The sequence below is a fragment of the Zea mays genome, chromosome 7 (assembly GCF_902167145.1).
Source record: "Zea mays cultivar B73 chromosome 7, Zm-B73-REFERENCE-NAM-5.0, whole genome shotgun sequence".
In the NCBI taxonomy this organism is placed as follows: domain Eukaryota; kingdom Viridiplantae; phylum Streptophyta; class Magnoliopsida; order Poales; family Poaceae; genus Zea; species Zea mays.
In genome coordinates, this window is record NC_050102.1 from 14958566 (window position 1) to 15030654 (window position 72089).

At 43.6% G+C, this 72089-nt stretch overlaps 2 protein-coding genes across 2 annotated transcripts; both read left to right on the forward strand.

Annotated features, from left to right (window-relative positions):
• The first annotated feature begins 12433 nt into the window (after window positions 1-12433).
• LOC103632079 (uncharacterized) lies at window positions 12434-44657 on the forward strand. The gene is made up of 3 exons (XM_008653932.3): window positions 12434-13355; window positions 13451-13739; window positions 44292-44657. The coding sequence occupies exons 1-3, from the start codon at window positions 12627-12629 to the stop codon at window positions 44309-44311; spliced, it is 1038 nt and encodes a 345-aa protein (XP_008652154.1). The 5' UTR covers window positions 12434-12626; the 3' UTR covers window positions 44312-44657.
• Window positions 44658-60973: 16316 nt separating this feature from the next.
• Window positions 60974-62000, forward strand: LOC103632086 (cysteine-rich and transmembrane domain-containing protein WIH2). Its single transcript, XM_020540981.2, has 3 exons — window positions 60974-61296; window positions 61463-61577; window positions 61674-62000. The coding sequence occupies exons 1-3, from the start codon at window positions 61248-61250 to the stop codon at window positions 61744-61746; spliced, it is 237 nt and encodes a 78-aa protein (XP_020396570.1). The 5' UTR covers window positions 60974-61247; the 3' UTR covers window positions 61747-62000.
• The last annotated feature ends 10089 nt before the right edge of the window (window positions 62001-72089 follow it).

The following is a 72089-nucleotide window of genomic DNA, read 5'->3' on the forward strand; positions in this document are numbered from 1 at the left end:
ATGCGCTACAAATCCTGTCTTTCTCAAAATGAACATTTGTTAGTCCTAAAATGTGTTCTCCCTTTAGAAGCTTGTGAAGATTCTTCATCCCAACATGTGCTAGTCGACGATGCCAGAGCCAGCCCATATTAGTCTTAGCAATTAAGCAAGTGTCGAGTTCAGCTCTATCAAAATCTACTAAGTATAGCTGACCCTCTAACACTCCCTTAAATGCTACTGAATCATCACTTCTTCTAAAGACAGTGACACCTACATCAGTGAAAAGACAGTTGTAGCCCATTTTGCATAATTGAGATACGGAAAGCAAATTGTAATCTAATGAATCTACAAGAAAAACATTGGAAATAGAATGGTCAGGAGATATAGCAATTTTACCCAAACCTTTGACCAAACCTTGATTTCCATCCCCGAATGTGATAGCTCGTTGGGGATCTTGGTTTTTCTCATAGGAGGAGAACATTTTCTTCTCCCCTGTCATGTGGTTTGTGCACCCGCTGTCGAGTATCCAACTTGAGCCCCCGGATGCATAAACCTACAAAACAAATTTAGTTCTTGACTTTAGGTACCCAAATGGTTTTGGGTCCTTTGGCATTAGACACAAGAACTTTGGGTACCCAAACACAAGTCTTGGAGCCCTTGTGCTTGCCCCCAACATATTTGGCAACTATCTTGCCGGATTTGTTAGTCAACACATAAGATGCATCAAAAGTTTTAAATGAAATGTCATGATCATTTGATGCACTAGGAGTTTTCTTTCTAGGCAACTTAGCACGGATTGGTTGCCTAGAGCTAGATGTCTCACCCTTATATATGAAAGCATGATTAGGGCCAGGGTGAGACTTCCTAGAATGAATTCTCCTAATTTTGCTCTCGGGATAACCGGCAGGGTACAAAATGTAACCCTCGTTATCCTGAGGCATGGGAGCCTTGCCCTTTACAAAATTAGACAATCTTTTGGCAGGGGCACTAAGTTTGACATTGTCTCCCCTTTGGAAGCCAATGCCATCCTTGATGCCAGGGCGTCTCCCACTATAGAGCATACTTCTAGCAAATTTAAATTTTTCATTCTCTAAGTTATGCTCGGCAATTTTAGCATCTAATTTTGCTATATGATCATTTTGTTGTTTAATTAAAGTCATGTGATCATGAATAGCATCAACATCAATATCTCTACATCTAGTACAAATAGTGACATGCTTAATGATAGATGTAGATGGTTTGCAAGAATTAAGTTCAACAATCTTAGCATGTAAAATATCATTTTTATCTCTAAGATCGGAAATCGTAACTTTGCAAACATCAAAATCTTTAGCCTTAGCAATCAAATTTTCATTTTCTAATCTAAGACTAGCAAGAGAAATGTTCAATTCTTCAATCCTAGCAAGTAAATCATCATTATTATCTCTAGGGTTGGGAATTGAAATATTGCAAACATGAGAATCAACCTTAGCTAACAAATTAGCATTTTCATTTCTAAGGTTGTCTAATGTTTCATGGCAAGTGCTTAGCTCACTAGATAAATTTTGACATTTTTCTACTTCTAGAGCATAAGCATTTTTAACCTTAACATGCTTTTTATTTTCCTTGATTAGGAAGTCCTCTTTGGTGTCCAAGAGATCATTCTTTTCATGGATGGCACTAATCAATTCATTAAGTTTTTCTTTTTGTTGCATGTTGAGGTTGGCAAAAAGAGATCGCAAGTTATCCTCCTCATCACTAGCATTATCATCACTAGAAGACTCATATTTAGTGGAGGAGTTAGATTTAACCTTCTTCCGTTTGCCGTCTTTTGCCATGAGGCACTTGTGGCCGACGTTTGGGAAGAGAAGTCCCTTGGTGACGGCGATGTTGGCGGCGTCCTCGTCGTCGGAGGAGTCGCTTGAGCTTTCGTCGGAATCCCATTCCCGACAAACATGGGCATCACCACCCTTCCTTTTGTAGTACCTCTTCTTTTCTCTCCTCTTGCCCTTCTTGTCGTTATCCCTGTCACTGTCACTTGATAATGGACATTTTGCAATAAAGTGACCGGGCTTACCACACTTGTAGCAAACTTTCTTGGAGCGGGACTTGTAGTCTTTCCCTCTCCTTTGCTTGAAGATTTGGCGGAAGCTCTTGATGACGAGCGCCATTTCCTCATTGTCAAGCTTGGAGGCGTCTATTGGTTGTCGACTTGGGGTAGACTCCTCCTTCTTCTCTTCCGTCGCCTTGAATGCGACGGGTTGAGCTTCGGATGTAGATGGATCATCAAGCTCGTTGATCTTCCTCGAGCCTTCGATCATGCACTCAAAACTTACAAAATGCCCGATTACTTCCTCGGGGGTCATTTTAGTATATCTAGGATTACCACGAATTAATTGAACTTGAGTAGGGTTAAGGAAAATAAGTGATCTTAGAATAACCTTAACCACCTCGTGGTCGTCCCACTTTATGCTCCCGAGGTTGCGCACTTGGTTCACCAAGGTCTTGAGCCGGTTGTACATGTGTTGTGGCTCTTCCCTTTTCCTAAGCCGGAACCGACCGAGCTCCCCCTCGATCGTTTCCCGCTTGGTGATCTTTGTGAGCTCATCTCCCTCGTGCGCGGTTTTGAGCACATCCCAAACCTCCTTGGCGCTCTTCAACCCTTGAACTTTGTTATACTCGTCTCTACTTAAAGAGGCGAGGAGTATTGTTGTCGCTTGAGAGTTGAAGTGCTCGATTTGGTCCACCTCATCCTCATCATAGTCCTTATCCCCTACGGATGGTACCTGTGCACCAAACTCAACGACATCCCATATACTTTTGTGGAGTGAGGTTAGATGAAATCGCATTAAATCACTCCACCTAGCATAATCTTCACCATCAAAAGTTGGTGGTTTGCCTAATGGGACGGAAAGTAGAGGTGCATGTTTAGAAATGCGAGGATAGTGTAGGGGGATCTTACTAAACTTCTTACGCCCTTAGCGTTTAGAAGTTACGGAGGGCGCGTCGGAGCCGGAGGTCGATGTTGATGAAGTGTCGGTCTCGTAGTAGACCACTTTCCTCATCCTCTTTTGCTTGTCCCCATTCCGATGCGGCTTGTGGGAAGAAGATTTTTCCTTCTTCTCTTTGTGGTGAGAAGAAGATTTCTTCTCCTTCCCTTTGTTGGAGGAGCTCTTCTTCTTCTCCCTCCTTTTGGTGCGGGACTCTTCCGATGAAGTGCTCCCGTGGCTTGTAGTGGGCTTTTCGCCGGTCTCCATCTCCTTCTTGGCGTGATCTCCCGACATCACTTCGAGCGGTTAGGCTCTAATGAAGCACCGGGCTCTGATACCAATTGATAGTCGCCTAGAGGGGGGGGGTGAATAGGGCGAAACTGAAATTTACAAATATAAACACAACTACAAGCCGAGTTAGCGTTAGTAATGAGGAAACGAGTCCGAGAGAGAGGGTGAAAAACAAATCGCAAGCAAATGAAGAGTGTGACACGCGAATTTGTTTTACCGAGGTTCGGTTCTTGCAAACCTACTCCCCGTTGAGGAGGCCACAAAGGTCGGGTCTCTTTCAACCCTTCCCTCTCTCAAACGATCCCTCGGACCGAGTGAGCTTTCTCTTCTCAATCACTTGGAACACAAAGTTCCCACAAGGACCACCACAAGTTTGGTGTCTCTTGCCTCAATTACAAGTGAGTTTGATCGCAATTAAAGAATCAAGAAAGACGAAAGCAATCCAAGCGCAAGAGCTCGAAAGAACACAAGCAAATCACTCTCACTAGTCACTATGGCGTTGTGTGGAATTTGGAGAGGATTTGATCTCTTTGGTGTGTCTAGAATTGAATGCTAGAGCTCTTGTAGTAGTTGAGAAGTGGAAAAACTTGGATGCAATGAATGGTGGGGTGGTTGGGGTATTTATAGCCCCAACCACCAAAAGTGCACACCGGACATGTCCGGTGCCCCCGCCACGTCATCACTGTCGTTGGATTCTGACCGTTGAAGCTTCTGACTTGTGGGCCCGCCTGGGTGTCCGGTGCACACCGGACAACTCCTGTTCATTGTCCGGTGCGCTGGAATGGGCGCGCCTATCTTCTGCGCGCGCAGAGCGCGCATTAAATGCGCTGCAGGTAGCTGTTGGCGCCGAGTAGCCGTTGCTCCGGGGTTGCACCGGACAGTCCGGTGCACACCGGACAGTCCGGTGAATTATAGCGGACTAGCCGTTGGAGTTTCCCGAAGCTGGCGAGTTCCTGAGGCTGATCTTCCTTGGCGCACCGGACACTGTCCGGTGTACACCGGACAGTCCGGTGAATTATAGCGCGAGTGCCTCTGGAAATTCCCGAAGGTGGCGAGTTTGAGTTGGAGTCCTCTGGTGCACCGGACACTGTCCGGTGGCGCACCGGACACTGTCCGGTGTACACCGGACAGTCCGGTGCCTCCAGACCAGAGGGCCTTCGGTTCCCACTTTGCTCCTTTATTGAATCCAAAACTTGGTCTTTTTATTGGCTGAGTGTGAACCTTTTACACCTGTGTAATCTATACACTTGGGAAAATTAGTTAGTCCAATTATTTGTGTTGGGCAATTCAACCACCAAAATTAATTAGGGACTAGGTGTAAGCCTAATTCCCTTTCAGGTCGCCCTCGCCCCATGCGCGCCACCCGGCCCCGCCTCGACCCTGGCCGCGCCGCCCCGCGCCGCCCGGCCCCCGTCCCGGCCGCCCTCGTCCCGGCCCCGGCTGCGCCGCCCCGGCCGTGCCCCCGCCCGGCCCGTGCCCCGCCCGTGCTCCGTGCTCGCCCGCCTGCCCCGGCGTGCCCTGCTCGCGTCGTGACGGTCCCAGCTCGGCCCAGCGTGGCTATGGTGCGTGACCTTGAGCTCGGCTAGCGCGCGGTCCTGACGTGCACACGACTAGTTCTGGGCGCGTGCGTGCGGCCTTGCGCGCGTGCTCGCGTAGTGCGCAGTGCCTTGGCACGGCCCGTCGTGCCTTCGTCTACCCCCAGACATGCCCGTCTACCCCCCTTGTTTATATTTTATGCGTGCTAATCACATCGTTCATGTTAATAAGATAGGAGTCTCAATTTAGAAATTGGTTACGTTAGTTAATTTGTATAGCTAATCGTCTATCTCATTTAATGTTAATCTACTAAAAGTGGTCACGTTTCCATTAGTGCATGTAGCTAATCCTTATTATTGGAGCTAAGTAGAACTAGAGCACGTAACGTTTAGTTATTTGTCTACCCGTAGTGCGCCTCGAGCATAAGCTTTAACCCTTGCGAGACCTTGCCCCGTCTCTTTCTAACCATGGTAAATGCAATATCGCATGTCATATTCTATGCATGTTTAATCTACTTGTTCTCTTGCATGGTGTATTGTTGGTTTCCTAATTTCAATGGATGGATGTATGTATGTTTGCACTCGCATAGAGAACGATCCGGTTCAAGAGCCCGAGGAACTCACAGGAGAAGCCCCTGAGCAGCAGTCGGTTGGTGGAGGCAAGTGTCCCTTGACCTATCTCTGTCCTATTCATTCTTTAATTCACCTCCCGCATTACACATGTATACCTAAGGATTGACTAGCTTTTGTTATCCATGTCCTTGTTTACTTATTTGGGTTGGATTATTATTGTTTAGCTTTATGCTATTGCTCAACTATAATCAATGAACATGATGAGATTATCTATGATACGCTGTTTTCCCCTCCTTTATTATGATGTTATTCTTGTGGCATTCAAGGGGGCTCGAGCGGTTTCTCGAGTGCTTCTCCGTAAGGACCTGTTCTTTGGATGACCGCCCGGGAAAACAGTGCAACCATGAGGGTGGAATGGGGTGCCCTTAGCTGAATAATTAGAGGATCCGGGGTGTAGTTCGCTTAGCCGTTGTGCCGTCAATGGGGCTCGGTGTATGCGGCTCGCTCTGCCATGTTTGGGTTCGCCCCTTGGGGAGGAGTGCGGTGCATTTAGGAAACCTAATGGGCGGCTACAACCCCGGGGAGTCTTTGTAAAGGCTACGTAGTGATGCCCTGCTGGGTCACCTTGGTAGTGATCAATGGAGAGTCATGATCTCCGGGCAGAAAGGGAATCACGGCTTGTGGGTAAAGTGCACAACATCTGCAGAGTGTTTGAAAACTGATATATCAGCCGTGCTCGCGGTTATGAGCGGCCAAGGGAGCTCCAGTGATTAGTGGTACTTGATCAGAGACATCTTGGTTTACAGGTGGCAATGAGATTGATGGTTTTGGTTATGACTATGGTGCTCGTAAGTGGTATTCTTTCCGTTTGGAAAGGGTACATCGGGCTAATAACTTGGGTTAATACTAAAACCTGGCTTTCTACTAGTAAATAATAATCTGACCAACTAAAAGCAACTGCTTGACTTACCCCCATATAAAGCTAGTCCACTACAGCCAAACAGGATACTTGCTGAGTATGTTGATGTGTATTCACCCTTGCTCTACGCACCAAACCCCCCCCCTCCCCAGGTTTTCAGCATTGCAACCACTGCTCAGGAGAAGATGAAGCCGTGGAAGAAGACTTCCAGGAGTTTTAAGACTACGATGAGTTCTAGGCATGGGTTAGCGGCAACCCCCCAGTCGGCTGCCTGTGAAGGCCGCGTTTATCTACGTTTCTTTTCCGCACTTTGATTATTTGTAAAGACTATGAGGATGTCTCAGACATAGGATGTAATCGACTATTATTTCCCTTTTTAATACTATTTGAGCACTGTGTGATGATGTCCATGATTATGTAACTGCTGTGTACGTGAATTGCTGATCCTGGCACGTACATGGTTCGCATTCGGTTTGCCTTCTAAAACCGGGTGTGATAAATACTCACCATTACTCGCGTGTTTCCAAGAAAAAGGTCACTGCCTATCAATGCTGCAGGGACTGCAGTCATCATGACTCCCGCTGATTACTCATGCGTTACTAAGGCGGAGGGAATCTGAACGGCTCCGCCTATACGCCTCTACGCACAACAGGTGTACCAGGCTACTCCATATTCTACTGCAACAAGCCATCACCCACCTGTGGACACGACAAGACGTGGCAGTAGCAAGTCGGAGAAGCAACACAGCGTGCAGCAAAGATCTTTATGTGCTGTTAGCATTAATTATTCACATAATGTATTCCTTCCATTATGCTCCTGGGCCCGCATGTCGGAGCTCAGCATCCTTGTATGTACCTCCCTTAAACTATAAAAGGGAGGGGACACAGCGTTACAAGGGACATGGTCAATACAACTTACGGACAGTGGATGTAGGGTATTACGCTCCAGCGGCCTGAACCACTATAAACCCTCGAGTGTTCTTGTGTTCATCCAAAATTCACCAATCAGGCAAGCGCTTAGGCCCCCTCCTCATCTTAGGATTAGGGCGGGTGCATTCCGCCACCCGGCTGGAGGATTTTCCCACCGACAATACTGATGTGTGATTTAAATCTATTTTAATTTTAACACCTTGTTAGATCCTTACTAATCATGTCTCACCGAGGCCACCTTCAATGCACATGTATTCTACTGCTACTTAGCCATCCTTTCCATGATTGTGTCCTCGTGAGAACTATCGGCCACATTGCCTCTCTCAAAGCGTATGACCACATGGCCAACTATAGTGTAGGTGCCTAGCCTACTTGCCAACAATTGTAGCCCAATAAGCACCATTAGTTGTGTTGCTTAGTCTCGATGTGCGGGCACACATGTCGGTCATAGTTGTCGGTTGCTAGCACCTCTTAGATCTAGTGTTAGAAGGAGGCCACGAGCTCTAGCACTCAGGATCTAGCATTAGGCACATAGCCTGATCTCATTACCACCATGCATTTCCATGCTAGTCAAGCCTGCATCACTCACTTGTGTTGCTAGTGAGGTGTTCATGTTCATCGCTCGAGAAAATTTATCCACTGGCAACGTGTGGCTTGCCTGAGGAGCTCCCTCTCTGGTCAAACACACCATATGCCCTACATACCATGGTACTAGACCAAACACAACTCACACTATAGATTGAGCCATGTAGTTCATCATCTCAAGATATTAGGCAAGTCTTTGACATTCATGTGGTGTTGGCATGAAATGGAATATTTCGTGCCATATCATACTTTAGGTCATACAAAAAACTATACCAAGATCTACCCTCAAATAACATGGTCAAGTCCTAGATCTACCTATAACATGCAAATTTCTCCCAAAAAAACTACACCAAGCAAATTAGTAGCTAGCTAGCCATGACCAATGGTCTGGTAAAATGCCCAAGCATACCATGTTCATCAGGCGGTCTAAGACAAAACACTAATTTTGTCTAATGTTGGCCTAACATGATCCACTTGTCATAGTGTTCATGATGACTTGGGGTACAATAGTCATGTTGTGCTTAGACTAGGAGGGTAGCCCAACGTGCTTGGCTTGCCATGATTTGATATAATTTATGGCATGGTGGTGGCTTGATTCTTCCTACGTATATAACCCCCTCAATATCCCCTACTCGCGGTGAACTGGCTCCATTGATTAGTCAACCCTAACATCCTAACCCTAGCCCCCATTAAACCATTCATCTTGCCTCTCCCTTGTGCTCTTATCCATAACTTTATATCCTACTGATAGTGAGGCGATAGCTTGCCATCATAGTCTTGTGCAGCCTTTGTTTGGAAGTGGACATTTATACCCTCTTATGTCTATTGTTCTCCTCCTCTCCCTTTCTTCCTTGCCCTTGCATCCCTAACCAGCTAACCCTAATACTCTCTCCATAGTTTGTGGGTGTGGTATTATTCCTGTCATTGTTCCTCGTAGGTGACTCAAGTGCTCCATCTATGCAAGTGAGCTTCTTTTCCCCCATCAATCCACTCCTCACCTATAGATCTTAATATTATTTTACACCTATTTTGATGTTTTTAATATTATTTTACACCTATTTTGATGTTTTTTCTTGTGCCTTTTAAGTATCAGTAGTCTCTCGTAGTAATGCCTCATAACCATTGAGGAAGTGGAGTCGCTCATGAGGGCTAGGAAATTGGTAGAGGTCAAGGTCATGGACCTTGATCTAGCCGCTGAGTACCAGCTCTAGGACAATAATGAGGACGAGGATACCCGAGCCTTATTTAGCAACATTGTTGCTATCAACATTGATGTGATGGTATGTTGCCTTGATAGCCTTGTGGTGGGATGGCCATAGGTTCCACAAGTCATACAACCACAATAAGTACTGTTGGTGCTAGTAGCTCATCGAGGAAGCACCCTCCTAGATCCAGAGTCTGGAATGACTTTGATGAGCTAACTCACATCATCAATGGCAAGAGGTTAAGGTATGCGACCTATTGCAAATATTATAAGCTGATTTTAAGCGTTAAATCTAGTTTTGGTTCTAGTCACTTTCTTTGACATTGTTGTTGTGCTAATAAAGAACAACACACATGCAGAGTTCAATATATACTTAAGTACAATCATGATGGATCCTTGCACCATTGGGAGTACTCTACTTCTGTTACATAGACTGAACTTTGTCATTTGGTAGCTAGAGAGGACCTGCCTCTAGTGTTTGAAGAGTCCAGTGCTTTTTAGGAGTACATTACTATTGCTCATAATCCTTATTTAAGTCTTCTAGGAAAACAACTACTATAGACTTTAAAATGAGCCTTAAATTGATTGAAACTGGTACTTCTATTTCATTCATTGATCTTACATCTGACATCTGAAATGGTAATACTAAAGAGGACTATCTATCTGTTGTTGCTCAATTTGTGAATTCTAGTTAGGAGTTAGAAAAAGATTGCTTGGTCTTAAGATCATTGATGTAGCATGTACTAGTAGAAATATTTTCAAACATGTTCCACTAGTGGTTGAGGAGTATGGCTTAAGTAATAAGTTATTTTCCATAACTCTAGACAATGCTTCACCTATATTGTTATGGGTTTTCTTAAACATTTGTTTTCTAGTTACCTTGGGTTTGCTTTGCTTGAACTTTATGAGGATCTTGATGTTTTGATGATTCATCTATTGTTTTCTGACATCCGTGTTGTGTTTGTGACATAGTTAACTTGATTATGAAGTCTTGTTTAGCAATCATAAAGCCTTATCTTAATGATTTTAGAACTACCATAACCTTTTATACTCTTCAAACCAAAGAATTGATGCATACAAGAGTTATTGATTGAGTATGGGTGTTACTCCTTGAAAGTTTGGTGTTGATATTGGTGTTAGATGGAATTGAACCTTATGGATGCTTAAGCACCTTCTTCCTCAGAGAAATACTTAATTTCTATCTTTATACAAACCCAATATGGGTGCTCCTCCTTTACTCACTAATAATTGTTGGTATATTACAAAGAAAGTGTATACTCTATGTAGTTATTATATGATTCTATTGTTGCACTATCTAATGTTTATTACCCTACTTCATATTTGATGTCGCACCAAATACTAAAAATAATATCCATCTCAATAATTATTAAAATGATGAATTACTAAGGCAAGTTGTTGTTCATACGAAAGATTCTAAAATAATGTAGGGAAATACCCCTTCTGTATGCATTTGCTTTCATTTTAGATCCTATGTCAAAATGAGAGATTTTCAAAAAGCCATATGCTTATCTAATCTATCTGGTACATATTATTGTAGTCTTCCACAAAAGGTGAGATCACTATTAACCAAAAAAAATTAGTTGTATCAATCAATGTTTGGTGACGTGTGGTTGGGTGCACAACAACAAACATCAAGTGCTAATGAAGGTAAGAACAAATGGCTTGGGGTGACATCTAGGGTGATGATGAATTTGATTGTGTGTCTTTTTCTTTCCAGTCTGGTAGGAGATCATGTAGTATTGTCCCCTCTTGTGATACCATTGCAGCTACATCCTCTGTCTTGGTTTTGTCTTCACATCTAAACAGTGACACTATCTCTTGGTCCAATGACGACTTCAACGTCCTAAGTTGGTGGCATGAGCATATGGTTAAATGTCATATTTTATCTCTTCTTGCTAAAGGTGTCATGGTTGTTCATGCTTCTACTATATCTTCTAAATCAACCTTTAGTCTTGTTGGTGGAGTGATTGAGGAGTGCCACCGACGCCTCACAAGTGATATGGTGGAGGTTTTGTGATATATTAAGGTTGCCAATTAGCAAACTTGCACATGAAACACAATGTAGAGAAGGACGCCAAATAGATAGAAACTATCTTTAAAAACATGATCTTTAAAGACAAGTGATGAAAACTAGGAGTTAGAAGTTTATGTTTGGAAATAACTTATTTGTTTTTGAACATTAGTTGTAATGAACTTTGAGACTTTAACTTGGAGCTAGCTGCACTTTTTTTCCTTCCTATGGGGTTTTTTACAAGATGTGAGTTTTTATGTAAGAAGATTTTTAATGAGTCGGCATTGCATAACATCTCCAAACCTGCAATATAATATCTTGATATTGATCTATTTTGTGATCTAGGGTTGATCTTGATGCATTTTATGATATGAAGTTAGAATTTGAGAGTTGACTAATAATGTGTATGAATTTTGTGATCTGGACTTGTAATACTCCCTCTTTTCCAAAATAGTATTAGTTTTAGCTCTTGTTTTTATGTTTATATTCAAATAGATGGTGATTAATCTAGACACACATATCAAACACATACATCAAGTATTCTATGTATCCACTAATTTCTAAAATAAATTTTAATTTAGGACAGATGTGGTAGTGTTCAAATATGTCATATTGTATATGGATTTTGGTGCCTTCACAATAGGAAAACGGCAAAGATCCAACGGCCAAATAATGTCCAACGGTTTTTGCTAAACCGTCGGACATAAGGGAGCCTTATGTCCGACGGCCCCTGCTCAGCCGTCAGACATAAGGGACGTGGGTTCCACCAAAGACCGTTACGGCCGTTAACGAAGGTAAACGCCGACAGCCCTTTTCGGCCGTCGGACATCCACTATATCCGATGGCCGCCGTCGGAAATAAGGTTATTTCTGACGCGTTACGACCGAGGGACATGTATCGTCGGACATAAGCATTTGGCCATCGGAAATAGCTTATGTTCGACGGCTTTGGCCGTCGAAAATTCCTTATTTTACTGTAGTGCTTTAGCACCGGACTAAAATGACAACAGAGCACCTTGTCGTGTCTGGCCGAGAAGCTAGCGCGGTGTGCTAAGAGCACCTTCAAGATGCTAGCTAAATAGCTTTCCAACATGCATACTAGCCATTTAACTTTCTAATCTATCCGGTTCTCTAAATTAACTCCCTCACTAGCCAAATTTGGCTAGCAACTCTCGCTAGTCAAACTAACTTGCATATTGGGGAGTCTGTTGGAATGAGTTGTTATATATAGAGTTTAATATTTATGGAGATACAAATAAAAGGTTAAATAGAGAGTCAAAAATAAAGAGTATCTTTGAGATGCTCTAACGTCTTCATGCCGTATCAGGCTATCAGCTATGTGCTCGTGTCAGACCAGCAGGGTCAGGGTGGCACGTTTGAACCTCTATACCCATGCATCCACTCCCGAGCCGCGCGCCATGCCGTGTACTCGTGTCTCTCCTCAAGAATAGCCTTGCCGCGCGCGGAACGCCCAGAGGGCGCATCCTCCCAATCCCACTCCGCATGTTCGGCCGTCCCTGAGGGATCGCCCACCGCAACAACTACACGCCGCGGCGCACCGCCGCCGCGCCGGCTGGGGAACGACGGCGACGCATATATCATCCATCCGAGATGGAGCTGTTCGAGCGCGCGAGGACGGTGCGGCTGCGGAGCCACCACGACAAGTACCTGTACGCCGACGAGGACGAGGTGCACGTGATCCAGGACCGGAACGCGGCGTCCCCGAACGCGCGGTGGGTGGTGGAGCCCGTGCCGCACTCCCCCGGCGTGCTCCGCCTCCGCGGCCGCTACGGCCGCTACCTCTCGGCCTCCAACGAGCCCTTCCTCCTGGGCGGCACGGGGCGCAAGGTGCTGCAGACGCTGCCCCACCGCCTCGACTCCTCCGTCGAGTGGGTGCCCGTGCGCGACGACGCCGGCAGCAACGCGCACGCCCGCGCCGTGCGCCTCCGGACGCGATACGGCAACTTCCTCCGCGCCAACGCGGGGCTCCCGCCGTGGCGGAACTCCGTCACCCACGACGTCCCGCACCGGCACACAGGGTGGGTGGTCTGGGACGTCGAGATCTTCCAGGCGCTCCCGCCGCCAACGGGGCCCGATTCCTCATCGTCCTCCGCCGCCGCGGAAACCGACGCCGACGCCTTCGCGTCCTCTCCGGCTCCGTCGTCGTCGTATAACAACAAAGCGCCGCACTCTTCGGCTCCGTTACCAACGTCGGCGCTGAGGCCGCCGCCCCCTCCCGCGCACCACCGCGAAGAGAACTTGGTTCCGTTCAAGGGGCAGCCCGCGCCGCCGCCGCCGGGCTACATCGCACCACCCGCTCCGGGATTTTACAGGCTCGAGGTGCGTATACACTACTCACATCCACCGATCCAAATATCCAATCACTCGAGCAACCATCTCGACGGGCTCAGCTGCGTCTCTCTTCATGCATGCAGTCGACGGATTCCTTCTCCGTGCCGCTGCACAAGGTGGAGGGGCGAGCGGTCCACTACCACATCGGGGACAGCGACGGGGAGGTGAGGCCGGACGAGGAGCCGCACTACTTAACGTTCAACGGAACTAGCCTGGAGGAGCTGCTGGAGAGGCTCAAGGAGGAGACGGGGCTGCACGACGTCATCATGTGCTCGCGCAGCCCCATCAACGGGAAGCTCCTGCCGCTCCGTCTGCAGCTGCCGCCCAACAACGCCGCCGTGCATATCGTGCTTGTGCAGGAGTCATCAAATGGTGCGCTTTCTTCTCTTCGACATTATATTTATGAGTAAAATATAGTAGGGCTCCTTGAAATTGGCATGTTCTATTATATGAGTCCTTGAACTAAAAAATTCAGCAATATCCTCTAACTTAGTCATCTCATATAAAATCGTCCAAAAGGAGGTTTGCTCAAACTAAATGCCGACGTGAGCAATATCCTCTAACTTAGTCATCTCATATAAAATCGTCCAAAAGGAGGTTTGCTCAAACTAAATACCGACATGGCAGCCACATTGTAGCACAGTGATTAAAGTTCGAGGCTCAAGTCACATAGCATGCCAAGTCCGGAGACTCAAGTGATATAGTATGTCAAGTTTGAGGACCCAATTGACTCAACACGACACACTATGTCTACATCCGGTTTGAACAAATCCGGTTTTAGATAATTTTGCATGAGCCAACTAAGTAGAGAACCCGTTTTAACTAGTTTTCGGAGTTTGATGACTAAAGTGACACGATGTGCCAAGTTCAAGGACTATTGATGTGTTTTACTCTTATATTATATTATATATATATATATATTTGTTTTAATCTTTTTTAGAGTCAAAACATCTTAAACTTAATTAAATTACAAAGAAAAGTACAAGAATTTATAACATCAAGTAGATATACAGTAAAATATAATTAATGAGAATTATAATGATAAGTAATCCCTTTATTCCAAAATATAATTTATTTTAGACTAAAGGTACATTATATATGTGTCTATATTTATTATTTCTCGAATAAATGTGGACGGAAAAATAGGATTAGAAAGAACTATATTATGAGGACGGAGGGAGTATTTCGTATTTTAAATATTATAAATTTTTTGAATGGATACCTAACTTACATTTTTTCAAAATATTGTTGTAACTTCTTTTATACTTCCATGATCCTAACCATGCAACCATAACCACTAGAACAAATAAAACTTAGGTGCATAACTTGGGATTGAGAAAAATCGACATAGGTGAGGTATCATTGATGGCTGCAATGGCCTTCCTATCACTAGCCACGTAGAGATATATCAGGTCTCGTTTGGGACTAGCGACAAGGCACGACAAATGTTGTTTCACGTGCCAGCCCTTATTTCCTATGAATTATACATGGTATGAACTATGAAGGGGACTGTAGTACACGGTTCTTGCATACCCTATCATGGCGTGAGAGGCCTGTCTTGGTCCACTGAGCGAGTTCAAATGAGATCAATTCAACATTCTTCCTTTAATCTCATGCTTACTCGTTTATACTTAGGACTTAATTTTTTAATTACTTGGTCTCTGAGCTTATGATCTCTAATACTAAATAAATTATCTCATCAAATCCAGTCATGCGCCACTAAACTCAATAACTATAGTACACCTTTCTATCTCAAGTTAAAGTAGATAACTTATTCTTGAGGGAGATGGTTCTATTGATGACCCCTCAATCTAGAATCATAGGTTCTATTGGCTATGTATTTTCTAAACACACTAGAAAAAAGTCTTTTAGTGGGCGGATCCGCAGGTATTTGCTCTGTCTTTATATGCTCAAGTTCAATTGTTTGATCCTATATTTTCTCCTTTATAACGTAATACTTAATGTCATTGTGTTTGGCATCAGCAATACTTGCAATGGTTTTGTTATGTTGTCTTAAACTAGGTATAGATTTCTTCAGCCACATAGTCTGCCTCATTGTCTCATAACATTCAACAAAATCGTCATACGTTTTGGACTATTTAGACAAGGAGGTACAACAAAAGTTGGTTTGTATGGCTCTTGTTCCATAGGTCAGTACTATGATAAAGCAGTAGTTCTGTAACACCCGGATTTTAGGGGTCCAAAACCCGGGGTTAACATAAACACCAGGTATGCTGGGACCAAGTCTCATACATATGATGTATAGTGGCACAGGATCGAATGTCACATCTTTATATACAACAGGAGTTCTATACAAAATAAATAATTACATTATAAGGAGACAACGGTCCAGCAACCCCAAAGTTGACTGGGAGACGACGACCTAGACCTCTCACGAACTCATCACAGCATCCTCCATGAGCATCATCCTGCAGTACCTGGTCTTGACCTGTGGTGTATGTGAGACAGCAAGAGTGAGCTCACATACGTTCATCGCTCAGCAAGTTGTGGGGAATAATGTGCATGAACTCGCCAAAGGTGGGAGCTCACGTGAGGTGTAAGGCTTACCAAAGAAGATGGTTAGAGCTGAGCATTGCTTTTAAAGTTGGTCAAAATTTTATTAGCAGTTACTAAGTATAAGTAAATACCAACCCAGTTAAATAGTAGAACCAAAGTAACAACTTCACCTGCGATGCAATGCATATGACAAATTGAATTTAGTTCCATAATTTAATCATGTGAGTGTCCGAGCCGCTCATGACCGTGAGCACGGCTAGTATACCAGTTTTACACTCTGCAGAGGTTGCGCATCTTTACCCACAAGTCGTGTATCCCATGTCGCCAGGGTTTGCAAGGCCCTTAGACACTTCCGAGGTGAATGGCTAGGGATCCACTACGAGGCCTTTACAAAGTTCCACTAGCTTCCGAAAACCCGCTACAGTTTATAGGAAGATCCAGTACAGGAATCCCTTGCAGGACCGCCATCGCAGCAAAATCCTCCCGAGGGCCTCCCTGCACTGACCTCTCCCCTACTGCCCTTGCCCCTTTCGGGTAAGGTAGTCTTCCACTAGCTTTCCTAATTAATCAGCCAAGGGCGTCCCATTAAACCCTTGTGGTAGCACTGTTTTCCCGGGTGGTTCTCCATGTTCCAATTAACATAATGATCTCAATATGAACAATAAATAATAACTGATAACAAAAGTGTAACCATGAATAGTGTATCTCCATACCCAAAACCACATATAGCACTAGCAAGTACTACCCAGAAAGTTCAGTGGTGAACAAGGTATAAAGATAATCAAACTAGGTAACCTGTTGGGTCCCATCAAAATTAACCTATGCAGATCATTATGATTAATTAGAACATGAGTAGGTAAAAAGAAGTGATCAAGGGCACAACTTGCCTGGGCCTTGAGAATCCAGGTACCAGGATGATCCTCAGGTGATACGTATCCTCACTGCTAGTCGTAGCAATTCAAACAAACATTGTATAGCAAGAATTAACATTACACCAAACATGTAAATAAAATACATAGTAATAAACTAGACACTAAAATGAGATCATAGGAACTGGAATCATTAATTTTGGAGTTATAGATTTTAAGTTATGAATTTCCGAAATTATTTAGTGCTTAGAATAGATTAATCCAAGTGAACCATTTTAATTCAAGTTTCATAGTTAAACAGTGTTACTAGTTGATAGACAATATTAATACAAAATTATTGCAACTGGAATGACTCAATTTGGAGCTAAAATGAATTTTCTATGAATTATCTAAGTTATGGCAATTATTTTCATATTAAAAATCCATTTTCTATTTTATTTATTCAATTTAAACGAGTTCTGGACTGGGCCTCAATAACAGAAAACCGCAGGGGGTTCAGCGCAAGAAACCCGAGACACGGGGAACAGTGCCCGAGGGACGGCGGGTTTATTCCGGGAAAGCCGAGGGGCTCTTTATGAAGATTGCCACGGCGAAGGGGTATTCTCAGATCTCGGCCGTCCGATCAAGCGTGAACGGCCAAGATTAAATCCGAGCCCCGCGAACCGGTACGCATCCCTGACCGTTGGATCGAGATCCAAAGGCCCGGATCCACTCAACCGAACAGCGCACCCATGTCTAATCATATCCGTTGAACTCCAGATGGACGGCTTAGATCTCGGCTTCAATGTGACAACAGGAGATTTAATCTACACCGCCCATATCAGATCGGACGGTCATCGTTCGTCTTCCCCAAGCCAACAGCGAGCGGCGCCCAGGTGACCACCGCGGCGGAGGACGCCGGTGAGCACCCAAATCCCGGCGCAGTACGCGGATCAATGTGTCGCGGACGGGTGCTAACCCCAAATCGAGGGTACGACGGACACAGGGGAGGAATTATTACCGGCAATGGCGATGAGGAGGAGCAGCGCCACGGTGATGCAGGGCTCCGCGGCGAATGAAGAAATCCGATGAGCAATTCATGGTTGCGTGGTCGCCGATCCTGCCCGACAGCGCCACGGAAAGCTTCACTACGACTCGGAGTTTCCGATTGACGGTGCGCCACAGGTAGGAAGTTGGTACAGAGGCGGGTTACCGGTGGCGGCTATATCTAACCGAGCGGCGGGCGGTGGCGCAGTAGATGCCGTTGGAGCGGTGGCGGAAAAAGGGAGGCGTAGGTGGGAACGTCGACGGCCGAGTAATTTATAGCTAGAATTAAGTCCGTGGGGGGGGGGGGGGTTTGGCCGGAGTCGCGCGGAGCTCACGGTGGCGGATTTGCCGCGATTCTGTTGGAGCTTGCGGCCGGGGAAGATGACAAGTAGGGCCCACCTGCCATACACAGTGATTCCCACGGAGTGAATGAGCTATGGCCTGCCAGCAGGGCCCGCATGGCAGTCTCACCGGGCGGGATGAGTTATTGGGCTGGCGCGAGCGAGGGATCCCAAGGTGGGCCGAAAGCAAGGAATAGAGGCCCACCCGACCGAATACTGCTTTCCTTTTTTTTTTTATTTATTATTCTTTCATTCCCTTTCTTCAAATTTCAGTTTTCCAATTCTAATTTAAATTCAAATTTTTCAGAGTTCAGATTTCAAAATTATATGCATCACATAAAACTCCAGTATGAGTGCAAGGATCCATATGTTCATATTAGTTATTTTATCCATGCTTCAAAACATATAAATTAACAAAGAGTATTTCACAACTCATTTATATTGGGATGAATAAATGGTTTCCTAAACATTTCCTAGTTTCCTAACTTAAGCTTGTTTCACAATTTTGAATACAAAGTGTAAACTTATAAGAAAACTTCATGGAATGCACATTTATGTATCTATTTTATTTGTTATTTACATAATTTAATGCCATTGATTGATTATGTAGAGAAAATCAAGGGATCCTCGAAACATCCACTTTATATATTTACTTATTTATTATTTTTTTTTCTCTTACCAATTTTTGGGCTTTACAAATCCTACCCCCCTTAAAAATAATCTCGTCCCCGAGATTTGTAAGGACAGGGATGTAAAAAGTTTTATTTATAGTTTAGCCTTTAACTTTTAGTTAGTTTAGGAATCGAGAGGTTTCATATTATTTAGATGGTGGTTATAAAAGCTTGGGTATGTATATCCACTCTATTGTGTATGGTATAAGATGTCTTTAAAGCATAGAGAAGTTTGGTTAAGAAAGGGTAGGGTGAGGAAAGACTCCATCCAAGATTGTGGATCTTGACTCTTCTTTGGTGATCTCACTTGATCCTTGAAGACTTGAGTTGGTGCTCATCCTTCCTTGATGAAGTTGATCATCCCCTTTGGTCTTGTCTCATTGATTAGGAGTTAGTGTATATTATTGGGCTAGAGAATGTGGTTAAGATAGGTATGGATGAGATAGATTACATGATATAGGTCAAAATCTGGTTTGATGTCAGGTGGTGGTTGATAGATTATGCAATCCTTTAAGACTCTATTGATTGGGTCAGATCTCATGCATGTGATTTAGTTGGTCTAATGTACTGAGTTAACACCTGACTAGTAGGGTCTATTCTCTTCTACCAGTATCACTAATCTGTTTAAGTAGACCACATTAGATAGAATCTAGATCAGGTTGGATATAACTAGATTAGACTAGTTTAGGTTAGATAGATCCCATAGGGTAGAATATGTATTATTAAGATATGTTAGAATCTTTTGAGATAGGATGGGGTATACGGTGTAGGTAGGTCAGAAGCTCTATTAGGTTAACACAGAGGGATTATGCAACTATCGGATGGGTAAGGTAGTTGCATGTGTATATGATCAAGCTAATCTAGGGCATCAATTTAGCTTAAATCATTTTTATAGGAGTGAGGTCTAATCCATTTCACTAGTACTAACTAATTTATTAAATAACTCACTTTAGATTGGATCATATTAGATTAGATGGGATCTAGATTGGTATCACCGGATTAGTCTAGACAATATCTAATTACTTTGGATTAGATCTTGGTTGTTACTAGGGTGGGGTAAATATGTTTATTAGGGCAAGATGAATCCATAAGGACAAGTTAGAATCTTTTGAGGTCAGTTGGATCTATTAGGATGAGATAAAATCTTTTTAAGATAAGATGAGTATCTTTTAAGATGAGATGGATCTATTAAGATAAGGAAGAATCTTTTAAGATAAGATGAATTGATTAGAATGAAAGCTTTTAGGATAAGATAAATCTCTTAAGCTAGATGTGTTCCAATGGGGATAATCTAGGTTGTCTAGTTATTTTATAAATATATTTTTTTATGCCTATGTGTATATGCAGATGCGATTGTGGACATTACTCCACAACCCATCACACTCAATCAAAGATCCAAATCAGACAAATATCATAAGAACAAACATTCAAATACATAGACACTTATAAAAATAGTTTTTTTTTGTTCCTAGGATTAGGTCTCCTATTCCTAAAGTCACTTTAGGTACAGGATTTCAAAGTGTAAAATCCACATGTGTCTTTTAGAAAGAAAAGATAAGAATAATCAGAGTAAAGCGGAATTAGATGAGAAAAGATTAAGAAAAGTTTAGAAAGAATCAGAGTAGCAAAGGTAAGTAGACAATGGTTGTCCAGATCTATCTAGGTTTCGTCCTACAGTCAACATTCCTCTGATACCACTTCTGTAACACCCGGATTTTAGGGGTCCAAAACCCGGGGTTAACATAAACACCAGGTATGCTGGGACCAAGTCTCATACATATGATGTATAGTGGCACAGGATCGAATGTCACATCTTTATATACAACAGGAGTTCTATACAAAATAAATAATTACATTATAAGGAGACAACGGTCCAGCAACCCCAAAGTTGACTGGGAGACGACGACCTAGACCTCTCACGAACTCATCACAGCATCCTCCATGAGCATCATCCTGCAGTACCTGGTCTTGACCTGTGGTGTATGTGAGACAGCAAGAGTGAGCTCACATACGTTCATCGCTCAGCAAGTTGTGGGGAATAATGTGCATGAACTCGCCAAAGGTGGGAGCTCACGTGAGGTGTAAGGCTTACCAAAGAAGATGGTTAGAGCTGAGCATTGCTTTTAAAGTTGGTCAAAATTTTATTAGCAGTTACTAAGTATAAGTAAATACCAACCCAGTTAAATAGTAGAACCAAAGTAACAACTTCACCTGCGATGCAATGCATATGACAAATTGAATTTAGTTCCATAATTTAATCATGTGAGTGTCCGAGCCGCTCATGACCGTGAGCACGGCTAGTATACCAGTTTTACACTCTGCAGAGGTTGCGCATCTTTACCCACAAGTCGTGTATCCCATGTCGCCAGGGTTTGCAAGGCCCTTAGACACTTCCGAGGTGAATGGCTAGGGATCCACTACGAGGCCTTTACAAAGTTCCACTAGCTTCCGAAAACCCGCTACAGTTTATAGGAAGATCCAGTACAGGAATCCCTTGCAGGACCGCCATCGCAGCAAAATCCTCCCGAGGGCCTCCCTGCACTGACCTCTCCCCTACTGCCCTTGCCCCTTTCGGGTAAGGTAGTCTTCCACTAGCTTTCCTAATTAATCAGCCAAGGGCGTCCCATTAAACCCTTGTGGTAGCACTGTTTTCCCGGGTGGTTCTCCATGTTCCAATTAACATAATGATCTCAATATGAACAATAAATAATAACTGATAACAAAAGTGTAACCATGAATAGTGTATCTCCATACCCAAAACCACATATAGCACTAGCAAGTACTACCCAGAAAGTTCAGTGGTGAACAAGGTATAAAGATAATCAAACTAGGTAACCTGTTGGGTCCCATCAAAATTAACCTATGCAGATCATTATGATTAATTAGAACATGAGTAGGTAAAAAGAAGTGATCAAGGGCACAACTTGCCTGGGCCTTGAGAATCCAGGTACCAGGATGATCCTCAGGTGATACGTATCCTCACTGCTAGTCGTAGCAATTCAAACAAACATTGTATAGCAAGAATTAACATTACACCAAACATGTAAATAAAATACATAGTAATAAACTAGACACTAAAATGAGATCATAGGAACTGGAATCATTAATTTTGGAGTTATAGATTTTAAGTTATGAATTTCCGAAATTATTTAGTGCTTAGAATAGATTAATCCAAGTGAACCATTTTAATTCAAGTTTCATAGTTAAACAGTGTTACTAGTTGATAGACAATATTAATACAAAATTATTGCAACTGGAATGACTCAATTTGGAGCTAAAATGAATTTTCTATGAATTATCTAAGTTATGGCAATTATTTTCATATTAAAAATCCATTTTCTATTTTATTTATTCAATTTAAACGAGTTCTGGACTGGGCCTCAATAACAGAAAACCGCAGGGGGTTCAGCGCAAGAAACCCGAGACACGGGGAACAGTGCCCGAGGGACGGCGGGTTTATTCCGGGAAAGCCGAGGGGCTCTTTATGAAGATTGCCACGGCGAAGGGGTATTCTCAGATCTCGGCCGTCCGATCAAGCGTGAACGGCCAAGATTAAATCCGAGCCCCGCGAACCGGTACGCATCCCTGACCGTTGGATCGAGATCCAAAGGCCCGGATCCACTCAACCGAACAGCGCACCCATGTCTAATCATATCCGTTGAACTCCAGATGGACGGCTTAGATCTCGGCTTCAATGTGACAACAGGAGATTTAATCTACACCGCCCATATCAGATCGGACGGTCATCGTTCGTCTTCCCCAAGCCAACAGCGAGCGGCGCCTAGGTGACCACCGCGGCGGAGGACGCCGGTGAGCACCCAAATCCCGGCGCAGTACGCGGATCAATGTGTCGCGGACGGGTGCTAACCCCAAATCGAGGGTACGACGGACACAGGGGAGGAATTATTACCGGCAATGGCGATGAGGAGGAGCAGCGCCACGGTGATGCAGGGCTCCGCGGCGAATGAAGAAATCCGATGAGCAATTCATGGTTGCGTGGTCGCCGATCCTGCCCGACAGCGCCACGGAAAGCTTCACTACGACTCGGAGTTTCCGATTGACGGTGCGCCACAGGTAGGAAGTTGGTACAGAGGCGGGTTACCGGTGGCGGCTATATCTAACCGAGCGGCGGGCGGTGGCGCAGTAGATGCCGTTGGAGCGGTGGCGGAAAAAGGGAGGCGTAGGTGGGAACGTCGACGGCCGAGTAATTTATAGCTAGAATTAAGTCCGTGGGGGGGGGGGGTTTTGGCCGGAGTCGCGCGGAGCTCACGGCGGCGGATTTGCCGCGATTCTGTTGGAGCTTGCGGCCGGGGAAGATGACAAGTAGGGCCCACCTGCCATACACAGTGATTCCCACGGAGTGAATGAGCTATGGCCTGCCAGCAGGGCCCGCATGGCAGTCTCACCGGGCGGGATGAGTTATTGGGCTGGCGCGAGCGAGGGATCCCAAGGTGGGCCGAAAGCAAGGAATAGAGGCCCACCCGACCGAATACTGCTTTCCTTTTTTTTTTATTTATTATTCTTTCATTCCCTTTCTTCAAATTTCAGTTTTCCAATTCTAATTTAAATTCAAATTTTTCAGAGTTCAGATTTCAAAATTATATGCATCACATAAAACTCCAGTATGAGTGCAAGGATCCATATGTTCATATTAGTTATTTTATCCATGCTTCAAAACATATAAATTAACAAAGAGTATTTCACAACTCATTTATATTGGGATGAATAAATGGTTTCCTAAACATTTCCTAGTTTCCTAACTTAAGCTTGTTTCACAATTTTGAATACAAAGTGTAAACTTATAAGAAAACTTCATGGAATGCACATTTATGTATCTATTTTATTTGTTATTTACATAATTTAATGCCATTGATTGATTATGTAGAGAAAATCAAGGGATCCTCGAAACATCCACTTTATATATTTACTTATTTATTATTTTTTTTTTCTCTTACCAATTTTTGGGCTTTACAAGTTCCACACCCAATATAATAAAATAAGATCACAATTTATCCAACATGATCGTTGAAAGTCGCCTAGAGGGGGTGAATAGGAAAATCTAAAATTTATAAAGTTTAAGCACAACTACAAGCCGGGGTTAGCGTTAAAAATAAAGTCGAGTCCGAAAGAGAGGGCAAAAATAAATCACAAGCAAGTAGCGAGAGTGACACGATGATTTGTTTTACTGAGGTTCGGTTCTTGCAAACCTACTCCCCGTTGAGGTGGTCACAAAGACCGGATCTCTTTCCACCCTTTCCCTCTCAAACGGTCACCTAGACCGAGTGAGCTTCTCTTTTCAATCAATTGGGACACGTAGTCCCTACAAGGACCACCACACAATTGGTGTCTCTTGCTTTAATTACAAAAATCTTAGGAACAAGAAATGAGGAAGAAGAAAAGCGATCCAAGCGCAAGAGCTCAAAAGAACACGACAAAACTCTTCTTCTAGTCACTATTGCTTTGAGTGGAATTGAGACTTGGACAGATTTTGATTCACTCTAATTGTGTCTTGTATTGAATGCACTAGCTCTTGTATTGAATGTGTTGGCTGAAAAACTTGGATCCTTGAAGTGTGGTGGTTGGGGGTATTTATAGCCCCAACCACCAAAGTAGCCGTTGGGGAAGGCCAGTGGCGGACCTAGAATTTTTACATAGGGTGTGCCGCAATAAAATTTTTATGTAGAACTCTATCTAATATACATATAATTTCATAATAAATTTGGTAAACAATCTGATATATAGATATAAAGTTTGACACTCAATAAATAAGCATGAAAATTGCATATATTAAACATAAAGATTGCAATAATACTATTTATCTGGCCTGTGCACCTGTATGCGAGGAACTAGGGTCTGGGGATGGGCACCTCTGTGCGAGCCGACCGAGCAGGCGAGCAAGATGTTGTAGCCTTGCAGTTGCAGTCTGCAGGACGTCGTCAGCTCGTCACGCCGATCGGCGGTCGCCAGAGCCCAGAACGCCCAGATGCCAGCCGCCAGGAACTCAGGCTGTTATGCGCAATCGGCGACCGAACGAGCGAACAAAAGAACCGTAGAAGTTGGAAAGTCACGTAGAAGATGAAAGTCAAGTGACGCAGCGTCAGCCGAACGGACGGCCGGCCAGGCCGGGTGGGTCCCCGGTGGGCCTGGCTTAGGGTATGCCAGGGTCCACCCGGACCCACCTATGGGTCTGCCCCTGTTGAAGGCTACTGTCGAAGGGCGCACCGGACAGTCCGGTGCGCCACCGGACACTGTCTGGTGCGCCAGCCACGTCACCCAACCATTAGGGTTCGACCATTGGAGCTTCTAACATGTGGGCCACCGGACAGTCCGGTGGTGCACCGGACATGTCCTATTCACTATCCGGTGCGCCATCTGGCACCTGCTCTGACTCTGCGTGCGCAGTCCGCACTGTTCACTGTTCACTATTCACTATTGGAGTCGACCGTTGGCGCTGTAGCCGTTACTCCGCTGGCACACCGGACAGTCCGGTGAATTATAGTGGAGTGGATTCCCAAATTCCCGAAGGTGGCAAGTTCGGAGTTGATCTCCCTGGCACACCGGACACTGTCTAGTGGCACACCGGACAGTCCGGTGCGCCAGACCAGGGCAGCCTTCGGTTGTCTTTTACTCTTTTTATTTGAACCCTTTCTTGGACTTTTTATTGGTTTGTGTTGAACCTTTGGCACCTGTAGAACTTATAATCTAGAGCAAACTAGTTAGTTCAATTATTTGTGTTGGACAATTCAACCACCAAAATTATTTAGGAAAAGGTTTGACCCTATTTCTCTTTCAATCTCCCCCTTTTTGGTGATTGTTGCCAACACAAACCAAAGCAAATATATAAGTGCAAAATTGAACTAGTTTGCATAAGGTAAGTGCAAAGGTTACTTGGAATTAAACCAATTTACATTTCATAAGATATGTATGGATGCTTTCTTCTAATTTTAACATTTTGGACCACGCTTGCACCACTTATTTTGTTTTTGCAAACTCTTTTGGAAATTATTTTCAAAGTCTTTTTGCAAATAGTCAAAGGTAAATGAATAAGATTTCGAGAAGCATTTTCAAGATTTGAAATTTTCTCCCCCTGTTTCAAATGCTTTTCCTTTGACTAAACAAAACTCCCCCTCAATGAAATTCTCCTCTTAGTGTTCAAGAGGGTTTTAGATATTAATTTTGAAAGGGTCATACCAATTTGAAATTATATCAAATATAAGATACCAATTTGAAAAACTTCTTTAATACAAATTGAAAGAACATAATTTTTGAATTTGGTGGTGGTGCGGTCCTTTTGCTTTGGGCTAATACTTTCTCCCCCTTTGGCATGAATCGCCAAAAACGGATACTTGTGAGTGAAATATAAGCCCTACTATTTTCTCTCCCTTTAGCAAATGATATATGAGTGAAGGATTATACCAAAGTGAAGAGCGGTGCAGAGTGACGGCGAAGGATGAATAATTCGATGGAGTGGAGTGGAAGCCTTGTCTTCGCCGAAGACTCCATTTCCCTTTCAATCTATGACTTGATATAAAATACACTTGACAATCCATTAGTCATAGCAAACGAAAGAGATGATCAAAGGTATATTAATGAGCTATGTGTGCAAAGTATCAATCAAAATTCCTAGAATCAAGAATGTTTAGCTCATGCCTAAGTTTGGTAAATGTTTTCTCATCTAATGGCTTGGTAAAGATATCGGCTAATTGTTCTTTGGTGCTAACATATGCAATCTCGATATCCCCCCGTTGTTGGTGATCCCTCAAAAGTGATACCGAATGGCTATGTGTTTAGTGTGGTTGTGCTCAAAGGGATTATCCGCCATGCAGATTGCACTCTCATTATCACATAGGAGAGGAACTTTGGTTAATTTGTAACCATAGTCTCTAAGGGTTTGCCTCATCCAAAGCAATTGCGCGCAACAATGGCCTACGACAATGTACTCGGCTTCGGCAGTAGAAAGAGCTACGGAATTTTGTTTCTTGGAAGCCCAAGACACGAGGGATCTTCCCAAGAACTGACAAGTCCCTGATGTGCTCTTCCTATCAATCTTACACCCTGCCCAATCAACATCTGAATATCCAGTTAAATCAAAAGTGGATCCCTTGGGGTACCAAAGGCCAAACTTAGGAGTATGAACTAAATATCTCAAGATTCGTTTTACGGCCCTAAGGTGAACTTCCTTAGGATCGACTTGGAATCTTGCACACATGCATACGAAAAGCATAATATCCGGTCGGGATGCACATAAATAGAGTAGAGATCCTATCGTCGACCGGTATACCTTTTGATCTACGGATTTACCTCCCGTGTCGAGGTCGAGATGTCCATTGGTTCCTATGGGTGTCTTGATGGGCTTGGCATCCTTGATCCCAAACTTGGTGAGTGAAAGTCACCTAGAGGGGGGGTGAATAGGGCGAATCTGAAATTTACAAACTTAATCACACCTACAAGCCGGGTTAGCGTTAGAAATATAATCGAGTCCGCGAGAGAGGGTGCAAAACAAATCGCAAGCGAATAAAGAGTGTGACACGCGGATTTGTTTTACCGAGGTTTGGTTCTCGCAAACCTACTCCCCATTGAGGTGGTCACAAAGACCGGGTCTCTTTCAACCCTTTCCCTCTCTCAAACGGTCCCTTGGACCGAGTGAGCTTCTCTTCTCAAATCAATTGGGAACCAAACTTCCCGTAAGGACCACCACACAATTGGTGTCTCTTGCCTTGTTTACAATTGAGATGATCTCAAGAACGAATGAGAAAAAGAAGCAATCCAAGCGCAAGAGCTCAAAAGAACACAACAAATCTCTCTCACTTAACGCTAAAGCTTTTGTGGAATTGGGAGAGGATTTGATCACTTGGGTGTGTCTAGAATTGAATGCTAGAGCTCTTGTAAGTAGTTGGAAGGTGGAAAACTTGGATTACTTGAATGTGGGGTGGTTGGGGGTATTTATAGCCCCAACCACCAAACTAGCCGTTTGGTGGAGGCTGCTGTCGCATGGCGCACCGGACAGTCCGGTGCGCCACCGGACACTGTCCGGTGCGACAGCCACGTCACCTGGCCGTTAGGTTCTGACCGTTGGAGCTCTGTCTTGTGGGCCCACCTGGCTGTCCGGTGGCGCACCGGACAAGTCCTGTAGACTGTCCGGTGTGCCACCCGCGCGTGCTCTGCTCCTCTGCGCGCGCTGGCGAGCATTGAATGCGTTGTAGTAGACCGTTGGCGTGAAGTAGTCGTTGCTCCGCTGGCTCACCGGACAGTCCGGTGTGCATCGGACATGTCCGGTGAATTATAGCGGAGCGGAAATCCGAAGCTGGCGAGTTCAGAATCGCTCTCCCCTGGGGCACCGGACACTGTCCGGTGGTGCACCGGACAGTCCGGTGAAATATAGCGAAGCGCCTCTGAGAATTCCCGAAGGTGAAGAGTTCAGCTTGAAGTCCCCTGGTGCACCGGACACTGTCCGGTGCGCCAGACCAGGGCACACTTCGGTTATCCCTTGCTCTCTTTGTTGAACCCATTTCTTGGTCTTTTTATTGGCTTAGTGTGAACCTTTGGCACCTGTATAACTTATACACTAGAGCAAACTAGTTAGTCCAATTAATTGTGTTGGGCAATTCAACCACCAAAATTATTTAGGAACTAGGTGTAAGCCTAATTCCCTTTCAATCTCCCCTTTTTGGTGATTGATGCCAACGCAAACCAAAGCAAGTATAGAAGTGCATAATTGAACTAGTTTGCATAATGTAAGTGCAAAGGTTACTTAGAATTGAGCCAATATAAATACTTATAAGATATGCATGGATTGTTTCTTTAATTTTTGACATTTTGGACCACGCTTGCACCACATGTTTTGTTTTTGCAGATTCTTTTGTAAATTCTTTTCAAAGTCCTTTTGCAAATAGTCAAAGGTAAATGAATAAGATTTTGCGAAGCATTTTCAAGATTTGAAATTTTCTCCCCCTGTTTCAAATGCTTTTCCTTTGACTAAACAAAACTCCCCCTTAATGAAATCCTCCTCTTAGTGTTCAAGAGGGTTTTAAGATATCGATTTTGAAAATACTATTTTCTCCCCCTTTTGAACACAATGAGATATCAATTTGAAAATCATACCAATTGAAAAACTCTTTTTTAAAATTAGTGGTGGTGCGGTCCTTTTGCTTTGGGCTAATACTTTCTCCCCCTTTGGCATGAATCGCCAAAAACAGATACTTGAGTGAGATATAAGCCCTTTTAACTACTTTCTCCCTTTTGGCAAATAAAACATATGAGTGAAGATTATACCAAAAGACGAAGAGTTGCTCGGAGCGACGGCGAAGGATGAGTTACAGAGTGGAAGCCTTTGTCTTTGCCGAAGACTCCAATTCCCTTTCCAATACACCTATGACTTGGTTTGAAATGAGCTTGAAAACACATTAGTCATAGTATATGAAAGAGACATGATCAAAGGTATATGAATGAACTATGTGTGCAAATCAACAAAAGAAGTTCTTAGAATCAAGAATATTTAGTTCATGCCTAAGTTTGTTAAAAGTTTGTTCTTCTAGTGGCTTGGTAAAGATATCGACTAATTGTTCCTTAGTGTTAATATATGCAATCTCGATATCTCCCTTTTGTTGGTGATCCCTTAAGAAGTGATACCGAATGGCTATGTGTCTAGTGCGGCTACGCTCAACGGGATTATCCGCCATGCGGATTGCACTCTCATTATCACATAGAAGAGGAACTTTGGTTAATTTGTAACCGTAGTCCCTAAGGGTTTGCCTCATCCAAAGTAGTTGCACGCAACAATGACCTGCGGCAATATACTCGGCTTCGGCGGTAGAAAGAGCTACAGAATTTTGCTTCTTTGAAGCCCAAGACACCAAGGATCTTCCCAAGAACTGGCAAGTCCCCGATGTGCTCTTTCTATTAATCTTACACCCCGCCCAATCGGCATCCGAATAACCAATTAAATCAAATGTGGATCCCCGAGGGTACCAAAGCCCAAACTTAGGAGTATAAACTAAATATCTCAAGATTCGTTTTACGGCCGTAAGGTGAGCTTCCTTAGGGTCGGCTTGGAATCTTGCACACATGCATACGGAAAGCATAATATCCGGTCGAGATGCACATAAGAGTAAAGAGCCTATCATCGACCGGTATACCTTTTGATCGACGGATTTACCTTCCATGTCGAGGTCGAGATGCCCATTTGTTCCCATGGGTGTCTTGATGGGCTTGGCATCCTTCATCCCAAACTTGGTTAGAATGTCTTGAATATACTTCGTTTGGCTAATGAAGGTGCCCTCTTGGAGTTGCTTTACTTGAAATCCTAAGAAATACTTCAACTCCCCCATCATAGACATCTCGAATTTTTGTGTCATGATCATACTAAACTCTTCACATGTAGATTCGTTAGTAGACCCAAATATAATATCATCAACATAAATTTGGCATACAAACAAATCATTTTCAAGTGTTTTGGTAGAGTGTAGGATCGGCCTTTCCGACTTTGAAGCCATTATCTATAAGGAAATCTCTAAGGCATTCATACCATGCTCTTGGGGCTTGCTTGAGCCCATAAAGCGCCTTAGAGAGTTTATAAACATGGTTAGGGTACTCACAATCTTCAAAGCCGGGAGGTTGCTCAACATAGACCTCTTCCTTGATTGGTCCATTGAGGAAGGCACTCTTCACATCCATTTGGTAAAGCTTGAAGCCATGGTAAGTAGCATAGGCCAATAATATACGAATTGACTCAAGCCTAGCTACGGGTGCATAGGTTTCACCAAAATCCAAACCTTCGACTTGGGAGTATCCTTTGGCCACAAGTCGGGCTTTGTTCCTTGTCACCACACCATGCTCGTCTTGCTTGTTGCGGAAAACCCACTTGGTTCCTACAACATTTTGATTAGGACGTGGAACCAAATGCCATACCTCGTTCCTAGTGAAGTTGTTGAGCTCCTCTTGCATCGCCACCACCCAATCCGAATCTTGTAGTGCTTCCTCTACCCTGTGTGTCTCAATAGAGGAAACAAAAGAGTAATGCAACACGAGATCTAGTGGTTACCCCCTTATGAATGTCGCCGAGGATGGTGTCGACGGGGTGATCTCGTTGGATTGCTTGGTGGACTCTTGGGTGTGGCGGCCTTGGTTCTTCATCCTCCTTATCTTGATCATTTGCATCTCCCCCTTGATCATTGCCGTCATCTTGAGGTGGCTCATTTTGTTGATCTTGTCCTTCATCATCTTGAGCCTCATTCTCATGTTGAGTTGGTGGAGATGCTTGTGTGGAGGAGGATGGTTGATCTTGTGCATTTGGAGGCTCTTCGGATTCCTTAGGACACACATCCCCAATGGACATGTTCCTTAGCGCGATGCACGAAGCCTCTTCACCTATCTCATCAAGGTCAACTTGCTCTACTTGAGAGCCGTTAGTCTCATCAACGTCACAAGAAACTTCAACTTGTCCAGAGGACTTGTTAAAGACTCTATATGCCCTTGTGTTTGAATCATATCCTAGTAAAAAGCCTTCTACAGTCTTAGGAGCAAATTTAGATTTTCTACCTCTTTTAACAAGTATAAAGCATTTGCTACCAAAGACTCTAAAATATGAAATATTGGGCTTTTTACCGGTTAGGAGTTCATATGATGTCTTCTTGAGGATTCGGTGTAGATATAATCGGTTGATGGCGTAGCAGGCGGTGTTGACTGCCTCAGCCCAAAACCGATCTGAAGTCTTGTACTCATCAAGCATGGTCCTTGCCATGTCCAATAGAGTTCTATTCTTCCTTTCCACTACACCATTTTATTGTGGTGTGTAGGGAGAAGAGAACTCATGCTTGATGCCCTCCTCCTCAAGAAAGCCTTCAATTTGAGAGTTCTTGAACTCCGTCCCGTTGTCGCTTCTAATTTTCTTGATCCTTAAGCCGAACTCGTTTTGAGATCGTCTTAAGAATCCCTTTAAAGTATCTTGGGTATGAGATTTTTCCTGCAAAAAGAACACCCAAGTGAAGCGAGAATAATCATCCACAATAACTAGACAGTACTTACTCCAGCCGATGCTTATGTAAGCTATCGGGCCGAATAGGTCCATGTGTAGGAGCTTGAGCGGCCTGTCAGTCGTCATAATGTTCTTATGTGGATGATGAGCACCAACTTGCTTCCCTGCTTGGCATGCGCTACAAATCCCGTCTTTCTCAAAATGAACATTTGTTAGTCCTAAAATGTGCTCTCCCTTTAGAAGCTTATGAAGATTCTTCATCCCAACATGTGCTAGTCGGCGATGCCAGAGCCAACCCATGTTAGTCTTAGCAATTAAGCAAGTTTCGAGTTTAGCTCTATCAAAATTTACTAAGTATAGTTGACCCTCTAACACTCCCTTAAATGCTATTGAATCATCACTTCTTCTAAAGACAGTGACACCTACATCAGTAAAAAGACAATTGTAGCCCATTTTGCATAATTGAGAAACGGAAAGCAAATTGTAATCTAATGAGTCCACAAGAAAAACATTGGAAATAGAATGGTCAGGAGATATAGCAATTTTACCAAATCCTTTGACCAAACCTTGATTTCCATCCCCGAATGTGATAGCTCATTGGGGATCTTGGTTTTTCTCGTAGGAGTTGAACATCTTCTTCTCCCCTGTCATGTGGTTTGTGCACCCGCTATCGATGATCCAACTTGAGCCCCCGGATGCATAAACCTACAAAACAAGTTTAGTTCTTGACTTTAGGTACCCAAATGGTTTTGGGTCCTTTGGCATTAGACACAAGAACTTTGGGTACCCAAACACAAGTCTTTGACCCCTTGTGCTTGCCCTCAACATATTTGGCAACTACCTTGCCGGATTTGTTAGTTAACACATAAGATGCATCAAAAGTTTTAAATGAAATACTATGTTCATTTGATGCACTAGGAGTTTTCTTCTTAGGCAACTTAGCATGGGTTGGTTGCCTAGAACTAGATGTCTCACCCTTATACATAAAAGCATGGTTAGGGCTAGAGTGAGACTTCCTAGAATGAATTCTCCTAATTTTGCTCTCGGGATAACCGGCAGGGTACAAAATGTAACCCTCGTTATCCTGAGGCATGGGAGCCTTGCCCTTAACAAAGTTGGACAATTTCTTAGGAGGGGCATTAAGTTTGACATTGTCCCCCTTTTGGAAGCCAATGCCATCCTTGATGCCAGGGCATCTCCCACTATTAAGCATACTACGAGCAAATTTAAATTTTTCATTTTCAAGGTCATGCTCGGCAATTTTAGCATCTAATTTAGCTATATGATCATTTTGTTGTTTAATCATGGAAAGGTGATCATGTATAGCATTAACATCAATATCTCTACATCTAGTGCAAATAGTGACATGCTCAGTGGTAGATGTAGAGGGTTTGCAAGAATTAAGTTCAACAATCTTAGCACGCAATATATCATTTTTATCTCTAAGATCGGAAATTGTAAAATTGCAAACATCTAGGTCTTTAGCCTTAGCAAGTAATTTTTCATTCTCAATCCTAAGGCTAGCAAGAGAAATGTTTAATTCTTCAATCTTAGCAAGCAAATCATCATCATCATTTCTAAGATTGGGAATTGAAACATCACAAACATTTGAATCAACCTTAGCACTTAAACTAGCATTTTCATTTCTAAGGTTGTCAATGGTCTCATGGCAAGTGCTTAGCTCACTAGATAATTTTTCGCACTTTTCTACTTCTAGAGCATAAGCATTTTTCACTTTAACATGCTTTTTGTTTTCTTTAATAAGGAAGTCCTCTTGAGTGTCCAAGAGATCATCCTTCTCATGAATGGCACTAATCAATTCATTTAATTTTTCTTTTTGTTGCATGTTTAGGTTGGCAAAAAGAGTACGCAAATTATCTTCCTCATCTCTAGTATTATCATCGCTAGAGGACTCATATCTAGTGGAGGATTTGGATTTAACCTTCTTCTTTTTGTCGTCCTTTGCCATGAGGCACTTGTGGCCGACGTTGGAGAAGAGAAGGCCCTTGTTGATGGCGATGTTGACGGCGTCCTCGTCGGATGAGGAGTCGGAGGAACTCTCGTCCGAGTCCCACTCGCGGCATACATGAGCGTCGCCACCCTTCTTCTTGTAGTAGTTCTTCTTCTCCTTTCTTCTCCCCTTCTTGTCGTCGCCCCTGTCACTGTCACTAGAAATAGGACATTTTGCTATAAAGTGACCGGGCTTACCACACTTGTAGCACACTTTCTTGGAGCGGGGTTTGTAATCCTTCCCCCTCCTTTGCTTGAGGATTTGGCGGAAGCTCTTGATGACGAGCGCCATCTCCTCATTGTCGAGCTTTGAGGCGTCGATTGGTTGTCTACTTGATGTAGACTCCTCCTTCTTTTCCTCCGTCGCCTTGAATGCGACCGGTTGTGCTTCGGACGTGGAGGGGGCGTCAAGCTCGTTGATCTTCTTTGGGCCTTTGATCATCAATTCAAAGCTCACAAAATTCCCGATTACTTCCTCGGGAGTCATTAGTGTATATCTAGGATTGCCACGAATTAATTGAACTTGAGTAGGGTTAAGGAAAACAAGTGATCTTAAAATAACCTTAACCATTTCGTGGTCATCCCATTTTTTGCTCCCGAGGTTGCGCACTTGGTTCACCAAGGTTTTGAGCCGGTTGTACATGTCTTGTGGCTCCTCCCCTTGGCGAAGTCAGAAGCGACCGAGCTCCCCCTCGATCGTTTCCCGCTTGGTGATTTTGGTCACCTCGTCTCCTTCGTGCGCGGTCTTTAGCGTGTCCCAAATCTCCTTAGCATTTTTCAACCCTTGCACCTTATTATACTCCTCTCGACTTAGAGAGGCGAGGAGTATAGTTGAGGCTTGGGAGTTGAAGTGTTGGATTTGGGCCACTTTGTCCTCATCATAATCCTCATCCCCTACGGATGGTACCTGTACACCAAATTCAACAACATCCCATATACTTTTGTGGAGTGAGGTTAGATGAAATCGCATTAAATCACTCCACCTAGCATAATCTTCACCATCAAACGTTGGTGGTTTGCCTAATGGTACGAAAAGTAAAGGCGTATGTTTAGGTATGTGAGGATAGCGTAAGGGGATCTTACTAAACTTCTTGCGCTCATGGCGCTTAGAAGTGACGGATGGCGCGTCGGAGCCGAAGGTGGAAGGTGATGAAGTATCGGTCTCGTAGTAGACCACCTTCCTCATCTTCTTTTTCTTGTCCCCACTCCGATGCGACTTGTGGGAAGAGGATTTCTTCTCCTTCCCCTTCCCTTTGCTTCGGGACTCTTCCGATGAAGCTTTCCCGTGGCTTGTAGTGGGCTTGTCGCCGGTCTCCATCTCCTTCTTGGCGTGATCTCCCGACATCACTTCGAGCGGTTAGGCTCTAATGAAGCACCGGGCTTTGATACCAATTGAAAGTCGCCTAGAGGGGGGTGAATAGGGCGAATCTGAAATTTATAAACTTAATCACAACTACAAGCCGGGTTAGCGTTAGAAATATAATCGAGTCCGCGAGAGAGGGTGCAAAACAAATCGCAAGCGAATAAAGATTGTGACACGCGGATCTGTTTTACCGAGGTTTGGTTCTCGCAAACCTACTCCCCGTTGAGGTGGTCACAAAGACCGGGTCTCTTTCAACCCTTTCCCTCTCTCAAACGGTCCCTCAGACCGAGTGAGCTTCTATTCTCAAATCAATTGGGAACCAAACTTCCCGCAAGGACCACCACACAATTGGTGTCTCTTGCCTTGTTTACAATTGAGATGATCTCAAGAACGAATGAGAAAAAGAAGCAATCCAAGCGCAAGAGCTCAAAAGAACACAACAAATCTCTCTCACTTAACACTAAAGCTTTTGTGGAATTGGAAGAGGATTTGATCACTTGGGTGTGTCTAGAATTGAATGCTAGAGCTCTTGTAAGTAGTTGGAAGGTAGAAAACTTGGATTACTTGAATGTGGGGTGGTTGGGGTATTTATAGCCCCAACCACCAAACTAGCCGTTTGGTGGAGGCTGCTGTCGCATGGCACACCGGACAGTCCGGTGCGCCACCAGACACTGTCCGGTGCGCCAGCCACGTCACCTGGCCGTTAGGTTCTGACCGTTGGAGCTCTGTCTTGTGGGCCCGCCTGGCTGTCCGGTGGCGCACCGGACAAGTCCTGTAGACTGTCCGGTGTGCCACCTACGCGTGCTCTGCTCCTCTGCGCGTGCTGGCGCGCATTTAATGCATTGCAGTCGACTGTTGGCGCGAAGTAGCCGTTGCTCCGCTGGCTCACCGGACAGTCCGGTGTGCACCGGACATGTCCGGTGAATTATAGCGGAGCAGAAATCCGAAGCTAGCGAGTTCAGAGTCGCTCTCCCCTGGGGCACCGGACACTGTCCGGTGGTGCACCGGACAGTCCGGTGAAATATAGCGAAGCGCCTCTGAGAATTCCCGAAGGTGAAGAGTTCAGCTTGAAGTCCCCTGGTGCACCGGACACTGTCCGGTGGCACACCGGACAGTCCGGTGCGCCAGACCAGGGCACACTTCGGTTATCCCTTGCTCTCTTTGTTGAACCCATTTCTTGGTCTTGTTATTGGCTTAGTGTGAACCTTTGGCACCTGTATAACTTATACACTAGAGCAAACTAGTTAGTCCAATTAATTGTGTTGGGCAATTCAACCACCAAAAATATTTAGGAACTAGGTGTAAGCCTAATTCCCTTTCAGTGAGTATGTCTTGAATGTACTTCGTTTGACTGATGAAGGTGCCCTCTTGGAGTTGCTTGACTTGAAATCCTAAGAAATATTTCAACTCCCCCATCATAGACATCTCGAATTTTTGAACCATTATCCTACTAAACTCTTCACAAGTAGATTTGTTAGTAGACCCAAATATGATATCATCAACATAAATTTGGCATACAAACAAATCATTTGCAATAGTTTTAGTAAAGAGAGTAGGATCGGCTTTTCCGACTTTGAAGCCATTAGCGATAAGAAAATCTCTTAGGCATTCATACCATGCTCTTGGGGCTTGCTTGAGCCCATAAAGCGCCTTAGAGAGTTTATAAACATGGTTAGGGTACTCACTATCTTCAAAGCCAGGAGGTTGCTCAACATAGACCTCCTCCTTGATTGGTCCATTGAGGAAGGCACTTTTCACGTCTATTTGGTAAAGCTTAAAGCCATGGTAAGTAGCATAGGCAAGTAATATACGAATTGACTCAAGCCTAGCTACGGGTGCATAGGTTTCACCGAAATCCAAACCTTCGACTTGTGAATATCCCTTGGACACAAGTCGGGATTTGTTCCTTGTCACCACACCATGCTCATCTTGCTTGTTGCGGAAGACCCACTTGGTTCCTACAACATTTTGGTTAGGACGTGGAACAAGATGCCATACCTCATTCCTCGTGAAGTTGTTGAGTTCCTCTTGCATTGCCAACACCCAATCCGAATCCCTTAATGCATCTTCTACCCTGTATGGCTCAATAGAAGACACAAAGGAGTAATGTTCACAAAAATGAGCAACATGAGATCGAGTGGTTACCCCCTTATGAATATCGCCGAGGATGGAATTCACGGGGTGATCTCGTTGTATTGCTTGGTGGACTCTTGGGTGTGGCGGCCTTGGACCCTCATCATCTTCCTTGTCTTGATCATTAGCATCTCCCCCTTGATCATTATTCTCCTCTTGAGATGGCTCCTCTTGATCTTCATTTTCATTATCTTGAGCTTGATCCTCATCTTGGGTTGGTGGAGATGCTTGCATGGAGGAAGATGGTTGATCTTGTGCATGTGGAGACTCTTCGGATTCCTTAGGACACACATCCCTAATGGACATGTTCCTTAGCACGATGCAAGGAGCCTCTTCATCATCTAGCTCATCAAGATCAACTTGCTCTACTTGAGAGCCGTTAGTCTGATCAAACACAATGTCACAAGAAACTTCAACTAGTTCAGTGGACTTGTTAAAGACTCTATATGCCCTTCTGTTTGAATCATAACCAAGTAAAAAGCCTTCTACAGCCTTAGGAGTAAATTTGGATTTTCTACCTCTTTTAACAAGAATAAAGCATTTGCTACCAAAGACTCTAAAATATGAAACATTGGGCTTTTTACCGGTGAGGAGTTCATACGATGTCTTCTTGAGGATTCGGTGAAGATAGAGACGGTTGTTGGCGTAGCAAGCGGTGTTGACTTCTTCCGCCCAAAACCGGTCCGAAGTCTTGTACTCATCAAGCATGGTCCTCGCCATGTCAAGTAGAGTTCTATTCTTCCTCTCCACTACACCATTTTGTTGTGGCGTGTAGGGAGAAGAGAACTCATGCTTGATGCCCTCATCCTCAAGGAAGCCTTCTATTTGTGAGTTCTTGAACTCCGTCCCGTTGTCGCTTCTAATCTTTTTGATCCTTAAGTCGAACTCATTTTGAGCCCGTCTCAAGAATCCCTTTAAGGTCTCTTGGGTTTGAGATTTATCCTGCAAAAAGAACACCCAAGTGAAGCGAGAATAATCATCCACAATAAGTAGACAGTACTTACTCCCGCCGATGCTTATGTAAGCAATCGGGTCGAATAGATCCATGTGGAGTAGCTCAAGCGGCCTATCAGTCATCATGATGTTCTTGTGTGGATGATGAACACCAACTTGCTTCCCTGCTTGACATGCGCTACAAATCCTGTCTTTCTCAAAATGAACATTTGTTAGTCCCAAAATGTGCTCTCCCTTTATAAGCTTATGAAGATTCTTCATCCCAATGTGGGCTAGTCGGCGATACCAGAGCCAACCCATGTTAGTCTTAGCAATTAAGCAAGTGTCGAGTTCAGCTCTATTAAAATCAACTAAGTATAGCTGACCCTTTAACACTCCCTTAAATGCTACTGAATCATCACTTCTTCTAAAGACAGTAACACCTATATCCGTAAAAAGACAATTATAGCCCATTTTGCATAATTGAGAAACTGAAAGCAAGTTACAATCTAAAGAATATACAAGAAAAACATTGAAAATAGAATGGTCAGGAGATATAGCAATTTTACCAAGTCCTTTGACCAAACCTTGATTTCCATCCCCGAATGTGATAGCTCTTTGGGGATCATGGTTTTTCTCTTAGGAGGAGAACATCCTTTTCTCCCTAGTCATGTGGTTTGTGCACCCGCTATCAATTATCCAACTTGAGCCCCCGGATGTATAAACCTACAAAACAAATTTAGGCCTTGTTCTTAGGTACCCAAACGGTCTTGGGTCCTTTCACATTAGAAACAAGTACCTTGGGTACCCAAACACAAGTCTTTGAGCCCTTGTGTTTAGCCCCAACATATTTGGCAACTACTTTGCCTGATTTGTTAGTTAAAACATATGAAGCATCAAAAGTCTTAAATGAAATGTTAGGCTCATTTGATGCAATAGGAGATTTCTTTTTAGGCAATTCAACTTGTGTGGATTGCCTAGAGCTAGATGCCTCACTCTTATACATAAAAGCATGATGAGAGCCAGAGTGAGACTTCCTAGAATGAATTCTCCTAATTTTGTGTTCGGGATAACCAGCAGGATATAAAATGTAACCCTCATTATCCTGAGCCATGGGAGCTTTGCCCTTAACAAAGTTAGACAATTTCTTGGGGGCATTAAGCTTGACATTGTCTCCCTGTTGGAAGCCAATGTCATCCTTAATGCCTGGGCATCTCCCACTATAGAGCATGCTTCTAGCAAATTTAAAATTTTCATTTTCTAAGTCATGCTCATTAATCTTAGCACTAAGTTGAGCTATGTGATCATTTTGTTGTTTAATTAAAGCTAGGTGATCATGAATAGCCTCAACATTAATATCTCTACATCTAGTGCAAATAGTAACATGTTCAATGGTAGATGTAGAGGGTTTGCACACATTTAATTCATCAATCTTAGCATGTAAAATAGCGTTCTCATTCTTAAGATTGGATATAGAAATATTGCAAACATTTAAATCTTTAGCCTTAGCAATTAATTTTTCATTCTCAATATTAAGGCTAGTGAGTGATGCATTCAATTTGTCAATCTTAGTAATCAAACTAGCATTATCATTTCTAAGACTAACAATTGAATCATCACAAACATCTAACTTCTCAACCTTAGCAATTAATTTGGCATTTTAATTTCTAAGGTCTCAGATAACATCATGGCAAGTGCTTAGCTCACTAGTTAGTTTTTCACACTTTTCTACTTCCCGAGCATAAGCATTTTTAACCTTAACATGCTTCTTATTTTTCTTTAATTAGGAAGTCCTCCTGGCTATCCAAAAGTTCATCCTTCTCATGAATAGCTCCTATTAATTCATTTAACTTTTCCTTTTGTTGCATGTTTAGGTTGGCAAAAAGGGCAAGCAAATTATCCTCATCATCACTAGAGTTATCCTCGTCACTAGATGTTGCATATTTAGTGGAGGCTCTAGATTTTACCTTCTTTTTGTTGTTCTTTGCCATGAGGCACTTGTGGCCGACGTTGGGGAAGAGAAGACCCTTGTTGACGGTGATGTTTGCGGCGTCCTCGTCGGAGGAGGAGTCGGTGGAGCTCTCATCGGAGTCCCACTCCCGGCAAACATGGGCATCGCCGCCCTTCTTCTTGTAGTATCTCTTCTTTTCTTTCTTCTTTCCCTTCTTGTCATCGCCCCTGTCACTATCACTAGATAATGGACATTTTGCAATAAAATGACCGGGCTTACCACACTTGTAGCAAACTTTCTTGGAGCGGGGCTTGTAGTCCTTCCCCCTCCTTTGCTTGAGGATTTGGCGAAAGCTTTTGATGATTAAAGCCATCTCCTCATTGTCGAGCTTGGAGGCGTCGATGGGGAGCCTACTTGATGTAGACTCTTCTTTCTTATCCTTCGTTGCTTTGAAGGCAACAGGTTGTACCTCGAGTGTGGAGGTGGTGCCTCGCTCGATTATTTGTTTGGAGCCTTTGATCATGAGTTCAAAGCTTACAAACTTTCATATCACTTTCTCGGGAGACATTAGTTTATATCTTGGATCACCACGAATTAATTGAACTTGAGTAGGTTTAAGAAAAACGAGTGATCTAAGAATAACCTTGACCATCTCATGGTCATCCCACTTAGTGCTCCCGATGTTGTGCACTTGGTTCACCAAGGTCTTGAGCCGGTTGTACATGGCTTGTGGCTCCTCTCCTTGGTGTAGCATGAAGTGACCGAGCTCCCCCTCGATCGTTTCCCTCATGGTGATCTTGGTCAGCTCGTCTCCTTCGTGCGCGGTCTTTAGCACGTCCCAAATCTCTTTGGCACTCTTCAACCCTTGCACCTTATTATACTCATCTCGACTTAGAGAGGCGAGGAGTATAGTGGTGGCTTGGGAGTTGAAATGCCGGATTTGGGCTACCTCGTCCGAGTCATAGCCTTCATCCCCCACGGATGGTTCCTGCGCACCAAATTCAACAATGTCCCAAATACTAGCGTGGAGTGAGGTTAGATGGTGCCTCATTTTATCACTCCACATACAATAATCTTCACCGTAAAAAACCGGTGGTTTGCCTAGTGGGACGGAAAGTAAAGGAGTGCGTTTGGAAATGCGAGGATAGTGTAAGGGGATCTTACTAAACTTCTTGCGCTCATGGCGCTTAGAAGTGATGGACGGCGTGTCGGAGCCGGAGGTGGATGGCGACGAAGAGTCGTTCTCGTAGTAGACCACTTTCTTCATTTTCTTCTTCTTGTCGCCACTCCGGTGCGACTTGACGCGGGGAGGTGATTCCTCCCTGTTCTTGTTGCCGGACTCTCCCGATGGAGCTTTCCCGTGGCTTGTGGCGGGCTTCTCGCCGGTCACCATCTCCTTCTTGGCGTGAGCTCCCGACATCACTTCGAGTGGTTAGGCTCTAATGAAGTACTAGGCTCTGATACCAATTGAAAGTCGCCTAGAGGGAGGGTGAATAGGCAAATCTGAAATTTATAAAGTTTAAGCACAACTACAAGCCGGGGTTAGCGTTAGAAATAAAGTCGAGTCTGAAAGAGAGGGCGAAAACAAATCACAAGCAAGTAGCGAGAGTGACACGATGATTTGTTTTATCGAGGTTCAGTTTTTGCAAACCTACTCCCCGTTGAGGTGGTCACAAAGACCGGGTCTCTTTCAACCCTTTCCCTCTCTCAAACGGTCACCTAGACCGAGTGAGCTTCTCTTCTTAATCAATTGGGACACTTAGTCCCCACAAGGACCACCACACAATTGGTGTCTCTTGCTTTGATTACAAAAATCTTAGGAACAAGAAATGGGGAAGAAGAAAAGCGATCCAAGCGCAAGAGCTCAAAAGCACACAGCAAAACTCTCTCTTCTAGTCACTATTGCTTTGAGTGGAATTGGGACTTGGAGAGATTTTGATTCACTCTAATTGTGTCTTGTATTGAATGCACTAGCTCTTGTATTGAATGTGTTTGCTGAAAAACTTGGATCCTTGAAGTGTGGTGGTTGGGTGTATTTATAGCCCCAACCACCAAAGTGGTCGTTGGGGAAGGCTGCTGTCGAAGGGCGCACCTGACAGTCCGGTGCGCCACCAGACACTGTCCGGTGCGCCAGCCACGTCACCCAACCGTTAGGGTTCGACCGTTGGAGCTTCTGACTTGTGGGCCACCGGACAGGTCCTGTTCACTGTCCGGTGCGCCATCTGGTGCCTGCTCTGACTCTGCGCGCGCAGTCCACACTGTTCACTGTTAACTGTTCACTTTTGTAGTCGACTATTGGCGCTGTAGCCGTTACTCCGCTGGCACACCGGACAGTCCGGTGCTACACCGGACAGTCCGGTGAATTATAGTGGAGTGGCTTCCCAAATTCCCAAAGGTGGCAAGTTCGGAGTTGATCTCCCTGGTGCACCGGACAGTCCGGTGTGACAGACCAGGGCAGCCTTCGGTTGTCTTTTGCTCTTTTTATTTGAACCCTTTTTTGGACTTTTTATTGGTTTGTGTTGAACTTTTGGCACCTGTAGAACTTATAATCTAGAGCAAACTAATTAGTCCAATTATTTGTGTTGGGCAATTCAACCACCAAAATTATTTAAGAAAAAGTTTAACCCTATTTCCCTTTCAATCATCCGGTGTGAACAAGAATTAGGACCGGATACAGGCGAAATTCCCACCAATGATTGGGATGCTCAGTTGACTCCCTCCCCCTTTGTGAAAGAAGCAGATACTCTGCAATTACTTTCCCTACAGTTGGGACACTGACATGTGAGGTCAACCTAGGTCAAGTAACTGTCGAGGATCACATTGTCTTGCTGGATTAAGGGGATGTTTGGTTCCCGGCTCCTAAACTTTGGTGACTAAAGTTTAGTTACTTTTAGTTCCTAAAATATCAAATAGAGTGACTAAAATAGTTCTTTTCAATAAGTTTTCTAGGGACTAAAGTTTAGGAGGCTGACTAAAGGAACCAAACACACCCTAAATTTGTTAGACATTTTATATTTACACAATCTTTGCAAAAAGTTCTGTCAACTATTATGAATGCCACTACAAAGTGTTTTGATTTCTTAGATATATAATTTTTCGTTATGTATTAAAAATACTGTGCCATAATAAAACAGTATATTTTAAAAATTAAAATATATTCTAATTAGAAACATGGAAGTGCAGCCAGTAAGAATTAGATGGCGTTTTGGATAGCAAATTCGACTTGTAATTAGTTAATTTTGAAGTCCAAAACTTTTCTAATTATTGAACAATAGCAGATAGTAGGTAACAATCGATGTATACCTTCTGTCACAATTTTTTTTTACTCAAGAAGAATAATTAGCAGTCATCGATCTGATAGTTGTTCCTCCCAAAAAAATAACTTAAGCATAGTACCCAAATCAAACTATCTCAGTTTGTTCAAATCTATATGAAAATCTACAAGTCCTAACGGTATAAAATTAAAACTCGGCCAGGGAGGAAACGACCACCCTTCCGGTATTATATTAACAAGAGACCGAAACATAATCCTGGCCGAGAAAATCCTGAACCTTGGCCCCCATCACTAACGAGCCGATCAGCTGCCCACTCTGCAACAGTCTGCCGGAGATCTAGAGTGGCATGCAGGATATCGATCCCCGAGAGCGGGCGAGGCACAGCAAGGAGATTTTTTTAACCAAGTGTGAAATTCGCTCCCGGGAGGAATCTAACCCGGGACTTGGAGGTGCTACTCGGAAGCCTTAATCATTACGCTAGGGGCTCTTTCGTCTAACGGTGTAAAATAAATATTAGATGTATCATGAAATTATTTTAATTTTATTTGGAGCCATATAAATATTATTTTCTATAAATTTGGTTAAATTTAATAGTTTTGACTAAATACAAACTTAAAGTTGCATTCTTTTTTGGATATAGGTTACATTATGAAGGTTCTTTCATGTTTAACCGTGTGTAGATGTGGATTAGGATTAGTGACTTCTAGTTAGCTAGTATCGGTCGTGATTGTTTATTTGTGCATATGAATATGTAGCATGGTAATGTTGTATGCATGTGAATTTCCCTCACATTTTATTAAGATCTTGGTTATGCTTCTTAGCCGGCGTCTAATACAGTTATTTTAACCATTATGGGTTTCAGTGGCAAAAACTTTTGCTTGACCAGTTGACCATCCCGTTCACAAAATCATCTGATCGAAGATGGTGGAAGCAACAGCTTGTGTATCAAATGCAGAATTGTTCAACAATTGTGTATGCATTAACTTTTTGATCAAACCGGTTCCAGTGTGGCGGCTAACACAAGCAAGTGTCCTTCTGCCTCTTGCTGTTCTCATTCATCATCTCGTATTTGCTTTGTCTGTAGATATGTGCCATCTAATTCTCAAGATTCATAGTGATCTGTATAGATAATAAGGACCCTTGAAATTTTCTGTGTTGTTAATTTTTTTTTCATTTCTTGAAAGGATTCTTGAAAGTTAATATACATGTTGTGTGTTGCCCTTGTTAAGCACTATTTGTGGCACTGGACACGGTCGTACCGTCGGGCCCACGAACCGTTCGCCCACAAGCACAGACGGTACACGAATAGATCGAATCAAGCGCAACTAATCTCTTTTCCGCGTGAGTTTATCCCTCTAAACCACCGGTTGCTGTTGGAAGACACTTAAAAACGGGTCCAAACCTCCCCCTATATATATTAAGGGGTACAACCGATTGCAATCACAAACAATCGATCAAACAATTAATATATCTTTCTGTTCTTTACATTTTGCCATATGAGTAGACAGTAACATAGTTTTTTTCCTCTAATCTTCACATCTGTCCGACTCTACATCGTATAGAGGCGTCTTATGTGGTCTACCGGTCCTAAGACAAACCCTAGGATCTCTCCTCTGTGACGAGGTCCCTCCCGGGAGCGAGATCCAGATGCTGTTGGCGAATTTCGTCGCCTCTGTGCATGCGCGGACCGTCCGGCTTGTCAACAAAAACCCTAGCCTCTGCGCCAGGTTGTAGATCGTTCGCGCTACCGCGGAGAGCACCGTCGCCGGTACGCATCGTAGTGATTGGCGCCTAGATCGGCGCCAACACACTTTTTGGCGACTCTACTAGAGAAAATGCATAAAGGTCTATCAGATCGACCCCGATGGCCGATTCAAAAGATAGTTTTGAAGTCTCTCCCAACAACATTATCGAGCCGACTATGGAGACTCTGTCGGCTGAGGATTAGCGAGAGTTCGAGGAGCACAAGGAGTAGTTGATCAAGGAGGTTCAGGTGAAGTTCCTGGCCAACTTCAAGGTGTACCGAAAAATGTTGTCTAGCAGCGGGCGACTGATCTGGCTTCGCTCCAACCTACTACATCTACCCCCAAAGTAAGTGAAACAAACGAAATCCAATCCCTTAGATCTTACGTAGATGGGAAACAAGAACAAATGCAATGAATATTAGGGGGTATGCAAGAGGATTATAAGAGGCTAGCACGTGCATTGGATAAATCCGATGTTGCTAATTTTCCATCGCACGAGGGTAAGACTAGGGAAAATACACACAATCCATCGGTTGCAAATTGGTATGACCAATCCCAACCACTTTATAGGATGTCGATGGACACATATCCTGGACAATCATAGCCTCCTGCACAGATTGGGGGTAAATCCACCGATCTACGCACGGCCGGACCGTCTGCGCCTGAGTGCGGACCGTCCGGACCAGCAGTGGTTAGCCTTGTTTTCCGAACCGAGTTACCAAGTCCGCGCCAGGGCCACCGCATTTTGTGCAAACCGTAACAGACTCTTTCAGATCGTCCACACATATGGTCGGACGGTCCGAATACATCACCAGATGGTCCGGGTATATGGCCGGACAGTCCACGCACACAGCCAGATGGTTCGCGTATCAGACCGAACAACCTGGCATGGAGTATACAGAACGTAATATTTATTATCATTCCTCATCTTTACACTCGTCCCAGCCAAACCTCTTGTCACATCCACGGCACCACAATACCATAATACAACACCCAGACACGTGGGGCGAGTACTTTTTGGCCCCCTAGAAGGCCAAAATGAGATGACCAGTCATATGAGCCACTAGGGGCAAGCATTAATGCCCCATAGAACCCAAACCCGTGGGCACGAAGACGACATAATACCAAAACACCCACACATATGTTGAACCAAAGGATTGATGGACTACCACCCGCCGCTATTGACATTGTAAGGGAAGATATAGCTGGGGTATTCCGAGATAAGCTCAGAGTTAGCATGATCTCCGGGGGGGCAAACATATCGAAAACCCTATGACAACCGATTTGATTACCACCCATACCCCAGGGAAAAAGGATACCCGAATTTGCAAATTTTTTGGGTGAGCAAGGTAAAAGCATGCAAGAGCACATTGGCCAGTTCTTAGCACAATTAGGAGAATTGGTCGATACAGAGGCATTCTGCATCCGTTTATTTTAATTGTTTCTACCTGGGACTGCATTCGCCTGGTACGCCACGCTGTCACCTAACTCTATTTATTCGTGGGGGATGTAGAACAGAAATTCCATGATCACTTTTTCTCTGGCGATTATGAGTTAGACCAGGTAGATCTAGTAGCTCTGTGACAAGGGAAGTATGAGTTGGTTAATGACTACATCCAAAGATTCCGGTACACAAGGAACAAATGTTTCCAGATTCATGTTAAAGAAAAAACAACTAGCTGGATTAGCATTTGATGGAATATCTTATTACTTAAGAGAGATATTAGAAGGCATTCAATTTTTTACTCTAGCTCAATTACATTAGAAACCTTTGGCTTGTGAAAGTCGGTGCAAAGACATAGCTAAAGCAGTTCGTCACAGCATCCATACAGTAGATTGTAACCTGAGTAGCTCGGATGACGAATCACAAGAGGTGTACGTTGTTGAGTTGGTTTGGTCGAAATAGGCTAAATCTTCAGTCTGTTCCTATTTGCAGCCGGTTCAAAAGAAACGGCGAGAAGAGGATAAATTTACATTTAATGTTGGCAAGTGTGACAAAATATTCTATGAATTACTCAAAAATTTCAACATTAAAATAAATCATACTATTCAATCTACCGATGAACTTAAACGTCGTGCTTATTTTAAGTGGCGTCATCCTTTCTCTTATGCCACTAATCATTGTAATGTGTTTCGATGACAGGTCCAATCAGCCATTAACGAGGGTCATTTGAAATTTCAGGCAATATAGGTGGACACTTAACTCTTTCCAATAAATATGATCAACTTTGATGATAAAAAAGTCCTGGTTTTGTCTAGCGCAGTCGATAAGGGTAAGGGCAAGGAGATCATTATCGACGATACACGAGAGACCGATGAAAACGCCAAAATTTCGTGCAGGAAAGTGGTGACAGAAAAGACCCCTGATAGAAGGGACACATTAAAGATCATCATCACGACCTCCAACACTGGGGGGCAGGCGCAGGCAGGCGGCTAGGCGTGACCCCCTATTCTGCGCACCGCGAACGGTCCGAGACATCGTCGGACAATCTGAGCAGGTCAAGCGGACGGTCTGGCAGCACCTAGGAGCAGCGACGACCATGTACCTTCAAACCTCAATGACAAGAAATAGGTACGTGGAATACAAACACGTTTAAGGCATCCGCTCGACTGGTCAAAGGTGGCTCGACCTTTGATCAGTTATTATCTAAATATGTGAAATAGAAGGTCGGTCCAAGTGAACCGCTAGCAAAGTGACCTCGCTCACCTGCCCAAGTGCGACTACATGTAAGACCGATTGAGTCATTTCACCAATCGGAGGAGTCAGCTAAAGTGTCCCAATCCTCTGGGACTCAAATGTGATTCAAATACTAGTCACAGGAGGCTAGTATACACATTTATACATCAGATGCTTTCGTATCTACTTAAACGAAACAAACCTATACAAATGGTGCTCAACTTTAAGAGTTGGTTCACAACCTGGGTCATATCATTAGAGTGGGGCTGAAGTAGCCCGATATACGCAGCGAAGCAAATCAGTGGTCCAACAGCCACAAGCATGGTTGGGAACATGCGTAACTCGTACCCAATCAGCGATCTCATTATCTGAAAACAAAAAATAAGAAAGAGTGAGTACTTACGTACCCAGCAGCCACTAGAAGTGTAGTGGCAGAGCAGAGTAACTGAGTGTGTGGGGCGGTTTTCCTTGGCTTTGGGTGTTGAGGGTGTGGGGAGGGAGAGGGTAACTCTCTGGCTGTATTTATAGCTGGGTGCGTATGATTTAGTATGGTAGAGTTTACTGTTTATGAGAATTGTGGTGAAAGGATCAATTTGAATAGAGAATTATAGGCGAAATATGAGACAAGAGTATTTTTGGAATTTTTTTTGGAATGTGAACCAAGCTTACGGGATGACATGGTTGGATAGAGAGTAATTTGATAAGAATTTAGAAATCAGAACTGTCAAAATTATAGTCTGAACGGAGGAGTTTTGAATTTTACAATCATAGGAATTAGAAAACAAAAAACAAGAAGGAATATTCGTGGAATATTCCAAAATTTGAGTATTTAGGGATATTTGGAAAATACAAATGTATTTTTGAGTAGTTCTGGAATATTCATGTGCAAAGGTTTATGTTGGTGGCAATTGTTTCTATCTACTGTGTCACATGGGACAACAGTAAGGCGGGACCCAGACAACTGGAATATTGTGGTATTCTGGTCCGGACGGTTGTGGTATCTTGGGCCAGGTCTTATAGGATTAACGACGTATCCATACAAACATGGTTCGCTTTTCTTTTTGAAAGCCTAGTTTGAAAGAATCTCAAAATTAAACTTGCGCAGCTTGGAGCAATTCTAGGATGGGTGACCAACCGGGAAATTCTTACTGAAAGCAAAATCACAGTCAGCGGAGTTCGTATGACTGAGATATTGGTCTAGCAGGTCTTAGGTGAGCTGAACAACATGATGGATGAGCAGTTGAATATTGTGCAATCGGATGAACGATGAATAGTAACGATGAATAGTAGGATGAATGATCCGATGAACGATGAATAGTGACTATGAATGATCCAATGAACAGTGTATAGTCTGTATGAATGAACGATGAATAGGGATTAAACGAACGGATGATCGATCGGACGAACGAACGATCGGAATTTCGGCAGCATATTGGCTGAACAATAGTTATTTGGACGAACGGACCGACGAACGATCGGACGATCGAACGAATGAACGAACCATGAATGATCGGACGAACTAAGAACATTTGGACGAACGATCGAATGAACGACCGAACAATCCTTGTGCTTGTGTGGGAGTGCGTTACCATAAAATGTCTTGGGATGGCATGACGGAGCCCCCTTACCCCTCTATTTATAGGCAAGGTGGGGGATAATGGGGAGGAGGCGAGGATAGTGGAAGATAAGCATGTATTAGCCGTGAATAAGTGAAATTAGCTTGTATAGTTCATTGTATGACACCGGAGGTGTATATATATGTATGAGCATATGGAAAATTATTAAAAAAATATTTGTAGGGATATTAAAAATGATTTGGAGGGTATTTCTCAAGAGAAAAATATTTGGAGAAATATCGGTGGAATATTTAGGTAGTATTTCTGGAAAGAATTTGAAGGGGTCACTTGGAAAATATCTGTAGGTCATTTTGAGGAGAATTTTGAAGAGAATATAGACCACTATATTTTCTTCATTGAGATCAACTTGCAAACAAACATTTTGAAACGAAATTTTAAAACTTATTTTGAATTTAGAGCGAGTTTGAGAAGTTTTCTAGATTTGAATTTTCAGGGGTGCTACATCAGCACATCACGATATTCATTCAAGACTCAATGTACCTACATGGACACCTCCACCCCCATACCCACCTCTGCCATATCAATATGCATATTGTTGGGGGCCTTCGTCCTCCGAAGGTCCTCAAAAACATGATTTGACAATGTTTTCCGAGTGGATTATGTGAACAGGTATTTTCGGATCCAGAATTATGAATATGGAGCACGGCCAGGACGAAGCCTGAACCAGACGAAGGTCGAGTGTAGCCGAAGCTGTGCGCAGGGAAGCTTCGGCGCGATGGCAGAAGGGGGAACCGACTCAAAGATGAAAAGACTTCGGGGGCCTCGACAGATTTCCATAAGCCGTTAACAAATGTAATGGACATGGATGTAATTTTACGTGGGCTGCGTCCCGCGTCTATAAATAGATGAACAGTACTCCCGTACTGTTCACGCTGACTTGGCATTTGCTTTTGGCATCACGCTCGTACTTTTCACCTTCTCTCAGGACCGAAGGTACATTTGTAATTTGGAATCATTTCTGTTTTTCCATGTTAATAAAATAGAAATGATTCTATGGTGATGCTTATATCATATTTCATGCTTTATGTGAGTCCTTCGTCATTACTTGTTATGTTTACGAAGGTATGTCTCTCATGACCTTCGTCCGAGACTCATTATTTCCCGAAGGAACATAATGCTTCGAAGGACGAAGGATTTTAACACTTAACACTTTTTATGTTGCCTTGTTCTTAACTCTTAGCACTTGAGAACAAGTCCCCAACATTGGCGCCCACCTCCGGTGAACTCACTTCCACTTCGAGTCTTCGTGAACACCTTCGGAAGCTATAGACCTTCGCTATGGCGCCGAAGAAAGCTTCAGCGGCTGGGGCTGCAGCACTACAACCGCTGGACCACAACCAGGAGACCGTCTCTCTTCGGGAGGCCAGAAGCCAGAAGAGAAAAGCTGTTAGCCCGACGCTTGAGGAAGAAGAGCTAGACCAAGAAATCAGAGAGATGGAGATGCTACATCAACAAGTGCAGAGGAAGAAGGAGAAGGTGGCCCGCCTAGCTGAGTTGCAAAGGCAAATTGACGAAGCTTCTGAGGAAGTTCGCCATCTCACTCACGATGAGCAGAACAGAAGGCCTCATCAGAAAGACCTCCATCAGGAGGGCTTCGTCAACGAAGACGACTGGTATGATAATTTCCATCAGGGAAATTTTGTTTTTGATGATGCTTCTCCTCTGTCTGCTGAGCTGCAGGCTACACCTTGGCCTCCATCCTATAAGCCACCCCAGCTCCCCATGTTTGATGGCCACTCCGACCCGAAGCAATTCTTGATGAGCTACGAAGCAACAGTGTCTTCGTACGGGGGCAACGCTGCAATCATGGCGAAGTCTTTCGTCATGGCCGTCAGGAATGTTGCTCAGACCTGGTATTCCTCCCTTCGGCCAGGAACAATCACTTCATGGCAGAAGCTGAAGGATATGTTACTGACCAGCTTTCAAGGATTTCAAACGAAGCCGGTTACAGCTCAAGCCCTCTTCCAGTGTATTCAGGATCACGAAGAATACCTTCAGGCGTATGTCCGAAGGTTCTTACGATTGAGGGCGCAGGCACCAACGGTGCCCAATGAAATCGTTATCGAAGCCATGATCAAGGGGCTCCGTCCTGGACCTGCAGCTCAATACTTTGCTCGGAAGCCTCCTCAGACCTTGGAGAAATTGCTCCAAAAGATGGATGAGTACATTCGTGCTGACAATGACTTTCGCCAAAGAAGGGAGGAGGCCTTCAGATTTTCTGAGATGACCAGGGGCTTCGGAGGAAGATACTACCCGAGGCATGTCCGTTCCATTCACAACACTCAGAATGATGATAAGGGGAGTCAGCAAAACAGGCCGCAGTGCTCCTCACAGGCTTCGGGGCAACAACAAACTTTCTTTCGGCCACCAGCTCCAAGAGGCAGAGGCGCCAGGGGCTTCGGTGGAAGATTCGGAGATCAGCCAAGGAGACTGTTTTGCCTATTCTGTGGAGAGGGCAAGGGCCACACCACTAGGACGTGCCATGTTACAATCCAGAAGCAAAAGGAACTAGCCGAAGCTGCATCTCAACAAGCTCAGTCGAAGCAGGTTATGCATACTGCTTCGTTTCATCCGCCTTATGTCCCACAATACATAGACAACCACCCTGCGGCTTCTGTAGCTTCGGCAAGTCAACCTCAAGCTTCCTGGCAGCAGCTTCCGCCTCCACCTCCATTGCAGCAAGGTCAACAGCCAGAAGGGAGTCAATACGCTCCACATCAGAGGGACTTCAGAGAACAGTCCGAAGCTCGCACAGTCAACAGCACTGTGCCAGAGTCGAAGCACATTTATTGACATATCCTACCTTTGATAGCAGTCTTTTCTATTCAGTTTTATTTTCTGTGAAGCAAAAAACATTGATAGTTTTCATGTAATAATTTCGTTGTTTCCCACGAGGAAAATCTATTTGCTCCACAGGCCCAAGTTGCTGAAGCCTAAAACTTTTTCCGTTACCAAGGAGGACCTTCGGATTAAAAATCCTTCGGAGTAACAGAAAGTCGTTCTAAGGAACGCAGAGTAAGTTTATGAAGTCACAAAAAGCCGTTCCAAAGGGAGCGCAGTGTAAGTTTTCTGCTCAGAAGTCGTTCCTAAAGGAATGCAGAGCCTACAGCGAAAAGTCAACGCTGATACCGCCTAAGTAAAAGGCGAAGAAGCTCCTAAGGGAGGCTTACAGCGAAAAGTCAACGCTGATACCGCCTAAGTAAAAGGCGAAGAAGCTCCTAAGGGAGGCTTACAGCGAAAAGTCAACGCTGATACCGTCTAAGTAAAAGACGAAGAAGCTCCAAAGACGTTCCCAAGGGAATGCAGAGCTTACGAATATATTTTATGTGTATCTCCGGAACAAATGTCACATGCATAACATAACATCATCACATCATTTTGCATAGCATAAGCATCATACATCATATTGCATTTGGCAAGAGAAGGAGATACTCTCAACCTTCGAAAGGATGCTTTGAGAAAGTGACATCGAAATTGTACAGCTTCGGAATACAGCTTCGGAGAATATTTTTACGAAACATGGGCGAGCTTTATCAGATCAATATCGAAGTTGTATAGCTTCGGAGTATAGCTTCGAAGAATGTTTTGACGAAGCATGGATGTGATTCATCAGAATAATTTTAACGGAGAATGCCTTCTTCACGAAGCATGAAAAGAAGGGAAGGTGTTTTTTCGCCAAAGGCTCAAAAATGGTATGTATTTAATGTTTCATGCATCGTAAAGAATTCAATAATGAAAGGAGACTTGTATATTACATTCAAATGTACAAAGTGTTACATAGATTACACTTTAAATGATTTTTCCAAATAGCATCTAATCTTCTCTCAATACTTCTTCGGCGGCCTCATTTAGAAGTTGGTCAACAACCTTGTCCAAGATAGTTTCGGCCATTTGTTTAATTTCTTCGTCGACATTTGATCCAGCAGTTTCTGAGGGAAGAGAACATTTCTTCATTACTTTTGCAAACCTTGAGCAAAGTTTGGAATAAAAATTACAACACAATAAGAGCGACTAATTGGTACCTAATTGCCTTTCGGGCTCTGTACTCCTTTCGGCAGCTTCTGCCACTTTTCTGGCGTCATGAATGCCTTTTTCGCTCCTTTGGATGATCTCTTGCGCCATTCCTCGGCCGCCGTCGTTCCAGATATCAGTAAAAAATTTGCCACCAACCACGCTTGCTTCGGCCGAGGGGTCCTTGACGTCTTCGGAAGATAAGGTAGCTTCGGATTGAGCTAAAAATTTTACATGCCCGCAACCTTTCTTCTCTAAGACAGAAGCAATTCCTCTGGCGCCCGAAAAAGCGCATATGTCGCCACGACTGTTCAGAATCTCTTCGAAGGCCTCTGCTTCGTGGCTAATCCATTCCAGCGGACCTTCGGGATTGCCTCGAGAGAAATTCTCTTCGCTGGAAAAGGCGCCTACGCTGGCGAAGCTGGATTTAATTTTATTCACACATTCTACAGATTTGACATAGCATTTCCCCTGAGATGTGCGAAGCTCCTTAACTTTTGATTCCAATTTGCTGACCATAAAATCACTAAGTTCTCGTTTCGTTTCCTCAAGCGCGCGCTCCTCTTTAGCTCTAGCCAGCTGTTTCTGAAGATCTTTAATCTCGCGTTTTTGAGCTTCGGCCTGGGCCTTTGAAGCAGCTTCGTCTTTTTTCACTTTATCTACCAGTGTAAGCAGAATTTTATCTTTTTCCAAAGCTTCGTTTCTCAGTCTGATAACTTCGGAGCGTAAATTATTAAACGCAATTTCATAGCTTTCATCTTCGGCGCTCTTTTGGGCTCTTAGTGCGTTGCTTAGGATCAGGCCCTATACGAAAAAGAATTCATATAAGAAAAAAGGAATGAGTTGCGTAAAAATAAGGGGATTTTTCAAGTGTTTAATTCCTATACCTTCAGGCTGTTGTACGCAAGACTGTCTGCGAGATCTTCTTTCGTCATGGCGCTTAATCCAGATTCAAGCTTCGGGAAACCAATACTTCTGGCCATTTCTCGGCAGACAGATAGCTCTTTGTTGTCAGGCAGGCAGTATAAGAAGTCATCTTCATTCGTTCCATTGAATATTACTGCCCCCTTCGGATATTTTAGTTCCTTTGCATAATGGATGGCTTCATGAGTTTCTTCTTCAGATAGCTTCTTCCCCGAAGCATGTCGTATCATGTAATCACGCATGCTGGCAGGTGCTTCGGGGATGGCGGTGTCAGTTTCTTCAACTAATACTGGTTCTGGAATTTTTATTGCTTCGGCTTCAAAAGGTTGCTCCTTGCAGGGCTCTGAAGGCCCAGCTTTAGCTTTAGCTTGTTGAGCCGAAGCTTCAGTGGAAGCTTCAGCAATTTCAACACTCTTTTTTGGAATTGTGCTTGAAGACTTAATTGTCTCCAAGACGTCTAGTACATTTGCCATTCTTTTCCTTTTTGGGGTCACTGATGGCCCCTTTTGGTTTTTTGCTGTTTCAATATTTACTGCAGGACTCAAAACTTCTAATGTTTTTTCCTTAGTCGGCTTTTTCGCTTCTTCCATTTTTTCTGTGGATGGTGCTTCGGCCATCTCTGCAGTTTCTGGCAGCAAGGTTGGCTGTTCAGCTTCGGTGGCCGAAGAAGCTTCTCCGGTGAACTCAGGCACCGAAGCTGGTTCAATATAGCGTGGCCGGTGTGTGAGGACTTTTATCCTCTTTCTCTTTGATTCTGGCTCGCTAGGAGCAGTTGCAGCTTCCTCTTCTGCAGAGGTTGTGTTCTTTCTTTTCTGCCCTCGAGTGGGATAACGATAGTCAGGGTAGACAAACCCAATGGCATCGAATACCCGATTCAGTCTCTTCTTTTTTCGGCCTCCGAAGGCTGCTGACATTGCATTATCTTCAGCCTTCGAGTAGGTCCCGAGTAGCTCATCACTTAAATTGTCAATGCTTTTCAACCACTCATCATCTGGCTCAATAAATTTATCTCCAAATTTGAAGGTGTACTTCAGTCTCACAAGCTCACCTTCGTCGGCCTCTTTCATGGTTTCTTGTGGCATTTCCCATTTCTCAGCAAGCGGCCACACCCTGAAGGCGATATGTTCTTGTACTAAGTCCCTTGTTCCTATAAAAGAGCAGACAACGCCGAAGGCTCTTTGGCACTCTTCGGCGGTTTCGTTCATTTCAACCTTCGGCCTCCGAAGGCCGAAGCTTTGCCAAATAGGACGCATAATTATACCTTTGATGTCTTCTCGTGCTGATAAGTCACTCTTCACATAAAACCATTCTGTCATCCAATCCCCGGGCCATCTCTTCCGAAAGGTTGGTACGGGACAGCTTGCCCCGGACCGAGAAACGAAGCTGTAGCAGCCAAAGTTGTTATGGTACTGTTCCTTGCCCCAAGGCTTTGTTTCATATAATAATTCATGAACATTACAGAAGCTTCTTGCGTCAGGCTTCAGACCTTGGCTCCTCGCGGCCCACACGAAGATATTTAGCCTTATAATTGCCTCGGGAGTAAGTTGATGAAGATAGACTTCGAAGATTTTCAACACCTCCACGACGAAGCTGCTCAAGGGGAATCGCAGTCCAGCTTTCAAAAAGCTTCGGTACACCACAACTTCATTTTCTTCAGGGTGTGGACAAGTTTTTTCCCCTTCGTCCGCCCTCACAATGGACAGATCCCGGAAATACCTTCCTCTCATATTAACAAGATGATTCTCTTTGATAGTTGATTTACCATAAACTGAATGGCTTGGTCGCCAGGGGCGATCTTCGGAGTCTTCGCCACCGCTGTCCATATCATAACTTTCACTGTCACCAGTATCTTCAGACAGCCCCTCCAGAATTTCCTTGGTAATCTTTTCTGTGTTGGACTTCGACATCGCTATAAGAAACCCTAGGTTCTTCTCTTCATCAAGACTCAGCTTCATCTCAGCAGCAGCCTGCTTAGCAGCTTCAGACATCTTCGGAAGCGCTAAAAAACTGTTTTTAAAAGCCGAAGCTTCAAAGCTAAAAACTTAGCAGATCACAGTGCACAAGAGCTAAAAAATGAATGAGCAGGAGTGGTTGGCCAGAAAGCGTGCGAAATAAGTTTGCGGCATGGCCGTATTTATACGCTTGATGCGTTGAAAGTTGAAAGACCCCACTTGTCATTGAATGTTGCTATTCTAGCAAAGGGAAGGTGTTTTTTCGGACCTTCGGCTCAAGGCCTTCGTCCATATCGCAATCTGAATTTATTATTTACAAATTAATATTGCGAGGGGCTACTGTTGGGGGCCTTCGTCCTCCGAAGGTCCTCAAAAACATGATTTGACAATGTTTTCCGAGTGGATTATGTGAACAGGTATTTTCGGATCCAGAATTATGAATATGGAGCACGGCCAGGACGAAGCCTGAACCAGACGAAGGTCGAGTGTAGCCGAAGCTGTGCGCAGGGAAGCTTCGGCGCGATGGCAGAAGGGGGAACCGACTCAAAGATGAAAAGACTTCGGGGGCCTCGACAGATTTCCATAAGCCGTTAACAAATGTAATGGACATGGATGTAATTTTACGTGGGCTGCGTCCCGCGTCTATAAATAGATGAACAGTACTCCCGTACTGTTCACGCTGACTTGGCATTTGCTTTTGGCATCACGCTCGTACTTTTCACCTTCTCTCAGGACCGAAGGTACATTTGTAATTTGGAATCATTTCTGTTTTTCCATGTTAATAAAATAGAAATGATTCTATGGTGATGCTTATATCATATTTCATGCTTTATGTGAGTCCTTCGTCATTACTTGTTATGTTTACGAAGGTATGTCTCTCATGACCTTCGTCCGAGACTCATTATTTCCCGAAGGAACATAATGCTTCGAAGGACGAAGGATTTTAACACTTAACACTTTTTATGTTGCCTTGTTCTTAACTCTTAGCACTTGAGAACAAGTCCCCAACACATATCTTCCACCACTTTATGTACCCAATCAAATGTGGGGCATGCCATCGTACCCATATGGGATGCAGGGGCGGGCCTCATTCAATTCAAGGGTATTCAAATGAATACCCATTATTTTGGTAAAAGAACTTCAGTATATATACATGTATATAGTGTATATGCATAGATAGAAAATTAATCAAATAAATAAAGGAATTATGTTAATTTGGACCAAAATATCTTCTTCCTATTGCTCATACCTAACTAACCTAATAGTTTGTCGTGGACCATGAGGCCCAACAGAGCGACAAAGCCCACCTCGGCACCTCACGGCTAAAAAAATCCCCAAACCCTATTGTAGTCGCACCATGATAGATCCATCAGATGGGCTAGCCACCAAGTCGTGGTCACGTCTTACAGCCCCACATACATGAAGACACCAGCACCTCCGTTGCACCATTGTGGCTCCGTAGCATAGCTAGGTACCTAGACTTGATCGGCTAACTGTCATTGCGTTGCATCTGACCTCGTTGTTGCATCGTCTTTCGTCCACCGTCCGAGTCTTCAATCCACCATAGTCAGGCGTGTCACCGCGTGCCAGGACAGACAGCCAGGGGGCAAGGTCCCATCGTGCCGATGTCCAAGCCCACCTAGCATGTGGCCACCCGACCTTACCTCCCTGATTTGCTGCTGGCAATACTGGGATGTAGGTGGGGCATTAGCGATTGGAAAATGCCAAAGAGGACAAGCAGCCAGCCAACAACCGAGCAACAACAAACAGATACATTTCGATTTAAAACTTTTGAAATAGTTTCATGAAATTTGAGTTTAGTAGACTAGTTATTGAATCAATTATGATCATAGCGTGTGTGCTTAATTATATGTTATATATATATATATATCGATAGACATGTTTTAATCTTCCAAAAAACATTTTATAAAAAATTTCGAATACCCACACTCTAAATCCTGGGCCCGCCACTGATGGGATGCCACATTACCTTGTCTGGGGCACCCCAAACTTCTGTATTTGACATGTTAGCACCATCAGTGCAAAACCGATTGGGTTCACCTCAATCTGGTTACCAGACACAGGTCCAGCGAGATTGCCGGACTACTCGGCCACGAAGGCCGACTAATTCGATAGGGGAACATAGAGAGAAAATATCTACGAGCGCCAAGAGAATGACATGTAAAGATATCATCAAGATAGGTACAACAGATGTCGTCATACTGGGGAACAATGAAGAGCCGATGATTTTTGGGAAATCGACCAAGACAAATGAGGAAAAAGACATAGGAGCAATCAGCAAAGCAGTTAACCCGAAATACTCTATGCCTCGATGGTGTCCATCGGGTCTAACACGGTCTCAAAACCGCAAATTGTAGCGCCTGAGAACACGGTTCGTGAATAGATCGAATCAGGCGCAACTAATCCCTTTTCCGCGTGAGTTTATCCCTCTAAACCCACGGTTGTTGTTGGGAGTTGCCTAGGAACGGGTCCAGATCTCCCCCTATATATATTAAGGGGTATGACCGATTGCAATCACAAACAATCGATCAAACAATCAATATATCTTCCATTATTTACATTTTGCCCTAGAAGTAGACAGTAACATAATTTTCTTTCTTTAATCTTCACCTCTCTCCGACTCTATGTCGTATAGAGGCGTCTTGGGTGGCCTGTCGATCCCAAGACAAACCCTAGAATCTCTTCTCCCCGATGGGATCCCTCCCGGGAGCGAGATCTAGGTGCTATCGGCGAATTCCGTCGCCTCTGCGCACGCGCGGACCGTCCGGCTTGTCGGCAGAAACCCTAGCCTCTGCGTTAGGTCGCGGACCGTCCGGCGCTCAGTCGGTACGCATCTCAGTGATTGGCGCCCAGATTAGTGCTAACACCTTGAAGGCATTAGTGTCGCTGAGAACTCAGATCTGGACAGTGTATTAAGGGCTTCATGTAAATGATAGGGAATGTGTGCCGACAGCAAAAGAGGACATGCGAATGTGAACATAAAATTTATATTGTCAAATAATCAATGAATCGATTTGATTGGACGAAATTTAGACCATTGCGTTGTATTTCAATGATACTAGTATTTAATTGAGTAAAATGCATTGGCGGTCCCTAAACTTTTAGTGGTATGTCATATCATCCTGATCCCTAAACTCCCAAAATGAACATCTAGGTCTTTAATCTTATGAAATTGTATTGTCACGGTCTCTAAACTATCGACATGCAAATTATAGTCTCTATACTTCTATGATTGTGTCATCCTGGCCCCTAAACTCTCAAAATACACATGGGAGTGGATCAAAACTATTTGGAATGACACTAAAAACAACTTTATGGACTCGTACGACAACCATAAAAGTATAGGGACCAAAATATAGATGTTGAGATTTAGGTACCAAGACGATACAAATTCATAAGTTTAATTAGTGACCCCTAGATGTGCACTTTAAAAGCTTAGGGACCGAAATAATACACCACTAAAAGTTTAGAGACTGTCAGTGTATTTTACTTTGTTTAATTTATACATACCAAATTGACTTTATTCATCCTAGTTAGTCAACTGCAGTCCAATCGCGTATGTCTAGGGGTGGTAATGGGAGCGCTCTAGATTTTAGACTATAAAATCTAAGGATTGAATCGAATTAGCATCGAGTTCTATTTCTATATATTTATATTTAAACTATAATTATTTAAGAAACTTAACTTTTTGTGAAAGAGCATTTTGATCATGATTCATTGTGCATGTCTGCCAAGGGCCGGGACAAATTTGAGCTTCACGCGTGGTGGAGCAGTTCGATGAAAAACAGTTTGGTCGATGAAGCGGTAAAACGACTTCAGGAGCGTTTTTTGGAGCGGTATCAAAACGGGTGCTTCTTTGCACAAAGCAATTCCCGTTGCTTGAACCTGAAGCTCAACACTTGACGACAATGCTTGGCTTCGTTCAGCTATATATATGCATGGGCAAGTGGTTTAGGTATTCGTCGCGCGTCACCTGTCCCAACTGCTTCACCATCGACCATCGATCCCTGTCAATCTGAACTGAAGATAACCAAGAATATATAAATGAAATATATATAATCTGCGTGCGTCTAGCATCCGCCGTCTATACGCAGTTTTATGCTAGCGCCAAAATTAAACATGTAGTTACAGTTAAAAAAGGTCCGGAGAAAACAGGAAAAAAATAAAGTAATTTCTGTCAAGTGTAAAAAAAAGACTCGACAAACAATTTCTTTATCGAGTGTTCTATGATGACACTTGACAAAGATATTGAACAAACTTAACAACCGTGTGGACTATCAACTGCTGACGAGACTTTGACGAGTGTCCAACACCAAGTAAAATGTTATTTGCTGAGTGCATGGATATGTCGAGTGCCACACACTCGGCAAAACACCTGTTTACTAAGTGTTTTGTTTTGCCAAGTACGACACTCGACAAACTATATGTCTTTACCGAGTGCGCGACATTTCGCTCTTAGCAAATGTTTTAGCACTCGATAAAAAGACCTGTCTCCGGTGGTGAACCCCGTCGCCATGCCATCCGTGTAGAACGAACCAAAATGCAACTATTAAATCAGCTCAATTCGCGCACCACCGATTCCCGGACACAGCACGCAGTTTCGTCGAGAAGATCACGCGCTAACGCCCCAGCCAATCATCCCCAAGACGGCAACGGTGGGACCAAAGGACCTCTAGGCTAGTGATTATATATAAGAGGGTAGCACGTCCTTTCCCCGCCCGCCCGGCCCGCCCGCCCCTCAGGCGTCTAACAAAGCAATCCGACCAGCTCGATCCGGACGAGCTAGCAGAGCAGATCGAGAAGGCGGCCGTGAATAGTTCAATAGTCTCGAGACCGGCCGCGGGAGCGAGGATGAGCCATCCGAGGTACGGCGGCGGCTACCCATATCCGGGGCAGCAAGGTACGTGGCGCGTGGCTTATACTGCTCCCAAGTTCCAGTTATAGCTAGGCTAGCTATACTGCGTCGTACTCGTACCCTCCTCGACCAGCCCTGCTAGCTAGCTGCTGCCACACAAGCTGATGACCAGAGTATTCTGCCTGTCGTTCTTGCCAAATCAAATTAAAAGGGTACTACAACCAGGGCCCGTACCCGTACCAGGGCCCGCCGGTGATGGCGCCGCCGCAGTACCAGTACGCGCAGCCGCCGCCGCCGCCTCGGTCGCCTGGATTCCTCGAGGGCTGGTACGTACCTAGTGCACATGCCGGCCATTTTGGTTCTTCCTAGCTACTTTCACCATTTCAGCCGCGTGCCGCGCCTCCTGGTGATTTGATTTGCAGCCTGGCGGCGCTGTGCTGCTGCTGCCTCCTCGACGAGTGCTGCTGCGACCCCTCCATCGTCTTCGTCTCCTGAGTCCTGCATGCGGTCGAGAGACACCCCTGCGCCAAGAGGAGGGGTGTGCACGCCATTTTCTTCAGTCCATTTTTCCAATTTCCTCAGCGTGCATGCCACGATCATGACTTTGTATGCTGTATGTATTAAACAGTGTGAATGTGTGATATATTGTTTGTCCTTCAGTTCCTGACGAACTCTTCTTGCTGCTGCCTGTATGGATAGAGTTTTGTTCATGTGTTCGTGTGCAACGGGATTTTTTTTTTCCAGGGGCCTTTTTCTGGTTATGAAATCTGTGTGGAATTGTGTCTTTGCAACTTAATCTGTTGTTATAGCTACGATTTAGAGAGAATTTCTTTGTTTATGAGCTCTCCCCCCATAGCTGTACAGTACTATACAATGAGGGTACCTCTTCTCTAGCTACGAACGAACGAACGAAAGATGATGCATCTGCGTGAGAGGATCAAAATAAAGACGGGAAGGGAATAAAGCGACGGATACCACACAGTGTATATATAAATCTTACAGCCTCACCCTTGCCGGGCATTGTAAGAATCGGATTCCCGGATTCAATGCTCAGCATGAACTGTTTTGCCGGCCACACCACTACTCTTTCAGAATCAGATTCCCGGATTCGATGATCACCATAACTTGTTTTTGGCCAAGAAGCATTACAAGACAATGTCTACTAAGGATCCTCTCGAAAATATTCCTGATATATATACTAGTGTATGCATTTTTCAGCCTCTTACTCCTGTCGGGGGCACTTTCAGAGAATCAGATTCCTGTTTTCAATAGTCAGCATAAACTGTTTTTTTATAAAGGGAAATCTTATTTCATCAGAAATGAAACATCGTCCCGGCCTCTACGAAGTTTATATTTAGCCTAATTATAGGAAAAAAAAACCATAACTATCCTTTGTCAAAACCTGATGGAGTATAGAAAACACCCAAAAGTTCAACAATAGAAAAAAGCAACAATTGATTAAACTTCTAATCTATTGCTAAACCGCCGTCCATTCTGAGCAAAGACGCCATCGCAATTAACTCTAGTGGCAGGGAAGCATCCTTTAGCAATAATTGGACTTTGTTCTTCTGTAGTAGGCTCCGGAACCAAATCCAATAAGTGCTCTTGTACGTATATGACCTGCATTGCTGACATAACAATTGCATTGTTAAAAATAACATGATTTCGACTAGTCCATATTGCCCACAATATGGCTGCAGCTCCTACCATAAATTGTTTCTTAGTATTTAGTTTTACTCTGTCCAACCAATGCCAAAAAAAATGTGATACATTTAGGGGAGCCTTGAGACCGGATACTATCTCAACAGTCCTCCAAATAAATCTAGCAAAGTCACACCGGAAGAACAGATGATCTATAGTTTCATTGCAATTACAAAAACTACATTTAATACTACCCTTCCATCTACGTTTTCCTAGATTGTCTTTTGTAAGAACTACACCCTTATAAACATACCACAAGAAAATTCTTATCTTTGGTGGGATTTTGATTTTTCCAACAATTTTCAAGCGCATGGATAACATTGTGGTTCAATAGACAATCATACATAGACTTTACTGAAAAAATGCCCCCTTTTGTAGGTGAACAAACGAACATGTTCTGGTCTTCATTGAGTTGAATCTCAGTCAATCTAGATTGAAATTCCCACCATCTCTGTTGATTCATCCCATATAGTCTTCTTCGAAATTCTATATTGGGCGGATTAAACCCCACTACCTCTGCAACAGAAACATGTTTTTTGTAGGCAATATTATATAGATTGGGATATTTATATTTTAGGGAAGCTAACCCTAACCAAATATCCTTCCAGAAACTAACTTGTTCTCCATTTTGCACCCAAAACTTGCTAATCTAAACATGCCATCCTTAACTCCCATCAATCCTGTCCAGAAGTAGGAGTCACCTGGTTGTTTAGTCACTTGAGAAATTTTTTTACGGGTTAAATACTTTTTCCTCAATATTTGTTGGCGCCATATCGTGTGCAATCTGTTATCTTGTGCAAGCATGCAATCAGTCCATCCAAACCATCCAATCTGAATCCAACGTTGTCTGCTGTTTTTGCGTTTAAACCCTCACACCACACCTCTTGTATCTCATCTATCAGGCTCTGAGTATTTGCGAAACACCCCCCACCGTCCTGGGACATTTCAACCTGGGCCCTTAAATCGAATCAGAGCCTGTACACGTTGTTTTAGCGACTCCAGACGATACTCGCTTTTCAGAAAAAATCACGTGAAAGCTAGCAAGGGTGAAAATGGATTGCAATATTCAACGACAATATCCACATCAATGGAACAGTACTCCATTTTTTAATTCGATTACTCATTATCCAGGAACATGACACAATATATAGAATCACAGATATACTAGACATAACATGAGCTGTAAGCTGACAACAGGAACATGACCCAAAACTTTATTTTGCTGGACAGTTACGTGCATCATGAAGAACTAATTGTTTGCAGATCTTGCATAAGCGTGGCAGTCTTGCTTGCTTCTTTTTGCTACCACTTACTTCTTTGCTTTTCTTAATCCTTTTGCTTCTCCCCTTTGAACAGATATCCGTTGGAGGATGAACCGTCACTTCATTTGGAATATGGCAACCGATGAATGCCTCATATTCATCCTGCCTAGAGTGTGTAGTTGTCGGCAAAATCTGATGTAGAGACGCCTCGATGTTACAAAGACCAGACAATAAGAAATCCATGCCTTCCTCAGCGTTGTTGGCTTTTTTTTATCAAATCTTCAAACTTGTTCCGTACACTTGCTATTTTTTTCCTCATCACCAAATCATTTGGCTCTAGGATCTTGTCATGCAATATGTTTCCGTACTCGTCGTAGACACAATGGCTGAAAGCAAATAAGTTAGTCATATGTTCTACAAAATTAAATAATTAAACACAAAATTAGTTAGTCATAATCAAATTACCTTTTGCACCTTTTCTCCCATCTTTTCATAAAGTAGCAATCTGGTAGCTCCATTTGTTCTTCACCACGCAATGCTAGAATAATGTGGCGACATGGGATACCCTTTGACTCAAATAACTTACATGAACACATTGCCATTATGCTTGCATTAAAATGAACAACCCTATCTTTTTTTCTCCCATCACTAATGGTCACAATTTTCATTTCTTCGGACATGGCAATATTTTGAACCCAACAAAAATCTCTAGCAGCAACAACCTCTTTCTGGAAGGATAAAAACACCTCATGTGTGTATAGCATACTACCCTGCTTTTCCATGGGCCAAGATGTCATTAGCTTAGGAGCACTATGAATGCTTTTATTATCTGCCTTCAGCTCCTCTTGCCGTTGCCATTCTAATGCTGTCTCAAATCTAAGCCAAAACTCAACAAATGATAGTTTGCGGTGAATAAAATGATTAAAAAAAATGAATTTGCACTCTCAGACCTTGATGTGGTTCTAAGGATGCCCGCTAGAGGTACGTCCATATAGTATGCTGGAATCCATGATTCACGAATATGATATCTGTTCCGTATCCATTCGCTAACACTACGGTTCAATCTGAGCAAGTGACACTTATCTGGTGACACAAGACCATGATTGTGCTCTTCAATCATTGATTCTATAGTGTATCTAGCACCGGATAATTTCACATAGATGTATGCCTCACAGCCACATCTTGTTTCAAAAAGGTTGTGTGTCTTCTTACCATTAGATACTTGAATATTCTTCTTCCTGAACCCTTGCCTTGAGCACATGAAACGCTTCCAGTAAATAATACCATTCTTCAGTTTCTGTTGACCAACACGGACTGAAAAGCCATTATCATGTGCATAATCTTTGTAGAACTGCTCTGCAGCCTCAATGTTCTCAAAGGACATTCCAACAATAGGCTTCTATAAGAAAAAAATGCAAAAAAATAGTCATGTTTACTGCAAATATCATGATGAAGCTTCCATAACTAACTCAAATACTCACTGTTGGGGCGGTGCTTGGGGTCTTTTTTGGTGTACTGAAGCCCTCATTGGACAACAGTACTGTATGCGATTTCAGCAATGTTGGAGCAGACAGGACGGACCACTCACAATTCTCTTGTTCAAATGTCATTGATCCTATACTAATTGTTGCCTCCGCTTCCACAGTCTCCATTGTTGCATCATCTGATTTTCCATCCTCCGCAAGTAGCCTGTAGGAAAAATAAACGCAGTTCATCGATTACAGGGCGGCCCGATTACAGCCACCAAAATAGCCATAAACAACATATTGGCGTGGAGATTCAATCACGTACACATAGTCGGGGTAAGCAGCATACCTGGGCGCCGGCGATGTCGGAGGCATCAAGAGCGCCGGCAGCAGAGCTTGAAGACGAAGCGTCCAGAGCGAACGAAAGGGCCACATGCTGAAACAACCAGGCCGCACGTAGGCTCTGATTCGATTTAAGGGCCCAGGTTGAAATGTCCCAGGACGGTGGGGGGTGTTTCGCAAATACTCAGAGCCTGGTTGATGAGATACAAGAGGTGTGGTGGGAGGGTTTAAACGCAAAAACAGCAGGCAACGTTGGATTCAGATTGGATGGTTTGGATGGACTGATTGCATGCTTGCACAAGATAACGGATTGCACAAGATATGGCGCCATATTTGTTGCCATAAACCATCACTATTTTCTAGATTAACCAGCCATTTGCTCAATAGACACTTATTTTGTATTCTCAAATCCTTTATACCCAACCCTCCTTGGTACATTGGCCTACAAAGGATAGTCCACTTAGCAGGCCTGTACCGTTTCTATCTTGATTATTTTGCAAAAAAAACCTAGATCTATAATAATCTAGTCCTTTTAGCACCTCTTTAGGAATCCGAAAAAAGATAACATGTACATGGAAAGATTGCTAAGCACCGAGTTTATGAGAATTAACTTGCCACTGTAAGAGAGATATTTGTCCTTCCAACAACTTAGCTTCTTATCAAACATATCCTCTACTACTTTCCGGTCACTATTCGGCAATCTTTTATGATGCATAAGGATTCCTAGATATCTAAATGGGTACTGACCCAAGCCACACCCAAATAATTGAGTATAAACTTGTTCAAATTGTTTTTCTTGTCCATAGCAGAAGACTTCACTTTTTGTAGGAACGGTAAGGCGGCCAGAGGGGGGTGAATGGGAGCCAATCGGATTTTTGTCTCCAAACACTGAAAATTAACGCTTTGCTTCAATTTAGATGAAGCAAGTGTTCAAACCATAAACACATCAGCGAACGAGTGATCTCATGATTACAAAATGTTCCTAATACTCACATGAGACCAGCAAAACAAAAGGATCACAAATCGGACACCAAAAAGTCCAAAACGGTCCAATACAGTATCGTCAACAAGTGATGTTTTCAGCAGTACGAAATTCTGTTGTTGAGTTCAAAACTGAACTAAACGAACTCCGATTGATATGAAATTTTACACACATCTGAGCAAATACGTTTTCAAGATCTCCCCAAATTTTGAGCTCAATCCGACTTGTGACTCACCCGCAGATTTAAAAATACAACAGAAATTGGGGTTTTGTTGGGGTTTTCTAGAATGAGTTCAAACTGAGTTTTTCTCAAATCGCGACCAAAATCTGCAACAACTAAGTGTATGCAGTGGTCCGAAGAGTGCAACTCACCACCAATAAATCCCCAAACCAAATCCTCTCAAAGGAATCAAAGGGTTTTCACCAACAAGGGTACAAACTGAGATTTGAAGCCAAAGAACCCTGTGGGCCGGACCGGCGACCCTTCCTCTGATTAAACTTGAAAATCAAGAACACAGTCGAAGTACAAAATCACCGCGGAACCCTCGGCTCAACTGGTGTCTACCTAGAGAGAAAACTAGGAGCTCTAAAATGAATTCTCAAAACAAATGGCAGCCAAGGGATGCTCAACCAACCAGCCATCCCCTCTATTTATATAGGGTTTTTCTCACTTTCTAAAGTATCCCTATTTACATAGAGCCTATCCACTCCACCGGGGGCGAAATGAACAAACTCCTAGGTTTTTAATCCGACGGCCACGTCCTTCACACGGAGTTGCTTCGCCTTGACGCACCCTCCGCGATCACGCCGTGTGCCGCCACCGGTTCCCTCCGGAACCGCCACCGCCGAGTTTTGAGGCCCAAACTCAGCAAAACCAGGCATCCGTAGCGCTGAGTGGTTTTGAAGCCCAAACCACCAAACCTGTCGTTAGCACCGCACCTCGTGCACATCCTCCATGATCAGACGCGTGTCCCACTGGTCCTCGACCACGCCGGCAACACGATCCACTCCACCACGTCCTCGCACAAGTGCGTGTCCCAAGTGTCAGCCACCATGGTTGGTCACCTGGCTGCTCTGATTCGTTAGTCAAGACCCACCACTCGCCCTTCACCACTCCCGGTCCATCAGCACGAGCCCGCATGACCTTCACCTCAGCCATCGACCACCATTCCTGTGCTCCACACCTGCACACCACAAGTCGACCAACATGGTTGCACAAGCATAATCTCACACTCTGGTCAGTCCACTGACTACCCCAGAGTGCTACCCATTGACAATCACTCATCATCAACCCAAACCACAAGGTACAAGTCAACCTTGTGTTTGCACTTTTATAAAATTTGATTTTAAGGCCTGATAGTTGTTCAAAGACACAAAGCAAAAGCTTCATCTTTTTAGCCAAATCAACATTATGGTCCATAAAGAGTATAATATCATCTGCATATTGAAGATTAGACAAACCATTATCAACTAAATGTGGCACAACCCCTTTAATTAATTTGTCCATCTTTTTAGCTCTTTCAGTTAGAAGTGCAAGCATATCAGCTATTAGATTGAACAGAATTGAAGATAAAGGATCCCCTTCCCTCAATCCTTTCTTGGACATGAAGTATCGACCTATATCCTCATTTACCTTCACACAAACACTTCCTTTGTAAATAAAACTTTCTATCCAAGAATACCAATGAGAGTTAAACCTTTTATTTTCAAAGTTTGTAATAAAAAAGGTCATTTTACTTTATCATATGTGTCTATGTTCGGACCCGAGGGTCTAACCAACCAGTGCAATAATGTTGTGTGCCCCTAAACTGGATGGTGATGCAAGTTGACACAAGTCTTTTATCCTGGTTTGGGCAAGAAGAGGCCCCTACTTCCAGCAGAGGGGATGAGACTTATAGTACTTGCACCTAAGTGCTTGCATTAGGGAATACAAGTTGAGCTAAGTGCTTGCAGTAAGCAATTTAACTTGCAGTAAGCAATTTAACTAGACCTCAGTGCTTGCAGTAAGCAATTTGATTCCCATATTCCTAATTTCAGCTATGTCGAAGGCCACTGTCCTAACCAGCTCCTCTCTTGTAGGGAACAACACTAGAAAAGAGCTTTCACCATGTGACTTTGCACTCCATTGCCATCTAACTAGCATGAATATATGCAAATGTTGCACCAATTGGGTTTTAGTCAGGGCTCCCCCTTGTAGTGTTGCTAAGGCTACCTTTGTATCCTTTTTTGTTCAAGAAAAGGAACATGTGGAATATAATAGAATGCCATACCTTCTATAACAAAACCAACCACTTGCGCTACCGTATTTGGTCCTTTGTTGTATGGACATTTGGTACACAAGTGTTTTGTGCTTTGGCAAATATCACACAACAACATCATGAGTGGGTTGAAATCATCTCCAACAGAACTTAGATTTTGGCTTCTTTGTTTTCCATGATTCTGACTAGGATCCGGTGTCGATGAACCCCTCTTTGGACGTTGAACGGTCTCAACTGGTTGTTGTCCCTTAGCATCAGATCTGTTGTCCTCTAACTTCTTTTCTTGTTCTTTCATTGCCCCAAAATCGACGTTGCTTGATTGTTCTTGGTGTGAAGGCATGAACTGTCCATGCAGCCCACTCTCTACACTAGCACTTCCTCTCCATGTACCAGCACCTTGATTGGGTCTTTGGAATGGTCGTGCCAGTCCACGAGGGTGGTAAGCCTTTCGAGCACTCGACAAAAAACGTGATTCCGGTAGTGAGTGATGTTCTGTTGTTGCAGGAAGTACTTGCTTAAACAACAATTGGACTAGAGAGATTACAACACACCCTTACGTTTATCCATGACATATATCACAAAACGCATTAGGGGGAGATTTCGCTTCGAATTAAAGATGACTGTTTGAACTGTTGCAGCTGTAATCCATAGAGACAAAACACGCTGTAGAAGTAGTAAAAGCCGGTACAGATTAAAGCCAAGCGAACAGGCTAGTTTCAGAATGGGTCCTTTCCAGAACTTTTGCTTTCTGTCTTGCTGAACCATTATGTTTACCATCTTGTTTTCAAACAAATTTGCATGTTTAGAAAAAGAATATGAATCAACTGAACTTACTTGATTTGTGCCTTCCAACAAAAAGAAAGGATCATTCTGGTGGAAGGATACTAGGGACTCTCGTCTCTTTCAAGAATGTTGCTAAGCCGGCTGTGGGGGATGGCTGATCGGTGCAACTATGGTATGATCTTTGGGGTGACAAGATACACCAAGTGAGTTATCCAGAGCTTTACTCTTACGCCATAAACAAGGACATCATTGTAAGGCATGCCATAATGATTAACCCAGCACACGGTCTCTTTCATCTGCCTCTATCTCATGAGGCACACGCTTAATATCAACTCCTGGCCAGCAGGCTCCATGACGAGCAGACGACGGAAACATATGACAAGTGGTGCTACGCTTGGGGAAACTCGAACTTTTCCTCACAAAAGGTTTACAAGTTTATCCATGGTTCTACTGCAGCCCCAACAACTTTCGCCCAGCTCTGGAGGTCCAAATGTGAACCAAAACAAAAGCTTTTCTTTTGGCTCCTTCTCCACGACAGACTTAACACCAAGGATGTGCTCAGAAGGAGACATTTTGAGATGGACTCATACACCTGTGGGAACTGCATCCTCAAGAAAACTGAAACGAACCTGGTATCATCTGTTCCTCGGGTGTGCTTTTGCAAAAAGATGATGGCATTTGGTGCAATGGGCTCCACCACGAATCTCTAACCCCCATCAGGCACTCAGAAACTAAGAACTGAACTGGGAAAGAGTTGATCTATGGAAATCGTCATCACCATGATGTGGTGTATATGGAAATGCAGAAACAAATGGATCTTTGAAGGCATACCTCCCACGACGACTCTGCAGGCAAATGTTCATTACAGATATGACCTTAAACACGTACAGAATGAAGCAGTCGCTAGCCGACAGTGTCAAAACATGGATTCAAGCGTTGTAATTAGCCCCTTTTAAAAATTCTGCTGTAAAAACTGTTGTACCCTACAAAGTTTTGTGAAATAAAAATTATGTAGGTAATCCCTATAGTACTTAAGATAAAAAAAGAGTCATCTCTATTTCAGCTTTATCTTCTAGCGTGTACCCAACCTGGATAGCCAAACCGATCAATTCTTTTATTATGTAGTTTTTTATTTTTACTAATTAAGCTACTACTAGAATTTTAGAAAAGTTAGAACAAATATAATATCTGATTACTATTTTTTTGTAAACTTATATAAATTTTGGATGCTATTAGATGTTAGATGATAGAACTTAAAATGACAAAACATATGTCATTTAAATCAGTGTCATGTCATCAAAACCGTCAATTAAAACTGCTCAAGCGGCTATTTGTCTGGTTTTACAAAGCTGAGGGAGTTAAACAATCTGTTTTAAAGATAAGGGGTAAAGTAGACCACTCTATAATGGCTAGGGGGGATTATGTAGACTTATTCCATTAACCAAAAGATCAGTGTTTGTCTTAAAATACCTGTATCCATTAATGTTCTCTAGAAAACTAAGAACAAAAAATTGAACTCTCATGACCAACTACATAGCGACAATATGTCTCTATATTTGCAGGGAAGGTTTGCCTTGATTTATCCCTTTTTCTATAGACCCCACTAATATAATGTAGGAGGCTCTGACAGAGTCTAGTGTTTATTTGTTTCAATATGTATTTATGAAATGAGTTCCTCACTCCTGAAAAATAATATATAAGCTTCTGAATGGGTACCTGTTTTGTTGTGTTGGTAATTTTCTCATAAGCAACGCTGCTGGTTTCCTCTCCCTGCATGTAACTTTCGAACACCTCAAACTCGTAAAAGGTTTTGAATATCTACAGTCGGTCGATCATCATTCTCGTAAAAATGTGATGTACATGCATCAATAGTTCAAGCCCAAGTTTTCCAGTTTGCTTGAAATTGAACCAGATCGTAAAAGTACCTAAGCATGCGTTATGGACAGATGATGGAGCAAAGTAATGTTACGATGCAAATCGCATCGCAGATATATCTCAGCCACGATCACCTAAAAATAATGCAGACAAGAAGCAAACGTTTTGA

Excerpts from the sequence above, each read along its gene's own strand:
- LOC103632086 (XM_020540981.2), top strand. The coding sequence starts at position 61,248 with ATGAGCCATCCGAGGTACGGCGGCGGCTACCCATATCCGGGGCAGCAA. Across the intron at positions 61,297-61,462 it reads CCCATATCCGGGGCAGCAAG|GGTACTACAACCAGGGCCCG; the intron begins GTACGTGGCGCG and ends TCAAATTAAAAG. Across the intron at positions 61,578-61,673 it reads CCTGGATTCCTCGAGGGCTG|CCTGGCGGCGCTGTGCTGCT; the intron begins GTACGTACCTAG and ends TTTGATTTGCAG.
- LOC103632079 (XM_008653932.3), top strand. The coding sequence starts at position 12,627 with ATGGAGCTGTTCGAGCGCGCGAGGACGGTGCGGCTGCGGAGCCACCAC. Across the intron at positions 13,356-13,450 it reads CGGGATTTTACAGGCTCGAG|TCGACGGATTCCTTCTCCGT; the intron begins GTGCGTATACAC and ends TCATGCATGCAG. Across the intron at positions 13,740-44,291 it reads TGTGCAGGAGTCATCAAATG|TGGCAAAAACTTTTGCTTGA; the intron begins GTGCGCTTTCTT and ends TATGGGTTTCAG.